This window comes from Eucalyptus grandis, chromosome 6, assembly GCF_016545825.1.
Source record: "Eucalyptus grandis isolate ANBG69807.140 chromosome 6, ASM1654582v1, whole genome shotgun sequence".
Taxonomy (NCBI): Eukaryota; Viridiplantae; Streptophyta; class Magnoliopsida; order Myrtales; family Myrtaceae; genus Eucalyptus; species Eucalyptus grandis.
In genome coordinates this window covers 24,766,381-24,838,469 of record NC_052617.1, presented here as the reverse complement: position 1 = coordinate 24,838,469, position 72,089 = coordinate 24,766,381, and the positions used below count along the sequence as shown (strand labels likewise).

The 72,089-nt window shown below is 39.4% G+C and overlaps 1 protein-coding gene and 2 pseudogenes across 1 annotated transcript in view; all 3 read right to left on the bottom strand.

Annotated features, from left to right (window-relative positions):
• Positions 1 to 11,447, bottom strand: part of LOC104451755 (wall-associated receptor kinase 2-like) — a 12,618-nt gene extending 1,171 nt beyond the window's left edge. The window contains exons 1-3 of the mRNA XM_039314462.1: positions 10,610 to 11,447; positions 10,348 to 10,497; positions 1 to 148 (exon numbers count right to left, since the gene is read on the bottom strand). The exon at positions 1 to 148 is cut by the window's left edge and continues 137 nt beyond it. Of these exons, the coding sequence (XP_039170396.1) occupies positions 1 to 148; positions 10,348 to 10,497; positions 10,610 to 11,447 (1,136 nt within the window). The remainder of the gene's footprint in view (positions 149 to 10,347; positions 10,498 to 10,609) is intronic.
• Positions 11,448 to 33,931: 22,484 nt separating this feature from the next.
• LOC120294398 lies at positions 33,932 to 48,569 on the bottom strand (annotated as a pseudogene).
• Positions 48,570 to 50,566: 1,997 nt separating this feature from the next.
• LOC108959496 lies at positions 50,567 to 63,273 on the bottom strand (annotated as a pseudogene).
• Between the last annotated feature and the right edge of the window lie 8,816 nt (positions 63,274 to 72,089).

Below are 72,089 nucleotides of genomic sequence, written 5' to 3'. Positions count from 1 at the left end.
ACTGTGACTAAAATGTCACCATCAATTCTTCCTTTGTAGACTGAAGCAAAACCACCCTCACCGAGCTTGTTGCAAGTATCGTAGTTATTGGTGACTTTAGCCAACTGTGCCTCAGTGAAGATTTTCACTCTTTGGTGCTTCAAGATCTCTCCTCCAGCAAGACTAACCCACTAACAACTACGCTTAATGTTATTGAGACAATGACTGCCACACAAAATAGAGGAATAAATGAATTAGTTTCTCCCAAAAAAAAAAAAATTGACTTAGGTTATATGATGAATTCTGGCCTTCTAAATTTAAGAACTAAATTTTAATGTTAACTTGACCCCCTTAAATACTTGGATCTTAGAGTTCTTCAACCTTCGACTCTTAGATGGGAGGTTTGTCAGTATTTTTTTCTTAAACTCAATCGAGTTCGTTTATGCACTTTTGGTCATGTTGGTAAACTTGCAATTTTTAGATGAAGGTTGGACTTTTTAGCGTTCTAGCCAAAAGGACTTGGGGTGTTTTTGAAGTAAAGAGAAAAAAAAGTGTGGTGTGTACAGTGAATATACGACCAGAAGAAAATAAAACAGGGTGCGGGCGGGGGTGTCTCTCGGTGAACACTGAAAAAAAAAAACAGATGAGGGGCACTTCTATGGTACTTGGAATGGATTCTCGGATTATAACGGATCGTAGTTTACTGCCTTTGCAATCATTGGGCAAGACTGACCTTTCTTTTTCTCTCCTTTCTTTTTATCCAACGGTCATCGAGGGGGTGACCAATGATCTCTTGGTTGAAAAGTAGGATCGAATACGATTTCAGAGCATCTCAACATAAGCCGATCAATAGCTGTTGGAGAAATCTTTCCGAATATTTTGAAGCGACAAAACATTTCTATCAGTCTAGTCTGGATGTCGACAGTTTAAAGTCTCAAGACTCAAGACTCAAGACTCAAGACTCAAGACTCAAGACTATTCTCACCGGTCTTTCTAATCCAAATGACGAAGGAAATCCGAAGCCTAAGTATATGGTTGAGGATTCGATCCTATCCTCTGGAAAAGATCCCTTGGTTGGATAATCATTTCGGATTATTTGATTCTTATCTAAGATCAATTGAAGATCCAATGTTTGACGAAACATTCTTGGAATGTTCTATTCTTGGAAACCAAGATCCCGATTGTATGGGCGAACGGGATTGATGGGCTATCATCGATTCCTTAAATAGCTCGGATGATCTTCTTAATTGATTCCGTCCAACGGGTAGATTGGAGGAATTCCTTTGGTAAGTGCCAACGGCTATGAAGGCATAAAGGAGTATAAAAGGAAGACGTTCTAGTTGATTTAAGTGTGTGTTTGATAGAAAAATTCCAGATTCTGAAGAACCTTGATTGTTAGTCGATACAATTTGAGCGAAATTGTATACACAGAGAGTGTTTATACTTGGTGATACCTTGAGCGAGTGTAGTAGATCATCTACATCGAGAAATCAAGGAAGATCAACACTGTAACATCTCTTTGTTCATAGTGGAATCCAGCCAATCGGCTGTCAGTGCAGAAGAGTGGACGTAGGCTTGCATCAAGCCGAACCACTATAAACCGCGTGTTCAATTCTCTCTTTCCTTTACTCAGTCTTACGATTGATTTTTTTTTAATCCTTCATCTGTCTAAGTATTGTGAAATCTTCAAGAAATTTTTATAAACCTATTCACCCCCCTCTAGGTACTCGTACTAGCAATATCAATTGGTATCAGAGCTCGTGTTCTTACTTTATTTGAAGTGTTTTACTTCAGAGTAAAAGATTCATGGCTATTATGCTAGCACCAGGGTTGGTGGAAGGGCAAAGCAATACTAGACCACCCTACTTTGATGGAAAGGATTACAACATCTGGAAAAACAAGATGAAAGCTTTTCTACGGTCAAAGGATCCTCTCGGAATGGGATGTGGTGGAAAGAGGAATTATTCCTACCGCTGCATCGTATCCGAAAGAGGGAAAGAAACCTGTTGATATCAGCGGAATGTCTCAAGAAGAGATAAACAAGAGACAAGCACTCGATGCAAAAGCAATTTACTCTTTATATTGTGCTTTATCACCAATCGAGTATAACAGAATATCTTCTTGTGTCACAAAGAAAAGAAGACGGGACGATTACATATCACTTATGAAGGGACGGTCGAGTGAAGGAGACCAGAATTAACATTCTCCTTGGTCAATATGAAGCCTTCAAAATGAAACTAGGAGAATCTATAAGCGACATGTTTAGCCGTTTTACAGATATTGTCAATGGCCTTGAAAATCAAGGACAGAAAATTTCTGATCCTATGAAGGTGAACAAACTGCTGCGTGGACTCTCCAAGGATTGGAATCATATAAAGACTTCAATAAGAGAGACGCAAAGAATTATGCCATTATCTGTAGACGAGCTGATTGGGACTCTTCAGTCTTACGAAGTGGAACGAATTAATGAAGACGAAGATCCAAGAGGTAAGAAATCCATTGCATTAAAATCTAACAATGATTCGATGATACGGACTCGAAGAAGATCTCGGACGATGAGGAGCTTGCTCTAATGATTAGAAAGTTCAAAGCTGAATAGAAAAGGAAGAAGGTTCAACTCAAGAAAACAAAGTCTTCAGAAACAGCAAACCAAGTTTGTTGATAATGAGGAACCAAACAAAGATGTAGTTTGCTTCGAATGTAAGAAAAAGGGACACATCAGACCAAATTGTCCTCTCCTGAAGAAGAAGATAGGAAAAGCTGAAAAGTCTTGAAAAGCTCTCAAAGCTGAAACTTGGAGCGATACAGAGTGTGAAGATAGTGATGAGGAATATGCCAATCGTGTCCGATGGCACAATCGACTCGGACTGGATCGACTCGGGCAGTGAATTTGAGGTAAGTGATTATAAAATCCCTGTCAAAGTCTCTAAATACATTGATGAACTATGTTTTAGTCTTAAGACTTCTCTCAAAAAGATTTCCGAACTTAAAAGGAAAACTCAGTTTTAAAACAAAAGGAAAATATTTTAGAAGAAAAAGTGAAAAGTTTAGACCTGAATGTTTCTACTCTTAAGGAGAATGAAGATAAACTTTCAAAAGAAAATGCTTTCTTAAAAAGCGACTTATCAAATATTTCAAAGAAATTTTCAATAGGGTCTGAAAAAACTTGAAAAAGTTCTTTCAGTCCAAAGACCTTACTTCAATAAGTCTGGTTTAGGTATGACAGCAGAAACAATTCCTTTGATTGATTTTCCAAAAATAAAAGAAAGAATTAAGAAAAGACCGTCAAAAGAGGCTTACAAAAATCATTTCGAGAAAGTCTTTGTAAAGTCTGTAGGTCGAAATGCTCTAAGGTGTTCAAAGTGTAACAGTCAAGATCATTTTGAAAAAGAGTGTTCTATGGTTTGGAAGCCTGTTAAAAAAGTATGGCCTAGTAATGCTCATTCTACTAACGCCAAAGGACCCAAGAAAATTTGGGTACCAAAGAAAGCTTGAGACTCTCTTTTAATGCAGGTCTCTGTCAAAAAGAAAGTTAAGTGGTATCTTGACAGCGGATGTTCAAGACACATGACAGGAGACTCAAACTGCTTTATAAAGATTGTTCAAGTAAATGGTGGAAAAGTTTCATTTGGAGGAAACAGCAAAGGTAGCATTGTGGGATTTAGAACTGTGAAAATTGGAAATCTCACAATAAGCAATGTCTCTCTAGTGGAAGGACTCAACTACAATCTTCTAAGCATTAGCCAATTATGTGATACCGGTTTCAAGATCTCCTTTCAAGAAGGCATATGTTCTGGAATTAGCAAAGACTCAACTCAGTCTTTCATGGGTCGAAGGCATGGAAATATCTACCTCCTTGATGTAAAACCAAATGAAGCACAATGCCTAATCTCAATTCGAGAAGAAGCAGTATTATGGCACAGAAAGCTTAGCCATGTCAACATGAAACAATTAGCCAAAATCTCATCAAAGAAGCTTGTTCGAGGTCTACCTAAATTGCCATACCAAAAGTCTGATTCATGCACTCCATGCATTCTGGGAAAGCAGGTAAGAAATTCATTTAAGCCAATAAATCATGTCTCTACTAATCATGTACTACAGTTGCTTCATATGGATCTCTTCGGACCGACCAGAACTTAGAGCATTGGAGGTAAGAAATATTGCCTAGTAATTGTGGATGATTATTCCCGCTTCACTTGGGTATATTTCCTTGCAAGTAAGTCAGAAACCTTTTCGTATTTTGAAAAATTTGCCAAAAAGGTTCAAAATGAAAAAGGATGTGCAATCTCAAGCATAAGAACAGATCATGGAAGTGAATTTGAAAATCAAGATTTTACAAAATTTTGTGATAAATCTGGTTTTAATCATATGTTTTCCTCTCCATATACTCCAGAGCAAAATGGAGTTGTGGAAAGAAAGAATAGATCTCTTCAAGAAATGGCTAGAACACTTATAATTGAAAGCAAAATTTCTTCACGATTTTGGGCTGAAGCTGTTTTAACAGCTTGCTATATTATAAATAGAGTCTTTTTAAGACCTATTTTAGAGAAAACCCCTATGAATTGTTCAAAGGTAAGAAGCCTATTGTTTCATACTTTCATGTATTTGGTTGCAAATGCTTTATTTTGAAAAATGCAAATGATCGAGTTTGTAAGTTTGAAGAAAGATCAGATGAAGGCATCTTCCTTAGATATTCTACATCAAGCAAAGCCTACAGAGTCTATAACAAGAAAAGCCAGTCGGTGGAGGAATCAATGAATGTCAAATTCCAAGACTCAATGCAAGATGAATCCAGTCAGACTCAGTATGAAGAGTCTGAACCCACTTCAGACCTTCCAACGCTTACAACTCAAGAAGCATCTCAGTCTCTGGAAGTCCAACATCAAGAATCTCATGAAGAATCAAATAAAGAAAGAGATCATCAACCAGGCGGATCAATCAAGAATCGGGAAGCATAAATCCAGTCATCCCAAAGATCTCATTATTGGTGAAATCAATGAAGGAATCCGCACAGATCAAAAAGGCGTGAAGAATCTAGTGCTTTGTGGCTCTCATTTCTGAAATTGAACCAAAAAGCATAGAAGAAGCTTTATCCGATGAAAGTTGGATCGAAGCTATGCAAGAAGACTCAGACAGTTCAACATCAATGATGTCTGGGAATTGACATCTAAACCAAAAGGTAAAACATTATTGGAACCAAATGGGTATTCGGGAACAAGATGAATGAAGAAGGAAAAGTCGTACGAAACAAAGCAAGACTCGTGGCCAAAGGGTATACGCAAGAAGAAGGAATAGACTATGATGAGACTTACGCTCTAGTAGCAAGGTTAGAAGCTATTCGTCTATTACTTGCGTTTGCTTGTTATAAAAATTTCAGGTTATTCCAAATGGACGTCAAAAGTGCATTCCTAAATGGATTCATCCATGAGGAAGTTTATGTGGAACAACCACTGGGTTTGAAGACCCAAAGAAGCCAGACTCAGTCTTCAGACTGAAAAATGCCTTGTATGGTTTAAAGCAAGCACCTCGAGCTTGGTACGACAGACTAAGTAAGTTTTTATTACAGAATGGTTTTGTCAAAGGTAAAGTAGATACTACTTTGTTTATCAAAAAGGAAAACAAAAGCTTTTTACTTGCTCAAATATATGTGGACGATATTATTTTTGGATCACCAAATGAAAGTCTATGCAAGAAATTTTCCGAGTCTATGCAGGATGAGTTTGAAATGAGTATGATGGGAGAATTAACATTCTTTCTTGGACTACAAGTAAAACAAATGAAGGAAGGAACTTTTATTTATCAAGAAAAATATGCTAATGATCTTGTCAAAAGGTTTGGATTGGAAAAGTGCAAAAAGACCGACATACCAATGTCATGTTCTCAGAAGATAGACAATGATGAAGAAGGGAAGAAAGTAGATCAAAAGCTGTACAGGAGCATGATCGGTTCACTTCTTTATCTTACTGCTTCTAGACCTGATATTTTGTTGAGTGTTTGCATTTGTGCTAGGTTTCAATCAGATCCTAGAGAATCCCATCTCAGTGCTGCAAAACGTATTATCAAATACGTTGCCTCATCTTCAAGCATCGGTCTCTGGTATCCCAAGAAGGGAGACTTTAATCTTCTAGGATACTCAGATGCAGATCTGGCCGGTTGCAGAGTCGATAGAAAAAGCACTTCGGAACTTGTCAACGCTTGGAAACATGACGGTGTCTTGGTTCTCGAGGAAGCAAAGCAACGTAGCTCTCTCAACAACGAAGCGAGTATGTAGCTCTTGGAAGTGCTGTTCGCAAATTCTATAGATAAAACAATAGCTACAAGACTTTGGGATTGAAGACTCATGCACGAAATCAGATGTGACAACACCAAAGGCGATCAATCTCACCAAAAATCCAATCCTTCATTCAAGAGCAAAGCATATTGAGATTCGACATCACTTCATTAGAGATCATATTCAAAATGGAGAAATCTCGATTCAATTTGTTGATTCAAAGAGTCAACTAGCGGATATATTCACAAAGCCTTTGGAGAAAAATCAATTCGATTTCATCCGTTCAAGACTCAACATTTTGAAGCTTGAAGAAGTTAAAGTCTAGAGACTCACCAACTCTAAGACTCTAATCTTTCAGACTTTAAATCCTCAGACTCAGACATTCGTGGCTATAGACTGTAAGTTGTAAAGGTACAAATTTTCGTTTAGTTATTTTATCTAAACTCGAAGAGGTACGATCTTTCGTAATAATTTTGGCAGTTATTGATTTTGAAAAGAAGTGTTAGTACACTTTCCTTACATCGATTGAACTTCCCTTTTCAAAACTGAGTTATATATATATACAGTTTTTCTTTTCCCAATCTTCAAAACCCTAAAAGGCTCTCTCCTCCCGATACCGTTTGTCGTCGAGAAAGTGGTCATTTTTCTTGGGAAAGCGAGTGAAGGAATCTTCCATTCGACAAAGAAAGATGTCTTCTTCGAGGAAATCATCAAGAATCGCAAATAGGGGACCACAAAGAATGAAGAAGGGACCAACTCACTTCGATCTCACTGAGGAAGAAGACTTAACAAGTCGGCGACAAAGTCCGATTCGCTCTCATCCACGTCATTCAACGCCTCCTGCCCCACAAGATGCAAGTAATCTTCTGGAAGAAGAGATAATCGAGGATGCCGACCCAAGTAAGAGTCCAAAAACCCTCCTTTATCTATAAACTTTATCGTGCGTTGAAAAGCACCGGTACTCCATTGCAATATATAGATGACTTCCTTAAGGACAAAAATTATGGAAATGAGTATCGTTTTCTGAAGAAAATGGAGGATTTGGGAATTGCCCCGAAAGGAAAAGCAGAGGACGCACTTGCGAACATTCCAAGTGATCCTCGTATGCCAGGACAAAATTTAATTGAAGGGAACGATGATGACAGAATGTTCCTTGAATTTCAACCGAAAATGGGAGTGGCAGCAAAGGTGAAAGGAAATCGGATGGATTTGTTCAAATCCAAGGATCGGAAAAAGTGTATTTCAGCTGTTGAAAAGAGGGGTGATAAACCCTAGAAGTGTCGATTTTGACTTCCGGACGCCATCAACATGAACTTGAGAGAAAAGTTGAATTTGTTTCAACTTGAGAATTTTTGCTCTGACTCTACTGACGGGTATGCTCATCTGACCGCTTATTTCTATTCAAATCTTAGCTTTCTGGATGCGAATAGAATTTCATTCAGTGTACGAGACCAAGTCTACGTGGTAGATGTGAATATGTTGGCAGACATAGTTGGAGTTGAACGAGGACGTTATCTACCAATCAAAGTCTCACCGCTCGTACTACTCGGAACTTGTCAAAGATAGGAACGCAGAGAAGAAAGTTACCTATTCCAGGATTAATGCCATCAACATTGTGCTTCATAAGATTGTAATCAACTGTCTAAGACCGAAGTCTACGTCAAAGACTTCCGTGTCTCTTTTCAAGCAAAGTTGATGTACGCGATCAACTCAGGACGGAAGTTCTCTCTCCCGCACACTATTCTCTTCCATATGTACAGAGCAATGTCGAAAGACAAAGGACAATTGCCTTATCTTGGTCTGGTGACCAAGATCTTCAGACACATGAATATTGAACCGCCACAAACACTTTGTGTTCAACCGTGTGATAAGATGGTGGTAGGTTTGAAGATGTTAACAAAGATGCGTCTGCAAGAACTTTCCAAGGCAATGGAGAAATTCAAAGTGAAATCTCCATTCGATCCGCTTCAAAGAGAAAAGGAAAGGAGGCCATTGGTGCCCCATCGAAAAAGAAGAAAAGAACTCTCATCCTAGAGGATGAAGATGAAGAGGATGAAGATCCTACTATCCATGCACTGACAAGAACGAGACGTTCTGTGTCTCAGCCGACAGAACTTCAGAAGAAACAGAGAGAAGAAGAAGAGCAAACCAAGAGTAGAGAAGAAGAAGAGCATAGAGAGAAGGAGAAAGAAGCTGAAGAAGAGAAAGAAAAGTCTGCTGCTGAATCCGGAGAGAAGGGAAATCTTGAGCATGATCATCATTCTTCCCCTTTGAATGTCCTAGAGACAGGGGAGTTGGCGAGCAAGAAAGGTCTACACCTCATGCTGCAGATAGTGAAGGTCCAAGACAATCTCCAGCAGACCCAGAAGAATTTCAGGCTTCTCAATTGCCTGAAGAAGGTGATACGTCGACACCCAATCTGCAAGACTATACAGAAGCACCATCGTCTCCATTTACTCCATCTCGAGAAAACTCATGCCCGGTATGGATCGACAATTCTGCAGATTTTCATCGCATCATGGATATTCTTCTCGGAAATGCGTTGCCCGTTATATGCTCGGAATGTGAAATTCAAGCCATGAAAATGCTGGACAAGCATCTTCAGTCACCTTAGAGGACAAGATGAAAGACCCGCTCCGCAACTTCAAGCCAATGCCAAAGGAGAGGAGGTAGCTCATCTAAGGGAGGACTTGAAGAGGCTAGAAGGCGTAGTCCAGTCAATGGGAGATTTCCAGATCGTGCGCCTTCCCAAGCAGACATGACTCCTTTCTCACCCTTTTTAATGATGACAAAAAGGGGGAGAACCAATTTGAACCACCAACATCATTTTCAAAAACTTTGACTTTTGTGGTTATGTTTATTTTTGAGTATGACTTGAGAACTTGAACTTGGGTGTGAACTTGACTGAATTGGCTGTGGATTTTGATGCTTGACTGGTTGCATTTATATCAAGTATTGTTATATGGTATTACTCATGAAAGACTAACCAATTTGCTGTGGATGCAGAGTCTGGTTGTTTTATTAATCTTTATGAGTTAGCCATATTGCTTGAAAAATGTTTTTGCAGGTCAAAGTTGTTCAAATCTACAAGAAAGTTTTGTCACCATCAAAAAGGGGGAGATTGTTGGAGAAATCTTTCCAGAATATTTTGAAGCTGACAAAACATTTCTATCAGTCTAGTCTGGATGTCGACAGTTTAAAGTCTCAAGACTCAAGACTCAAGACTCAAGACTCAAGACTCAAGACTCAAGACTATTCTCACCGACAGTCTTTCTAATCCAAAGGACGAAGGAAACCGAAGCCTAAGTATATGGTTGAGGATTCGATCCTATCCTCTCGGAAAAGATCCCTTGGTTGGATAATCATTTCGGATTATTTGATTCTTATCTAAGATCAATTGAAGATCCAATGTTTGACGAAACATTCTTGGAATGTTCTATTCTTGGAAACCAAGATCCTGATTGTATGGGCGAACAGGATTGATGGGCTATCATCAGATTCCTTAAATAGCTCGGATGATCTTCTTAATTGATTCCGTCCAACGGGTAGATTGGAGGAATTCCTTTGGTAAGTGCCAACGGCTATGAAGGCATAAAGGAGTATAAAAGGAAGACGTTCTAGTTGATTTAAGTGTGTGTTTGATAGAAAAATTCCAGAGTCTGAAGAACCTTGATTGTTAGTCGATACAGTTTGAGCGAAATTGTATACACAGAGAGTGTTTATACTTGGTGATACCTTGAGCGAGTGTAGTAGATCATCTACATCGAGAAATCAAGGAAGATCAACACTGTAACATCTCTTTGTTCATAGTGGAATCCAGCCAATCGGCTGTCAGTGTAGAAGAGTGGACGTAGGCTTGCATCAAGCCGAACCACTATAAACCGTGTGTTCAATTCTCTCTTTCCTTTACTCAGTCTTACGATTGATCTTTTTTTAATCCTTCATCTGTCTAAGTATTGTGAAATCTTCAAGAAATTTTTATAAACCTATTCACCCCCCTCTAGGTACTCGTACTAGCAATATCAATAGCAAGTGGACTCGCGGTCAGCAAGAATAGAATAGTTCATTAAGCGACCATCACAAGGGAATAGAATTACCTGCCGCAGTCGTGGCAAGACCTGAAATTTGGCAACTGACTTTGCCATCACCAGTCATGCCGAATGGGCAATCGCATGTGTAGTTCCCAGGCGTATTCTTGCAATTTCCATGACATGGGTATCGTCGTGGATCCTTGCATTCATCAATGTCTATATGAAGCAGAATCAATGGTGAACTGTAAATTTGGCCCGATCCAATAATATAAATTTTGGCTCAATTGAATAATATAAACTTAGGCTTGCAAAGAGAACGGAACGATACCTTGACATCCCGGGGACAGTGGAGAGGCGTAGGGATTCCCTGTGTACCCAACATCACAGAAGCAACGATAACCCTGCCCGTTCCTGAAGTCAGAGCAGAAACTATTGGCACCGCAAGCATAGATCGATCGGTTCGATTGCGCTTCCTTGCAGGTCAAATCCCGTTCAACTACCCAATCCAGAACAACGTTTGAGTATTTTTTAACGAGCATATCATCTGGGACAGGAAGTTCGTATTTGGAGACATTAAACGAGTCCTGGTCCACTAAGAACGCTGATCCACAAGAGCTGAAATTGTAAACTGAAGTGTAATTCGTTGCGCTGATCATGGATATATTAAGGCTTCTGAGGCTCTTGGGGATCGATGTTTGACAGCATCCGTAGCCGGAGCAGTAGCTTTCGGCTGTGAAGTTAATGTCCTCGTGGCAATAGGAGAAGCATCCACTCCCAGCAGTTCCATTGGCACCCAAGATAAAAGCCAAGGTGTCGCAACCGAAGACAGTGAGCTTGTTCCGGGTGTCTGAGAATGTATATTGCCCGTCTTCACCCAGTGTGATCGACGTGTCAGGGACAGAGTCGTCAAGCAGATGGCCACTCTCGTCGTAACAGTCGAAAGCTCTGTACTGGCCAATGGTCATTGTCCCGTTCTCCAGGGATATGTCCAACACCGGAATGTCATCTTCGAGGGACAGGTCCCCGGAAGTGTGGTTGCAGCTGAGGACGAGGTAGGAGTTCCGCGCGCAACTTTCGTCGAGCCCAAATGGGAAAGGCACGCTCATGTTGCCGCACGTTCGGTCGCAGTTGTCCTTCACGGCAAACGTGGCCAAAGCCAAGGCCATTGGAATGGAAAGAAAACACAACACAGCTGCTCTCATCTTTATGTTTTTCCAATCTGTGCCTTCCTCTGGCTCTCGTCTTACCGATTTTTATAATCCTTACTTTCGTTGATGCCGATGCTTCCAATCTGTGCCTTCCTCTAGCTCTCGTCTTACCGGATTTTATAATCCTTACTTTCGTTGGTGCCGATGCTTCCAATCTGTGCCTTCCTCTGGCTCTCGTCTTACCGGTTTTTATAATCCTTACTTTCGTTGATGCCGATGCCTCGGCGGCAGCCAAGTCGGTCGGCACATTGGAAGACCAGGTCATCGCTACTGATCCGTGGGAAAGTGATTGCCGGCTTTTCTGGCAAACCATGTTTTTGATTCGTGAACAAGTTATAAATATTACCTTATACAAACTTTTATTTTCATCTGAACCCTATACAAACTTAAATATAAATGTGAGCAATTAACGTATTCATTTTCATTTTCACTCAAATTGCAAACATTGTAAAGCCATAATTGTTTCAGAAGTTAGGAAATTTTTCAACTCTCGACAATGTAGTAATTTTATTTAACATGAGAAGAATCAGTTTTTCAAATCTAAAAGTTTCATCATTAGTTATATAATAAATACTCTTGGGAACTCCTTAACAACATAAAACAACCATAAGAGACATTCGTTTTCATTTTCACTCAAATTGCAAACATTAAGTGTAGTTTTTCAAATCTAAAAGTTTCATCCCTTGCCTCAATTTCTAGACAAAAACAAAAACAACCATAAGAGACATTCTAAATAGAAACTTAAATTGCTTTGCTTCCATATCAAGGGATCTCGTGAGACTAATTATTAATATGATGTTCCAATAAACTCGTTGGTCACTTAAATTCCAAATAAGTGATCTAAGCAAAACTCTCGCGTCCAATGCTACCTACAAGTAAAGAGATCCAAGGAGCGAGACATCTCAAATAATTGCCACTTCATCCTGTACTGTGACTTCTCTAACTTTCACTTTTCTCTAAATATATCCCTTTTATTTTTGGAAAAATGTCACAAGTGATCCTCAAACTTTGGCCCAATATACAATGTGATATTTGAACTTTACTTCGACGTGAAATGTTATCCCTGAACTTTTAATTAGTTCAATTTGATCTCTAGACTTATGATATGTGTTTAATTGAGTCCCTTAACTATATGGAAATATTCAATGGTGCCCTTGATTTTGAATTAGTGGAAGAACAACACCGAACACTTTCATATTATTCAGGAACTATATTGAACATGTAACAAAAGTCTAGAAACCACATTCGAAAAATTAAAAATTTAGAGGTTACATTGAATAAATTAAAAGTTCATGAATCACGCTACGTATTGGATGAAAGTTCAGAGACCAATTGTATCATTTATTAATTTGTTTTGTATACTAATTTATTTACATTTTTACGAATATTTCATTTACCAATGCAATTTGAGAGAACTACCACACATGCATGCACATTGGCGTTCTTGCACGAAGTTTCAATACCTCTTCCCCTCCACCATTTTGATTGTCATCTCTTTCCATATACTACAATTTTTTTCCCTGTTTTTCAACCTTCAAGAAATTTTTAATCTTGGAGGATAGTCACATCTTACCTTTTTCGCACTTTGCGAAAAACATTATTTAAGGATAGTCCTAGCACACTTAATACGTTCTTAATTTCTATAATTTTTGTCAGTGGATCTCGGAATTTTTTGTTTTATAATCTGAGAACTCAACCATAATTAGGTAATTATATGGAGGGATACTAATACAACAACTCACCACCATGACAATTGACTTAAAGTTGAATTTCTGGAGCTAGGATTAGAAACCACAACATTGATTTTTTGAGCCTAAAGCATGAGAACGACTTTATCATTAGTATTTAAACAAGAAGGTGAGAACACAGACTCCATATCAATATTGGGGAAGACTTGACAAGTCGACCTAGAAGCCGGACTTTACAAAGAAGTCGTCGTTTGGACATTCTGACAAGAGAAGGTGGAAATTACAAGCTAGTCTTTGTCCCGCTATGTACCATATATTCACTAAGAAAAATGACATTTTGGAGAAGAAGTGACAAACCCGTCATTGCTAGTTTTTGTTTGATGTGTAGACATGAGATTTGTACCATTCCTTGGACTGCTCATGGGAAGATAAAGTTCGCTAGAAATTACTATCTATTGAGTATTATAAGGGAATTAACCCAAAGAAGATTCTTTGTCCTCTCAAATATCAGCAGAAATTTTATCAAATTTTTGTGGAAGACTAATTTGAAGATCGTGCCATGCACAAACACCCTTTTTACTGATATGATTATTCAAAACTCCGATGAAATAGTGTACCAATTTATAGCACTTTCTAAAAACATTAGAATCGACCTTTCTAATGATCTTTCTATTTTCAATACAATAGAATAATGTCAATGTTTATTGTGACTAATTTGTGAACTAGACATGATTCTATAATGTTAAATTCTTTTGAAAAATTAGTGAGACAAAGCATAAAGCACTAATATAAACATTAAGGAAATTGGTAAAATAGTCATAATAGAGTTCAAGATGCGATATTAGGTAAAATTTAAATAAATAAATAAGTAAAAACGAGTAATGTCCATTTAGGATATTATGCGACATTATATTACATCTAACCAAATGTCATTAAAATGGTATGTCACTGGAATTGCTCTCATGACAAAATATTTTATAAAACTTAAAATATAAAACACTAAATATAGAAAGCAGTTAGAGTCTAAGGTTGGTGCGGTTCATGAGTAGTGATGACTACATCCATCCTCACCCTGCTCCTTTCAAGGGGCAGGGCTAATATATTTGGTATTGAATAGAGATGAGCATGGTTTTAGGGCTTGTCTAGTTCTAATTTCCAAGATATACATAGTATGTTTCAAGTTTCAAACATTGGGGAACCTGTTTCAATGAATAAGTTCTAGGTTATAGATTGGTAGAACCCGAAACTTGGAATCTAGAACCAGGAATAAATTTTTGTGTGTTTCTTGATCTATGTCTTTACGCGATTCTGTGGTATAACGAGTGTATAATCTAGAACAATCAATCTGAGTTTCTATTTTATGACTAAGACTCTTAACTTTGATAACATTTCTTTTTTTCTTTTTCTTTTTATCTTTTTTTGGTGTCTAAAGATAATTTATGATTAGTGAATTATAACAGCAAGTAACTGTTATTAAATGTGATAATTCATTGAAATCATATAATTAATAATAAAAGTAGAACCTGGGTAGGCCTTGGAACCCACTCTGGAGCCCATAACAAGGTAGTTCTAGGTTTCAAGGTATGCATGGTAGGTTCTAGATTCCAAAAAATGAAAAATCTGTTTTAATGGATAGGTTCAAGGTTCCAAGTTAACCTACAAGGAACTTGGAACTGCTAATCCCTAGTACTGAGAGACTTTTACTCTATGTCTGGAGGTATAGATTTGCTGGGGAATGAAATAATATGGAATGGAAACAAAAGGCGAGTTCTAACGTACGGCTCTTTTGCTTTGAAAATTAAATTGCTGCAAAAAGTCCTGAATCTTTGTCTCGTCTCAAGAATGCTTTGACAAACGACGTTACCGAATTTGAAACAAAACTCTTATGAGCTCGCTATCATCAATGGCATTTCATTCAGTCTTGGAACACGCTAGTTTTCTTGCACATGTATCGTACAAATCTTAAAACCTCGGGTGTTCTTTCCTATGGCTCTGTGATCATGGGGATCCTAAGGGAGAAAGGCATTGAAATTCCTGAGGAACTGAAAGGGGATAATGGATTGCCGAGATTGGAGGGATTCGAGATACTGAATAGGATGTGCAGATCAAGCCAATTGTTAATAGATGGATGAAGAAAAGGAAGATTCTTTCTGTTGACGAGGAAGTAGACGATGAGGTGAAGAAGTTGTTGAAGGAGAAGTTTGGAGGAAAGAACGAATAGGGTCTGCAAAGGAAGGTGATGGAGGTGGAGGGGCGCAAGAAGCGGACGTCTCTGTATGTACAGGAAATGCATTCTACATCTTAAAAGAAAAGAAAGACTTACTTGAAGGAAATAAGAAGGGGAAACTCTTATTGCATCAAGTTTTGGACTGAATTAATGAAGATGAGAGAGAGTCTGCAACAACTGAAACTAGTTCGAGCAAAATCTCTCTATTCGATGCATATCTCTATCTCAGAAATAGAAGCTCTGATTTGATGATCTACCCTCACATGTATGCAGAAGTTCTTTTACAAGGTAAAATGCATAATGCTCTGATGTCTCGAAGTCACGATCAGTAAGCGGAATCAACTCCACTCACTTCATGGGAGGTCATGACCCCGTGAACCTGTGCAAGACAACATCACTCGTACCAAACATGTTTGCCATGATATGCAAAGGAAAAAAATATAAAATAAAACCTATGCTCTGATATCTCCTCTGCTCTGATTCTTGAAGAGGAACTTATGTTTTTAAAGAGTACATGCTAGCAATCTATATTGTTTGCTCTGTTACTTATTAAGGAGAGTAGAGCTAACAACTACAAACATTTTGTTGCTATGATATTCAAAAAGGAAATTAAGTTTGCAAAAGAGGAGCATGAGCTAGCAAGATATATCTCTTATCGCTCAGATACTTACGGAGGAAACAGTGCTTACAATGGAAGAGCATACGCTTTCAGAAGAAGAGCGTCTATAAAGCTTACCTGACTTTCATTAATAGAAGAAAACTTGCGCAGAAACTTGTGCTTACAAAGATTCATGTTCTATACTTTGACAATTATAGCTTTTGTATTTGTAATTCTTGAATAGAAAACGCTTCTATTATGCTTTGATGCTTAAATAGAAAAAAGAATTAACACGTTCTCATGCTTAAATAATAGAAGTTGATTCTACAAATGATAAATCATCTATATTTTTTCTATTTTTCCAGAAGTGATATTATTGCAAACCTGCTTAACTTGGGAAAATATGATCTTAAATTTATTCATTTCATTTGACACACAAGGAATATGTCATACATGCCAAGTGCTTTGATCTGAATTTTATATATAACTTTGGCTGAATGACAAAATCTTTTACTTTATACACAACAAATAATTCTTCATTCGTCTGAACATATTTATATAATTAAAAGGTATAGAAAGTTTTTATATCCTAAAAGGGGAGCTTTTTTACTAAACTTCCTATATTTTCTAAAGTTAAAAAAAAAAAAATTCTAAAACAGCTCATGGATAAAATTGAACATATACCAAAAATATAGAGATCACATTAAATAAATTAAAAGTTCAATCACATTAAACGAATTCTATGTTGCCATGTTGTCTCTAGATCATTAGTTTCATGACGTGTATACTTTCGACAAAAGCAAAAGCTGCCTAAATGAAACCTTTTTGCACTGGGCTTCGGTGCACCTCATTAGGTTGGCAATCCCAATTTCTTATGGGTTTTATAAGCCATATTGGACCTTCCCACCAAATATAGGGCCCATCTAAGAGAAATTTAAAGTATAATTGGACCTCCCCTCTACCAGTTAGATATAAGAATCATTTTCCAGAAGAGTCTTTTAAATGGTATGGTAAGGCCCTTCGGCTTTCTAAATTCATTGTACTTAGCCTCTTTGCATCACCTCAGATGCGAGTCTCATTGTCCTAGAACTTTCGAAATGGCATTTAGGCTGGTCATGGAGAAGCCCAGTTTCGGATTTGCATCGGGCCTTGATAATATTACATTAGGCTTTCTTAGAGGCCCATTTCCGGAATCTTTTTTAAAGTTGTTTTTTTGCATAACACTTTTATTGACCTTACAACGCTTGAGGCCTAGAATTCATCCACTTGGGGCAGTTGGATAGCAAAAAGGGATAATAATACAAATAGTCCCCTAAAATTTTTATATATATTTAATGTAGTCTCTAACTATATGAAAATATTAAATATTGTCCTTCCATTAAGGAAAACATGAAATATATCCGTATAGTTTAAGAATTAAATTAAATTTTTATAAAAAGTTCATGCACTACATTATATAAATTAAAATTTGATGAACCACATTAAACAAATTAAAAGTTTATGGACCAAATTACGCACGAGACCCAAGTTCAATGACCATTTATGTCATTTTCCTGATAGTTAAAAAAACTTAGCTTGTTTTTCAAACCTTCCATGATGATTTCCCAAATATGAAACCCTTAGCAAGGGAGATGGATCAAAGTTTAAGCCCTTAATGTATTCTAAAAGAGCAACATATTCATGAAAGCAATGTAACTAGGACTCTAGGGCACATGGATTTCTGTTTCTTATATTTCATTGTAACAAAATCTTGACCTGGGGCGTATAACAAGACTATGTTTAATGGTTGCCCTACATGGCTCGGCTTGTTTTTTTTTTTTTCCACTTTTATTTACTATCTCATTTTTTTATTACATACATTTTTCATATTTCGTAATTTTTCGAGTGTATGATTTACCACCATAAATGCTTGAACTTTCAGGCGCATGAGAGGAAATAAAATCGACCAAGACTGTTTGAAAACTTCCCTTTGAAGAATAGAGGTACCGACCAATGGGCATTAACCAAGTACCTATACCAAATTCTCTGATTTGTAAAGGTAAAGCGACTCTCACGTCATGCCTGACTTCTAACTAGTCTACAATGAGTTATTCACAACTGCCTATTTTATTTTTACTTGATCAGTAATAAATGGAAAATCAAATTGTAATCAATATGACTTGAGAGAACTCTTGTGAAACACAATTACTGCCTTGCAAGAGAGTTATTTGCGCCCGTGTAAAAATTCACCTACTCTCTTTTTGTTTGCCTCGAAAGGATTGCGACAAATAAACATTTAATTGGTATTATAATGGTTGTTGCTGCTCTGGATTAAAAATTTACTTCACAAATATAAAAATGAAATTACGTTGTCAAATGGATTTCTTGTTCAGAAACAAATATGAAATAGAAAAAATTGTTTCTTGTTATGAAATACATGAATGAATAGAATACATGAATGAATATTCATTATATTAATCTTACCTAATGTACTTATTATGGTACATTTGTATCATATATTCTAAGTACAACTCCCTATACAATGAATGTTCATCTCTCTTATCAAGTACATGTATCATTCGATACATTAATGTTAATGATAAGTACATTCTTGTTCTCCTATAAATATGAGTTTAGTTTTGATGTACAATAGAACAACAATCACAATACAGTGAAATATCTAATTTTCTCTACTATCTCTAGTGTTCACTTGCTTTCTCTTCTCAATCTCTTCTCTATTATATATTTGCAATACAATATTTTACAACACGTTATCAGCACGAAGATCTACCGATTGAGTAAGTAATTTTTGCAAGGTGGGTATTCTTTTTATTAATCAACTTATACTTCATCTTCTTCTATCAATTCTTCATTTTTATTTTTCTTGGCCTGAAGCCAAAATTTCAAATCTAAAAGTATCATTCTGCTCCTGAAGTAGCGGTGGATATTTGGAAATCCTTTTAATTAATTTAAGGATTTATTTTTGCAAGGATTATGGCAAATATTGAAAAGCTCAAATTCCACATCCTGGAAGTGAGTGGAAAGAATTATCTATCCTGGTGCCTTGACATGGAAATGCATCTCCAAGGGCAAGGTCTCGCTAATACAATTACAGAGGATGGAACCTCAAATGAAAGCAATAAAGCAAATGCGTTGATTTTTATTCGCCGTCATTTGCATGAGAGTCTGCAGACTCAATATTTATCCGTTCGAGATCTTCATATCTTGTGGAGGAGGTTGAAGGATAGGTATGATCATACCAAAACTGTTATCCTCCCTCAAGCACAATATGATTGGCAAAATCTCAGATTGCAAGATTTTAAATCAATGTCTGATTATAATTCCGCTTTATTTCATATTGTTTCTCGGCTTGAGTTATGCGGTATCAAACTCGCTGATGCGGAATTGCTAAAAAAAACTTTCTCCACCTTCCATACTTCAAATATTGTATTGCAACAGCAATACCGGCAGCGTCAATTTGCCACATACTCTGAATTAATTTATGTGCTTCTTACTGTCGAGCAAACTAATGAATTGCTGCTAAAAAATCATGATCTTAGACCTGCTAGCTCAAAAGCATTGCCTGAAGCACATGCTAACTTTGAGAAAAATACTTGCCATTTTAAGGGCTATAAGCGCAGGCAAGAACATAATCCTAGAAGGGATGGTAGGAAATTTAACCGCACTATGAAATTAAACTTTGACCTAAATCATGGCAAAGAAAAGAAGCCAAAGAACGTGATTAATGAAAGTATTTGTCATCGCTGTGACATGACTGGGCACTGGTCATGTACCTGTCGTACGCTAAGGCACTTTGTTGACCTATACCAGGCATCTTTAAAGAATAAGGGCAAGCGTGGTGAATCTCATGCCATTGAAATCAATCCTACTGCCATAACCACTGTTGAGGCCAACAATATCTCCGTTGGTGGGACTCCTCTTGCTCCTGAAGTAGCAAATGGATCCTTGGATGTCTCTGATTTCTTTGAGGGCCTCTGATTACTTTGATGAGGCATCAGAGTGGTGGATAATAATTTGAATTTCGAATTTTATGTTGTTTCGCTTTAAATGTATTACTTTTTATTGTTCTTTAATATGGTTATGAAATGCTTATGAACTTTATATATATTTATTTTTTGAAATTTTATTCGACTATATAACTAATATGCAACTTTAATGATACTTGACACCTGAAGTTGTCAATATAAATGGAAATGGAAAATACCGAGAAAAAGGAAGATGTTTGTTTGCTTGGTAGTGCAACAACACATACTATATTTCGTAGTAGACACTTTTTCTCGAGTATGGTATTGCGTAAGGCACAAATCCATACAATATCAGGTCATGTTCCAATTATTGATGGTTCTGATAATGCCACAATTATTTTGCCAAATGGCACCATCCTGCATATTGAAAATGCATTTCTAAGCATTAGATCCAAAATGAATTTGCTTAGTTTCAAAGATGTACGCCGTAATGGGTACCATATTGAGACTATTTATGAGCAAGATAAAGAATATATTGGCATTTTCTCTTATAAGATGGGCCTGAAGACCATCCATGAGAAGCTAGAAGCTTCTTCTATGGGTTTGTATTGTGTCATGATTAAGGCTGTTGAAAGCTACGCCACCATATCCTGGAGATTGGTAATCCCTAATCAATTTGGACTGTGGCATGATCACCTTGGTCATCCTGGCGCTTCAATGATGCGTAGGATAATTCAAAATACAAAAGGGCATCCTTTAAAGGATATAAATGTATTGTTGTTCAAAGATTATAATTGTGAGGTTTGCTCACAAGGAAAGCTCATTATCAAACCTTCTATAACAAAGGTTAATTTTGAATCCCTTTTATTCTTACAAAGAATTCAGGGTGATATTTGTGGACCAATACAACCACCAAATGGACCATTTCGATATTTTATGGTATTAATAGACGCATCCTGTAGATGGTCCCATGTTTGCCTATTATCTACGAGCAATGTCACATTTGCACATTTATTTGCACTATTATCATATTCTCGCTGCAAATGCTCCAGCTAGGATAGTTGTTCCCGAAGGACAGACTAAAATGGATCAAAATCCTCCGCACTTGAAGTGTGGTAGACCAATAGGATCAAAAGATACTGCTCCTCGAAAACGAAGGGGAAAGAATCAGGAATCCGCTCCAGAAGAGCCCGGCGTTGTGCTTGCTCCCGAAGAGCTTATTGCCCCTGAAGAGGCGCAAACCCATGAAAGGAACACTAGCCCCGGGAATACCGAGAATTCCATTACATATTGTAATGAAATTTGGGATCGAAATGAAATCATCATTGATGATGCTTTTGCATTCTCAGTTGCTTATAAAATTATGGATGATGATTGTGAGCCGCAATCTATTATTGAATGTCGTTAAAGGCAAGATTGGCCTAAGTGGGAGGAAGCAATTAAAGCTGAATTAGCTTCCCTAACTAAACGAGAGGTTTTTGGACCTGTAACTTGTATCCCTGATAATATAAAGCTTGTTGGATATAAATGAGTATTTATCCGAAAACGAAATGAGAAAAACGAGATTGTCAGGTATAAAGCCCGACTCATTGCCTAAGGATTCTCCCAGAGACCTAGGATTGATTATAATGAGACATATTCACCTATGATGATTATATTTCGTTTTCTCATTAGCCTAGCAATCTTTGAAAGATTGGAAATGCATCTTATGGACGTTGTGACGGCATATTTATATGGCTCATTAGACTCGATATTTATATGAAAATTCCCGAGGATTCAAATGCCGAAGCATGCACTCCCCGCAATTTATTTTCAATAAAATTGCAAAGATCCTTGTACGGGTTAAAGCAATCCGATTCGCATGTGGTATCAACGCCTAAGTGAGTACCTAATTAAGGAAAGGTAAGAATGATCCTATCTTCTCATGCATGTTTATTAAGAAATCAGAAACTGGATTTGCTATTATAGCCGGTTTATGTCGACGATATAAATTTAATTGGAACTCGAAGAGTTAGCTGAAACTGCTGAATATTTGAAAATGGAGTTTGAAGTTAAAGATTTGGGTAAAACCAAACTTTGTCTTGGTCTAGAGCTTGAGCATAAAGCAAATGGAATAATCGTCCATCAATCGGCATACGTTGAAAGATTGCTTAAACGTTTCAACATGGACAAAAGCTCATTCATTGAGCACCCCTATGGTTGTAAGGTCTCTAGATCCCCAAAAGGACCCATTTCGTCCTAGAGAATGATGAAGAGATACTTGGTCAAGTACCATATCTCAATGCAATTGGGGCTTTAATGTACTTGGCACAATGTACGAGACCAGATATTGCTTTTGTGGTAAATTTATTGGCATGTTTTAGTTCTGAGCCAACTCGGAGACATTGGAATGGAATTAAACATATTTTCCGTTATCTCCGAGGAACCATAGATTTGGGATTATATTATTCCAAGGATTCTACTAACTCTGGTTTAGTTGGATATGCTGATGCTGGATATAAATCTGATCCACATAAGGCTCGCTCTCAAACCGGGTATTTATTTTATTATAACGGCACCGCTATTTCTTGGCGTTCTACGAAGCAATCGCTAGTAGCTATATCTTCTAACCACTCTGAAATTATTGCTTTATATGAAGCTGGAAGAGAGTGTGTTTGGTTAAGATCCGTTATAACACATATTCATAATTCTTGTTGCTTAATATCGGTTACAAATTCTCCCACTATAATTTATGAAGATAATGCTGCTTGTGTTGCATAAGTCGGGGAGGATATATCAAAGGTGATAGGACCAAGCATATCTCGCCGAAATTTTCTATACTCATGAACTCCAAGAAAGTCGACAAATTGATGTTAAACAGATTCAATCCATAAATAATCTTGCAGATCTTTTTACCAAATCATTGCCAACATCAAGTTTTGAGAAATTAATATATGGCATTGGTATGCGGCGAGTTCACAAGATGCAAGATTAATTAGCCCCAGAAGTGGCTATATGGCTCAATTGAGGGGGAGATATTATGAACTATGCATTGCAACATTGATATGCGGTGAGTTCATAAGATGCAAGATTGATTAGCCCCAGCAGTGGCTATATATGCATTGCACTCTTTTTCTTTCTATCCGGTTTTTTCCCACAGGGTTTTTCCGGCTTAAAGTTTTTTTAATGAGGCAATTAACGCATCCATAAAAGGGAGATATCATAAAATTTGTGCTCTGCACTCTTTTTCCCTTTTGTCCGGTTTTTATCCCACTGGGTTTTTCCGGCTTAAGGTTTTTAATGAGGCAGTATCATTCGATGCACATTCGTAATAAATATGATGAATATTCAAGAGGGAGTGTTATGAAATACATGAATGAATATTCATTATATTAATCTTACCTAATGTACTTATTATGGTACATTTGTATCATATATTCTAAGTACAACTCCCTATACAATGAATGTTCATCTCCCTTATCAAGTACATGTATCATTCGATACATTGATGTTAATGATAAGTACATTCTTGTTCTCCTATAAATAGGAGTTTAGTTTTGATGTACAATAGAACAACAATCATAATACAGTGAAATATCTGGCTTTCTCTACTATCTCTAGTGTTCACTTGCTTTCTCTTCTCAATCTCTTCTCTATTATATATTCGCAATGCAATATTTTACAACATTTCTGAAACAGAAATTTTGGGTTGTCATGCACAATGCCCATTGAAGCCATGTGGGTAAACTTGCAATTTCAAGATAGAAGTTGGACCTTCTAACCTTTTAGCCAAAAGGGTTTTGGGTGTTTTTAGTAAAAGAAAAAAGAAGTGCGGTGGGCGCAGTGAATATACGACCGAAAGAAAGAATGACAGTGTGCCCCATGGGTCTCCCAGTGAATACCGAGAAAGGAAAAGAGCCTCAGTGAGGGCCGGTTCTATGATACGTGGAACAGATTCTCCGATTGTAACGAATTGTTCACTCCTCGTAAGTTTTTGTAACTCCTACACAAAATATCCTAAGACGCAAAAATTTACAGTCTTTGCGATCAACAAGCAAGATTGCCTTTTTTATTTTATCCAACGGCCATCAAGTGGTGATCAATGATCTCTCGGTTGCAAAGTAAGTAGATAAATTATTTTGCTAAGGACTTCCAAGAGTACTTATTGAATAACCAAGTATGAAGTATTTCGGTTAAAAAAAACTGATTTTTCTCTTGTTATCTTGTGAAACAATCATGGCTTTAGAATGTCTGCATTTTGAGTGAAAATGAAACTGTATATAAACATCCCTTATATTTAAATTTATGTCAGTTTGCATAAGGAAATATCCACAGCTTGTACAAATGAAAACATGGTTTGCGGGAAATGCCGGCAATGACTTTCCCACGGGTCATCCAAAGCATCGGCATGGACGAAACTCGGTTAAGAAAAACCGGTAAGAGGAGAGCCAGAGGAAGAGCAGATTATAAAAACGTAAAGATGAAAGCGGCTGTGTTGTGTTTTCTTCCGATGGCCACTTCTTCAGCTAAGGATAACTACAACCCAAGGTGCGGCAACGTGAGTTTGCCTTTTTGGGCTCAATGAAAGTTGTGCGTGGAGCTCCGACTTCGTCCTCCCCTGCGATCACACAACGGGGATCCTGTCCTTCGGCAAGAATGTTCCGTTTTATGACGTTTCCATGGAGAACGGGACAATTACCGTTGGCGTGTATAGAGCTTTAGATTGCTATGATGAGAGTGGCTATCGGCTTGATGTCTCTAACCTTAACCCGTGGATTGAACTTCAACAAAGGAAGATAATGAAAGTGAAAGGGCTGCAGCTATTGTAAAGATCAGAGGAAGTATAGCACAAAGCGAAGCACACAAGTCAGGGAAGACTATTTGACTGGGAAAGCCACGTCATGAAGTGAGTCGGTGATGAAGACCTCAATTTACACGTGTGCTGTTATTCAGTTTAGGATAAAAAAACAGATTAGAAACAGTTTTCTTTTTTTTTTTTCAGTTTTCCTTTCTTCTTAAAAAGAGAAGTCTTCTTAGCAGCTTCGCTGAGTTCATAAGAGAGAGAGTGAGAAACAGAGCACGCCATTAAAACGTGCTTTGTGATGTATAGCATATATTGTGTAAATACAGAAAGAGAAGAAAGTTTCATAATCATTCTTCAGTCTTCATTCATCTTGTTCATCTTCACATGGTATCATAGCATGGTCGATCATCCTTATTGGATAGTTTGCATGAGCATTTGATCGCTCGTGAAATCAAATTGAAGGTGCTGTAGCTGCAGAAGCGGTTCTTTGCTCGCTGGATCTGGTCCTCTAATTGCCGGAGGACTCGATCGAGGCCGACGGCAACCGCGGTGACGATGGTGATGAATCTGATTTGGCGGATCACCCTTGGAAATCGAAGGCGATGGTCGGGATCGCGGGGGTTCTCAGCCACTCTCGGTTTCGGTGGTTCTGAGGGTTTCTCGGCGGATCTCTCTTAGTTTGGGGCGAAGATCAGCGACATCGGTGACATCGGCCACGGTAGTGACAGCGATTCCCGCTCTGTGGCTCGATTCGGCTCTCCGCCGGATTTGCTCTCTTCTTCTCGATCGCTCTCGAGGATCAGCGTCACTCGATCGGGAGCTCGAAGCGCGAAACTCAGATTCGTGCCGAGTTTAAAGGTCTCGACTCGGCTTCGAGGGTAGAGATCTGAGGCCGATCAGCAGTGATTATAGCAATGGCGGTGCCTTCCGTTTCTTCGGTGATTCCTCGTTGAGGGACGAAATTCGATTTGGACTCCCCTATTCATCCACTGAAGTTGCAGATTCAACTTGAAGCCACTTCCCAACACCACCAGCCGCGATCCAATGAAACGCTATGTTTGTCCCTAATTCGCATGCTCTGTTTCTGTTGAAGGTAGAGACCGAGTGCTCGATTACTCCTGCATGAAATCCAGTGACGTTTGAGTCTCTATGATAAGTTTGAACTTCTTTGATCGCAGCAGATCCAATTAGCTATTGTTGTATTCTCGTGATAAGTTTGTGCTATTGTCTGTTGATTTGGAGATTTCAAAGTGTTTTAACATCACCATTATCATCATCTTCTTCAAAGCTGAGAACACGAAGATGGCAGCAAGAACACATAAGTACCCTTTCCCAATACATGTCAATATTTCCAATTTTGTCACAATCAAGCTTGCTAAAGATAATTTTCTGTTATGGCAAGCATAGTTTCACAGATTTCTTCGAAGCCAAGAACTTTTTGGCTTCATTAATGGTGAAATTCCACCACCTCCTCGAATGTTACCAATAGAAGTTGAAGGGTGTGAAACTGAAGCTGTAAATCCAGATTACACAGATTGGACAAAAACTAATCAGCTTGTATCATCATGGATTAGTGGAGTTGTATCTGAAAACATTCTGAGCTTGATCATTGGCTTAGAAACATCCTATGAGGTATAGCAGACACTTCTTAATCGTTTTACACAAAAGTCAGTTGCTAGAGAGTTTGAACTGAGAGGAAAACTACAAGCCTGCCAGAAACGAGATCGACTTATTTCTGTTTCTCTCAGAGAATACAAATCCATCTGTGATCAGCTAAATGCTATAGGAAAGCCTGTAGATGAGATAACCAAAATGTTTGGTGTTTTGGAAGGATTGGGTTCTAAGTATGAAAATTTTCGAACTACTATATACTGCCTGAAACCTCAACCAGAATATGATGAGGTAATAGCACAATTAGAAAGATTTGAAACAAGATTGCAGAACTATTCCAGGAACTAGTATAACCCCAATCTAGCTTATTTTGGACAAAGACAATCTGAAATACAGCAGAAAGGAAACACTAATAGAGAATATATCCCTCAGAACTCTGGTTTTGCAGTTCAAAGAAACAATTACAGAGGGGGACGTAACTATGGTCGAGGACGTGCTACTAATGGTAGAGGTCGTGGTTATGGATATTCTGAAAGAAGTAAGAACTACAGAACAAACACCTTGATTCAGGATCAAGGGGATCAGCAGTTTAGACAGAAAAATGACTTCCCTGGATCTAGTCAGGGGTTTCAACCATATGCAAGTTACTCATAGAGGTATCAAGACATCAAAACTTATCCATCTTCGACTCTAACCTTCAATAAACATGCGGGATGAGAAAATAACGAGGAAGTGCTCATTTGGAGTGCCAAATTTGTAAATGTCCGAGGACATGATGCACTTATTTGTTGGTATCGATTTGATAACTCATATCAAACTGAAGATATTCCAACAGCATTGGCGCGATGCATCTTGAGGATCCAAAAGGAAATGAGTGGTATCCGGATCTTGTTGTTGCTATAGCTCACATCAGTGCAAATCCTGGTATTCTTCATACACTCTCTAAGTATAGTGGAACTGATACTGTCATGATAGGAAATGGGTCATGTACGCTTTGTACTTACATTGGTGATACTGTTAAATACGAGGACAACTCATTACCTCTTAATGATGTCTTGATTGTTCCATAAATAAAGAAGAATCTTCTCTCGGTTTCTAAACTACGAGATGACTATCCTTGTTCATTTGTCTTTGATAAACTGGTGTCTATGTAAAGGACAATCACACCAATACAACAATGAAGCTCGAAAGGAAAATTAGAGGACTTTACCGAGTGGACTCACAAACTACGAAGCATTCTTCACTCAAAGACACGAGCTGTAGCAAAGATGTGTGGCACCGAGAGATTGGCTCACACAAACTCGAAAATAGTAAAGCATCTACGGAATCGAAGTTGATTCTTGTAATGCAACAACACGAGGCTATATGTAGAAGCTGTCAAATAGCAAAGAGTACGGCTTTACCTTTTCCTTTATCAGACACTACATCCAATGTTCCTTTAGAAAAGATACTTTGTGACATTTTGAGTCCTCACCCAGTTAGTTCTTTTCAGAAATTTAAGTACTATGTCATCTTTGTAGATAATTTTTCCCATTATATATTTGTTTGTATCCAATGAAGCTGAAGTCGGAATTCTATGATATCTTTGTTGAGTTTCGAAACTAGTCGAGGCAATTCAATCATAGAATCAAAATTTTCATTGTGATGGAGAAGGAGAGTTCATAAGCAACAGATTCCATAATCATTTAAGGAATTGTGGCATAAAAAAGTTCATGTCTTGCCCACATACACCAGAACATAATGGAATCTCAGAAAGGAAACATCATCATATAGTTGAACTAGGTTTAGCTATGCTATATCACTCTAGAGTTCCATTGAAATTTCGGGTAGATGCCTTCATGACAGCTAACTATATTGTGAATATTCTTCCTACACCAAAGTTACAACTGGACTCACCTTACAGCAAAATTCATCATCATCAGCCAAGCTACGAACATCTAAGGGTTTTTGGATGTGCATGTTATCCTTGTCTTAGACCATATACACAACATAAATTCGATCCCAAATCTCTTACCCGTGTCTTCCTGGGATATAGTGAACGCCATAAAGGGTATCGTTGCCTTGTACCTACTGATGGTCATATATATATCAGTAGACATGTTGTGTTTGATGAGAATTTCTTTCCATTCACAAAGAAATTGACAACTGACTATGAACAGTATACTACTTTGTACAAACAATGGGTAGAAGAAGTTCAACTTCTCGATTCTCCAGGTGCAGCACCAGTAAACAATGGCTTCATTGACCATACAGCAAATTTCCAGTATAGTCCTACTTTGGAAGATGATCACACTGATACATCATACATTGTAGGTATGCCACAAATTTCATCTTTCACACAGATGCAATCTGATTCAGTTACTAAAGAACAACCAGGTCTTACTTCCACAAGTGTCACACCAACTGACATTGTCATTGATCAAGGCCAACACAATTCTATATCTACTCCTCAAGGTATTGCTGTTGTTCATCATATGCAGACTCGATTGAAATCTGGTATTATAAAACCAAATCCTAAGTATGTATGTTTGGCTGAATATAAAGTGCCTCTAGAACCACGATCAGTTAAATCAGCCTTAGCTGATGAAGGGTGGTATAGAGTAATGCAAGAAGAAATGAATGCTCGTATGAAAATCAGACCTTGATACTAGTTCCTAGAACTAACCGGATGAATGTTATAGGCTGTAAATGGGTGTTTAAAACCAAATTGCTTTGATGGTAGTCTTGTGATTAAAAGCTGAGTTAGTTGCCAAAGGGTTTCATCAAGAAGAGGGAGTTGACTTTGAAACATTTAGTCCTTTTTTTGTTAAACATGCTACCATTCGTATAGTACTTTCTATGGCTATGATGAAAAATTGGCCAATACATCAACTTGATGTTAAAACGCTTTCCTACATGGAGTCTTAAATGAGACGAGTGTATATGGAGCAGCCACTGGGTTTATACATCCTCAAAAATCTCGGTGTGTTTGTCTTCTCAAGAGGTCTTTATATGGTCTTCGTCAAGCACCACGTGCCTAGTTTGATAAATTTAGTAATTTTCTTCTTGAAAATGGCTTCTTCTATCTGGTGACCCATCTCTCTTTGTTCTTCATCTTGGTTCAGATACAATACTATTATTACTCTATGTAGACGACATAATTTTGACTAGCGGTTCAGCTCGACTTCTAGCTACATTGATCAAACTGACCCTTCAATTCCACATGAAAGATCTCGGGTATCTTCATTATCTTTTAGGAATTGAAGCCAAACGCACTTCTCAAGATCTATTTCTTTGTCGGACCAAGTATGCCATTGATCTACTTAATAGAGTTCACATGACAGAATGCAAACTTGTCTCAACTCCTTGCCACTTAGATCAATTGCTATGACAAATGATGATACTCCTTCTTGATCCACTTGAGTATAGAAGTATAGTAGGCGGTCTTCAATATTTGACGATCACCCAACCTGATCTTGCCTATGCAACGAATCTGCTATGCCAGAAAATGCAGCGTCCAACAATTGCAGACTTTCATAAATTGAAAAGAGTCCTTTGGTATATTAAAGGAACATCACATCTAGGGATCTTCCTCCATTCTACGTTCTACTGCCCTTTATGGATACTCGAGATGCTGATTGGGCTGGATGTGCTGACACCAGACATTCTACTACTGGTTTTTGCACTTATCTTGGCTCTAATCTTCTCTCTTGGTCAGCCAAGAAACAACCTACGGTATCACGCTCTTCCACATAAGCTGAATATCGAGCACTTGCGTCAACTCGCTGCTGATCTCACTTGGATTAGCTTTCTCTTACGAGATATTGGTATATCTCTCCTTATCACCCACACTCTTGTTCTATGATAACAAATCTGCTATTTCTCTTACGGCTAATCCCATCCTACATGCTCGCACTAAGCATATCGAAGTTGATTTTCACTTTGTTCGTGAAAAAGTCTCCTCGGAGTTCTATAAATGTTCGATATATTCCAAGTCATCTTCAACTTGCTGACATCTTTACTAAGTCCTTATCACGTTTTGCTCACTCTACTATTAGAACCAAATTGGGTATGGGATTCTTAACCCTTCCCAATTTGAGGGGGATGTTAAGGAAATAAGAACAACTCGGCCAACGCAGAGTGACTACTCTGTTGTCACAACTTCAAAAAAAGGAAGATAATGAAAGTGAAAGGGCTGCAGCTATTGTAAAGATCTGAGGAAGTATAGCACAAAGCGAAGCACACAAGTTAGGGGGAGACTATTTGGTTGGGAAAGCCACGTCATGAAGTGAGTCGGTGATGAAGACCTCAATTTACACATGTGCTATTATTCAGTTTAGGATAAAAAAAAAAACATATTAGAAACAGTTTTCTTTTTTTCATTTTTCCCTTCTTCTTAAAAAGAGAAGTCTTCTTAGTATCTTCGTTGAGTTCATAAGAGAGAGAGTGAGAAACAGAGCATGCCATTAAAACGTGCTCTGTGATGTATAGCATATACTATGTAAATACAGAAATAGAAGAAAGTTTCATAATCATTCTTCAGTCTTCATTCATCTTGTTCCTCTTCACAGGCTGGCTATATACAATCTCAGACACCCGGAACAAGCTCACTGTCTTTGGTTGCGACACCGCTACTCGTATCTCAGACGTCACCCAGACTTTCAGCAGTGGATGCTTCTCCTATTGTCTGAGTACTTCTACTTCATGGCCAGAGCACTTGCTCGGCAGGTTCTTTGTCGAGACATCGATTCCCGGGAACCTCGGCAGCTTCAATATATCCATGAGTAGCTGAGCAGAGATTACATCTCGGTTAGGGGAACTTCGGCTCTTGTGGATCGGTGTTTGTAGTGGACCGGGAGTCATTTAATATCTCCGATTACAAGCTTCCTGTCGCGGCTGATATGCGGAAATAAATTTTCTCAAGAGTTGTCCCGGTTGGGTAGTGGGCAATTTGACTGCGAGGAAGCGCAATCGAACGATCGAGCTATGCTTGCGGCACCAATAGTTTTGCTCGACTTCGAGAACGGGGTTATCGTTGCTTCGTGAGGTGGGTCACGGGAATCCCTATGCCTCCCCACCATTGCCAGGATGTTAAGGTATTCTTGTTCTCTTTGCGAGCCAAAAAATTATATGTTTAAATTGGGCCATAATTTCCGTGAATCAATCTCCTCAAGCCAGTTTTTCCGAGTCGAGTTAGATGCTTCAATACAACTAATATGTTACCTTAAGAAGCACAAGAAAAACGCATGAACGTACATTTACATTTCACCTTTAATTCTGTTTTGTTATAGACATCGATGAGTGCAAGGATCCATGATGATATCCACGTCGCAGAAATTGCAAGAACACGCAAGGAACTACACATGTGACTGCCCATTTGGCGAAATGGTGATGGCAAAGTCGGTGCCAAATTTCTCATCTTGTCATAATCGCCGCAGTAATTCAACTTCCCTTGTGATGGTCGCTCATGCTCTATTTGGTAACCATCCAAACTTGACTGATTATGATTTTTTGTTCCCGAAGAGCAATTTAGGAACATAATTGCATTTGATAAAACTTTTTCGGGAACAAATTTCTATTTTTTTGTTCTAGGAATTAGATTTGGAACAGAATCAAGAATAAAAAAAAAGTTGCTTCTTGTTCCGAGAACAAATCTAAGAATCAAAATCATATTTCTCTTCTTCTACCATTCTCTTCTTCTTCTTCATCCATCCCGTGGTTGTCGTTTTGCCGCCGATGAGCTCGCGGAGGCTCGCCATGGCAAGCGAGGTCCGGAGGCAAGCCTAGCCACCGACGAGGCTCGCCCGGCCACCAGGTGGCCAAACGGGCCTCCTTAGCGACGAGGCCAGCCTAGCTAGGCGAGGCCTCGTCCGGCTTCGGTGACCGAGCAAGCCTCGCCCCAACCTCGATGAAGCGCTAGCCCTTTGGCAAGGCTAGGTGAGCCTCGCCGATGGCCGGGCGGGCCTCACCCAACCCGGCGAGGTCGGCCTAGCCACCAGCGAGGCTTGGCCTCGCCGGATCTAGCGAGGTAGAGCCTCGGCAAGGCTGGGCGAGCCCCTTTCCAGTACCGGCAAGGCTCGTGGACAAGGGCTAGCCTCGGCGAGGGCTGCAACGCTCGGTGGTCGCGCCGTACCGGCGATCGGCCCTGGAAGAAGAACGAGGAGGAGAGAAAGGAAAAAAAAAAAGAAAAGAAAAAAATGAAAAAGAAAAAAAAAAAAAATATATATTTAAAATTAAAAGAAATTGATTTGGAACAAAATCAATGAGCACGGTACCAAACGTAATTCTATTCGAGAATCGAAATTTTGGATAGTTACCAAAGCGACTTAAAATGGTTTGAAATTGTTCGGGAACAAAATCGTTAGCAAACACACCCTCAATAATCTAAACAATTCTTGCTTTTAGACTACAAGTCCACTTGCTATCGATTTGACTTATCCAATTCTACTTCACAAGCAGTGATCATTGGTCACCACTTGATGGCCACCGCATAAAAGAAACAAAGAAGTCTCGCCATTTATCCCAAATCGTAAGTCTGTGCACCGTACGATATTTTGTATAGGAATTACAAATACATGTGAGGAGTTATGATCGGTTGCGATTGGAGAATCCATTCCGGATCTGACAAAACTAGCTCTCATATGAGGTTTCTTCTTTCTCGGTATTCCCGAGAGAAACACTCGGCCCCACTGTTTTTTCCTTTCTTTTCGTCGTATATTCACTGCACATACCTCTTTTTTTTTTCTTCGGTTAGAAACACAAATAAGATATGGATGTATACATCACTTTTAATGCAACTAGAGAATTTAGAGTTGAGAACTTGATTATATTAATTATCCAACTAGTGCCCTTTCAATTTATTAGACAACATTCTTGCTAATTATGTGTCCTAAGGTTCCATTCTTAATTGGGCTAATAGGAAAACAACAATTTGAAAATATGCAATCAAATAATAATTGAAATTGAAATGCACAAACAACACCTAATGATTGTCTTTAAAGACATTCGAAATCTTATTGTAAAGCCCTAATAGCTTGTTAAATTTAGAGTTTATCAAAGATTCTTGCACATTTTTAAAGAAAACTATTAAGAATATTATTTCTAAGCTTTTTCATGATTCTGTAAATACTTTTATGAAATAAATCAGAAAAATGGGTCCAGGTCAGGTCCCTGGATTAGGTCGGGACAAGACTGACCTGGTTCCGGCAATCCTCAGCCGGACTGGGTCTGACACGTGGGCCCAGTTCAACAGAAATGCACCCCCATCTCCCCCACCCCACCCGCGGCGGCGAAAACCTAAATTTTTAACTTGGCCGAAAAACTAAAGTAAGCCCTAACCTAGAATTATACTAAAGTGGCCCGAAAAAATTGAACAGGCCTGGAAGTCGGCCAAACCAGCGAATCAGGCCCGACCCGGCACCGACTTGCCAATCCGGTGCGCGGTCTCTTCTCCTGTTGCATCCGTGCCGCGACACCTCAGCGTTGGCCGAGAGCCCAACTCTGGCCCGCCTCGTCAGGCCGCCCTAGCATCAGCTCAGCCAGCCCGGGCCAAGAGCTCTGCCTCCGCTTGGCCATCGTTCCTTGGCCGGCCTCAGCACAGCCGGCTAAGGGTGCCTCTGGGCCGAAAACAAACAAAAACGACGGCGGCGGTGAAAATGTGGTGAAACGACCAAACGACCGTCACCTGGAACGCCAAACATCACAGAAACATCACAATAGCACGAGACGCGCATGAACGACTCGATTTCGACCGCGGACGAGAAGACTAGATCTCATTGAGGCATTTCATCGAGCTGGTGGAGTGCGTTAACTAATCGTAAGGTTATCAGCTCGATCGGCACTAAAACCCCAGCTGGGACTCTAAAAAAAAAAAGCATAAAAACTAAAGACAACGATGCACGCAACAGCAAAGTGAAGGAGGAATGGTGCTGGAGTTCGCGTTAGTCAAACGGCCGCGAGCTCCGGCTCGACGTGCCCAAAAACAGGGCAAAAACAGAGCAAACAGAGAGAGTTACAGGTTCGGGCTTGAAACGTCGACCGGGAGGGGTCATCAAGCGGAGCTCGCACGCGGTCGATGTGTTGGCCGAGGCTTCCCCTCGCTCGCCGTTCTGTCTCAGCTTTCGCTCTCTGGGCCTCTATCTCTCTCTATCTCCCCTCACTCTCCCACTAGTTCAATCTCCAGAGCCCCCACTGTCTCGTTCACTCTCAGTTCTGTGTTTTCTCATCGCCCCTTTTGTCTCTTCGCCTCACTCCCTCTCCAGTCTCTCAATCTCTCCCTCGGCCTGCACTCTCCCTATCTGAGCCCCTCTCCCTCGACTCACCCTCTCTGTACCCAATCTCACTCCCCGACCTCCTTTGGCTCTCTCTCCCTTTTAATGCCACCGGCAGGCGGCATGGGTCTTGACTGACAGCCTCGATCGGTGCTGAAGCCCTGCCTCTGGGGCGTCGTACATAGTGTTGTTCTCTTCCGCACCAGAGCATCTGGGGCGAAGGGAAAGGGGAAAGAGAGAGGAGGAGAGGGCCGGGCCAGGGAAAGGAAAAATGGGCCAGGCTTAGGCGGGAATGGAGAGGAGGGAGGAAAAAGAAAAGCGAAGAGGCTGGGTCGGCCTGCCCGGCCCAGTCTCATTTTCCTTTTTCCTCTTCTTCTTTTTAAAAAAAGTTAAAGTAAATCCTATTACTATTAATGCAAATACTCCTAGTGTTTATATGCTATGCTATTAAATGAAAAATATTTTTTTAGGGGTTAAAAATTAATCTCCTAATTTTCAATGCAATTAATGAATAAATAAATGTGTTGCCAAAAGTTAGGTTTTAACGAGAATGTGGATGCTAATGCTTGCCTCATCTTGCCTCACTCTATAAAAAAAAAATTAGTGAATTCTGATCACAAAATAAAGCAGAGATAATGGATTGAATCATATCGTACAAAAAAATTAAAGGATTGTAGTCTCACTCTCTTTGTGGAACTATGGACAAAACCTAATATTAATTTCCAAGCCTTTTTGGATATGATAAAGAGAGCTTAAAGAATTGCAAATGTAGTTTGAGCTTAGTTAGATTTTAGCCTCTTTGCCTTTATGTTCATATCAAAGGGGAAAAATTTTAAAAAAGTCCTAAACTTTTTACATTTTTGCCAATTTAGTCCTAAACATTTTTTTTGTGCCAATTAAATCTTAAATATTTTAAGTTGTGCCAACTTAGTCATTTCCAACAAATTTTGGCCAAAATCCAGTAACGAACAAATCTTAATAAATAAGTCACCGGACTTTTTGATGAATGTTTAGAATCGGATAAGAGATGAAGCCTGATTTTTACAATATCTAAAGAGTGCAACATATTTAAATAAAGAGAGTTAAGGGAAAATAAGATTTGCATATGCAATTTATAGTGGTTCGGCTTAAATTAAGCCTACATCCACTTTCTCACGTTGACAAAATTCACTATATAATCATTAGAAAAGTACAATTCTTGAGTGCAAATATATAGTGAAAGATCCCTTCTCACATACTAAGTCACTTTTTTTGTGATGTTCTCTCTTAAATACGATTTATAAGGACCACTGATGAAGAGCAAGTAGTTGAAAAGACTTCAAACTTTTGGAATTTCAATTTTCACGTCTCTACCTCAACTAGACCACATGACCTCATTAAATACTCATTCACGCCTCACTAGCCACTAGCATTTTCAAGAATTTCTTTCAATCAATCTATTGGACAAAATCGACTAAGGGATCTTATAACCATTTAAAGATTGAGATTAAATTGAGATTAAAGTTCGTTAATTCTAGCACCCATATAATTAAAATCTAGGTTTCTATAAGTAGATGCTTCCTAAAAAGGAACTTGTCTTCAAGATTGATTCCATCCAACGTATCTATAGAAGGAAAGTAAGATTCTTCACCATAGAGCTAGAATAAATTCCTAATGCATTCATTCTAAATCATTGTCGTAATCTCAATAAATTTGAGTCTAATTTCATCCTTGTTCTGGACGCGGTTTCGGGTCTGGATTGCATTAGAATGAAAAATACTTCGGAGAATGAATAGACTTTGGCAAAGTCTGCAATAGAACAGAAGTATTCTATTCTTCAAAATAAGAATTAGAAAGTTTTGTCAAATTCAAAACTTGGTAGGAGTTTTTCAACACTCCCAACATATTTGAATGTTCAATTTGACTATTGTCACTCCATGCGACTCAAAACATGGTGAATGCCTGCACATGGGGCTTAGATTTTGTTTGCTTCTCGAGCTATTTTGCTGGAATTTTGTACATGCGTTTCTTTTGATGTATAAATCGTTCTCTTGAATATTCAATTTGACTATTGTCACTCCATGCAACTCAAAACATGGTGAATGCACACTTAGGCCTTAGATTTTGTCTGCTTCTCGAGCTTTTCTCCTGGGTATCTTGTCCATACATTTCTTTGTGACGTGTAAATCGTTCTTTCAAGTTCCTTGACTTCTTTAGGCAATCTTTATCTAAGGAAATGTGATCAATTCCCACCTCCTTTATGGGCAAGACAATTCACCAAATAAATGGCTCAATGTCCATTCTCATTATGAAATTTGAACTTGCGGTGGAAGGTGAAAAAAAGTGGCGCTTCAACATCCTTTGCTCGCTTAAACAAGGATTCGCCCCGGTGGCCACCCTTCCACATGGCGAGGCGGAGGTGGGGTTCAAATCCCCACATTCTCGGGGGATGGGGTGGGGACGTAAGTTTCAGAAATGGGTTTCAACTCCTACAGCCTGCAAGAGGCGGGACAAAAATTCGAGAGTGAGTGTAGAGTAGGAATAGAGTAGGATTTGATAAAAAAAAAAAAACATCCTCTGCTTCTATCTTCCCTGTAACTTCCTTAAAGGAATGCTATTGGAGACCGATGTCCAAGCTTTGTAGTTAGTGAGAGATCTATGAATTTGAATCGTCAAGTTTTTCAGGGACAAGATCAATGAATCTGTTTTGCCTTTTCACTTTGGAGGTACTTCTCAAAGCTTCAAATTCATCTATTGTCAAAAGGTTTAATGCACTCCCACATCCAACTTTATTAGCAATTAATTTGAGTTTTGTTCTGTTGGTGGCTTCTTGTTTGAGCTTTTTCTCTTTGGTCCTCTAGCTTAGATGACAAGTAGCATGCTCGGGCACTCAGTCGTCAGTGATTGTGGTCGAACTTCTTTGCATTATTGTTAAAGCTCATAAAACAACAATCAAAATAGAAAAATTTCTGTTGTTTGAGAGAGAGAAAAGATTAAAAAAAAAAAAAAACAGAGCATAGCACTTCATCGTCTTGTGCAAAAGAAAAATTGTCAAGTACCACAACTAAATACAAAGCAAAAACTGCTCACATACGTGCAACATATAACTACACAAACGTGCTATTATCTTCCTAGAAAATAGCAAAAACACTAATGCATAACTAAATGAACTTGGTTGTTTAAAAAAAAAAAAAAAACAGAGGAAAACAAAGGAAAAAACACAATAGAGAACAAGCACATTTGAGACAATTCCAACAAACTCCTCATTGGATCGATTCTTTGGTTGCACATTCCTATTTTCTCTCTTAACAGCTCAAATCTTCTAGCTTTGAAGAGGTTTTGTGAACAAATGCAAGCTGATCTTTAGATCTACAATAGACCAACTTAATTTCGCCATTTTGTTGCACCTCATGCGAAAAGAAAAATTTGACTTTGAAATACTTGGTTTTATCATGGAAAACTGGATTCGAGATATTGCTAAAGCTTGGCTTTGATTATCCACATTAACTTCAATGTAATCACTAGAATTCAACCATAGATCATTCATTATCTTTTTCAGCCACAAAGCTTTGCAGGCTGCCGATAAGATTATAAACTCGGCCCTGCTGTGGACTAAGCTACAATCTCTTGCTTTTTGGAACACCAGGGAAACAGCGAGAACCAAGGCGAAATAATATCCGGACGTACTTTTCATGTCATCCACTGAACCAGCCCGATCACTATTAGAAAATCCTTGTAAATTAAACATCGACCTTTCTTAAACACACCAAAAGAATAATGTTCCTTTGAGATATCTCAAGACCTTTTTTGTTGCAATCAAATGTAAGCGATTATGACTACTCATAAACTGGATAAAACACTCCACGGTAAATAGAATATCGGTATGGTTGCTTGTAAAATACATGAGACATCAATCGAGACTTCTATACATAGAAGCATCTACGCATACATTTCCATCATTTTTTTGCGGCTTCTCTTTAGCAGCCATAAGAGTGCTTACACTTCGACAATTTTCCATCTCGAAACTTCTTTAGAAATTTCCTTCATGTATTTTCTGACAAATGAAGATCTTATATGAAGTGTGACATCCCGATTTTTCAATTCTATTTTCAATAATTTGAGACGGGCATTTCGTTGGCACGCATATAGTTCTTTTCCTTGAGTCGGCCACTCATGTGAAGCTAGTCTATCGGGTAAAGCTGTTAAGAGTTTCTCAATGCATTAGACTAGAATTTGACCAGAAGCGACCTTTCACCGAGCTAATGCAAGGGTCATTCTGACACAAATAAAAATCGATTAGAGACAGGAGATAGGTTGACTCGATAAGGGCATGTGATCGAGTGTGGGTGATTCCACCGGATCACAATTCTTGTCGATCGACAACCGGACCGACTTTTCTATCGATTGGGTACCGTGTCCATATTTGAAACCTTGAGATTACCCCACAACCGAAAGTCGCCCATGTTTCAAAGATGTACATTGTGGCTTGAGATGATCAACCACAGTCAAATGCATAAAAATCTCTAAAGGTTACTCGGTAGGTTGGGCGCTAGTATCGTGCCAAAGTGAAATTAACCGTGGAATTGAGATCGAATTCGAAGTGGAAGTCCGGGTGTGTCACAAATCATTTTAGGATCATTGACTTATCTTTGGAAGATTTTGCATGCAAGCCGAGCTTTTCAGCAAAATAATCAAAGAATGACTATTTTGGCTCGAGAATTTAGTAGGCCCGCTTTTGGTCGTACTTTTGGGATCTAAGTTGGTTCTATGGACAAGTGAAGATGTGAATTAAAGTGTGGTGACATTGGATTAATTTTATGGACTTCAAATTGATTCAATTGGAAGAGAATTAATGAAAATTGAAGAAATTGAATGCATGCTAATTGGGCCGGCGGAAAATGGAATTGAACCCATTGGAATAAGGTTGTGGGAGTTTTGAGTGAGTGGAGTATGGACATCATGGATGATGTACGCAGTGATTTTTGTGATTAAAGAAAAAGAAAAAGAAAGGGCCCTCTTCCTTCTCTCTCCTCCCTCTCTTCTCCCCCTCTCTTCCGACAGTTCCTCCCCCATCCCTCTCTTCGATCGCTTGACTCCATGGAAGCCGGAGACCAGCGAAGACTGAGCTGCAATCGCCGCCTCTCGCCGTCGTCGTCGCACGCCCACCAGCGCCGGAGCTGCCCGGGCACCTGAGCCCGCCGCCGTGCTGCCGTGCACGTCTCCGCCCCTCTCCCTCCTCTGGTTCGAGCAGAACCGAGCAGCAGAAGTAGAAGCAGCGTCCAGCGTCGTCGGAAGGAGCCGCGACCAGCTTCTTGATGCCGCCGCACCGGAGCCGTTGCACCGCCGCCCGCCGTCTCGCGCTCCGCCGCTGCCCGCGCTCGCCCGCGCCTGGCCGACGCCTAGCTGCGTCTCGGCCTCTGTCTGTGAGTTCCAGGAGCTGCCGGAGCTCTCTCCGGCAGCCGTGAGTCCGCCGGAGCCACCGCCTTCGCCGCTCGAGCTACCGCCGCCTCTCTCCACCGGTTCCGCGCTCGAACCGCCGCCGTCTCCCCCTCCGTCGGCCCCAAACCAGAAGCTGGAAATGGGTATGGCAGCCCTTCGTGGGCCGTTTTGGCCTTCCGAGCCCGGGATGCTAGGCCTCTTTGAGGAAAGTCGATCCTCGCGTCGTCCCGTCGTTTTGGTCCGCTCGACTCGTCTAACTGGTGAGTTTAACTCACTAAACCTCGATTAGAGGGTTAATGATGCTTTAGGTGTGCTTAGTTTATGTTAAGTGTTATTAGGTGGTTAGTTTAATTTATTTAAGTGTAGATTATATTAAGGTGTTTGATTAACTTAAATTGTGTTTAATTTAAGGTTAAGTGAGTGTTTATATTAGTATAAACCTTGATGTGACATAAAGGAATTTACTTTTGATTTATTTAAATATCTCGAAATTATTGAATAATTAAATAATATTTTAATATTCGAAATTATTAAAATATTATTATTTAATTATTTTCGGAATAAATTAAATTATTTGTTAAATTCCGAAAATTTTGTCGAGACCTTAAATTCTTAATTTCGTGCCGGTCGTTGTTGTGTAGTCGGATTTTGAAATCGATGATTGGATATTATAAATTGAGCGTGGATCATAAAATATAAATATTATTATTTAATTATTTTCGGAATAAATTTAATTATTTAATAAATTCCGAAAATTTTGTCGAGACCCTAAACTCTCGAATTTCGTGCCTGATGTTGTTGTGCATTTAGAATTTGATATTGATGATTGGTTGTGATGAATTGAGTGTGATTGCGATTTATAGGGATCCTCTATAAAATCCTAAGTGTAGAAATTGATGGGAGATTGGCTGTGATTGACCACCTATTAGAGGTCGTGCCCAGTGAGGTCGTGATGTACCACCTAGGAAAGGTCGTGCCCAGTGAGGCTGTGATTGACCACCTATTAGAGGTCGTGCCCAGTGAGCCCGTGATGTACCACCTATGAGAGGTTGTGCCTAATAGGGCCGTGATGAACCACCTATGAGAGGTCGTGCCTAGTAGGGCCGTGATGAACCACCTATGAGAGGTCGCGTGCCCGGTGAGGTGTGATGAACCACCTATGAGAGGTCGTGCCCAGTGAGGCCATGATGTACCACCTAGGAGAGGTTGTGCCCAGTGAGGCCGTGATGGACCACCTAATTAAAGATCGTGCCGAGTGGGGCCGTGATTGCCACTGTTTGTTAAACCTTCCTATAGGGTCGGGATTGAGAGCAATGATTGATTTGCTAGAATGACATGTAATCGGCCAAGTCGATTGATCGCTGAGACGATCCAAGTGGTTGAATTGTTTTGATAATGTGATTGTGCCATGATTGTTTGGTTATCATAATTGTATGTGGTTGAATTATATAAATGGTGCTAACACAGGATGAAGGGCGGCGAGTAAGTCTTACGTGTGATGTGGCTAGGCCACCGGGCGTATTTTCTTTCTAATAGGGGTTTAGGGGTTGAACTTGCCTTGAGACATCGTCTCATCCCGGTTGTGGGATTAAAATTTCAGGTCCTTAGTGGACGGAGCGACCAGGATAGCTTTGGTTGGCCTTGAGGAGTTGCGAGAGGTGAAGTCATAAGATTGGAGAACGTGTCCGACTTGTAGGTCGTAGGACAATTCCTTTTAAGAGCCGGTCTTTTGTAGACTTTTGGCCGTAGACCTCTGTTTGTAATTCCGTTGAATTATGGAAGTGTTATGTTGTGGTTTTGCTTCCTACTTTTCTATCCCGTATTTTATTATCGGGGTTTTATAATACGTTCCGCTTGTAATAATAAATCAATGGGGTCGGCGACACTACTCCGGGAATGTCGCATTTGATCGACTATAGTGGGATGTGCGCGCTCGGGATCCGGGCGTGACATGAAGCTGTTTGACTTCTAGACCAAAAAAAAATAAGCCATCTTTCCCAAGTCGACATCTCAAAACTTGCAAATAGATCTTGCTTCACCTTATCTATCAATTCCATATCATTCCCTGTCACTAATAGATCATCTACATAAGTGACAGAATTACAACTTGTGATTCACCTTCTTGACATAAAGAGTGAACTCACTTAAGCTTTTTTACAAAGCAAAATCCTGCAAATATCGATCTATCTTCCCATACTAAGCTCTTGGAGCCCGCTTCAGTCCATATAGAGCTTTCCTCAACTCGTATACACTCTCTTCTTACCCTTTGATACTGAAGCCTTCAGGTTGTTCAACAAAAATCTCCTCCTCAAGCTTTCCATTTAGAAATGTAGACTTGACATCTAACTGAAATATATGCCACCCCTTCTCTGCTGCAATAGCTAACAGTAGTCTTATTATATCAAGTCGTGCAACATGGGCAAATGTTTCAGAATAGTCCACTCCCCATATTTGTGCATAACCTTTCACCACTAGTCTAGCTTTGTGTTTATTGACAGAACCATTAGGATTAAGTTTTGTTCTAAACACCCACTTAACCTCAATCACATTCTTATCGGATGGTCTCATGTCAATAAGCTCCCATGTGTGGTTTTTACGGATCATTGCAATCTTCTCCTACATTGTTGCAATCCACCTCTAATCCTCCTTAACTTCCACAAAGTTAGATGGTTCAAGCATTGCCACATTGCTTCTTTCATAGATTTCAGCAAGTGACCTTGTGCCTCTCACTAGTAAATCATCCATACTATATTCCAATCCATCTATAACTTCATCAACCTTTACATCTGTTGCAAGTTGTTTTTCGAACTGCCACTGTTCTGCACTATTTCCTTCCATCCAATTCCACTCATCTTCTTCTAGAAAAACAACATCTTTGCTTACAATCACCTTCCCTGTCATAGGGTGAAAAATTCTGTAAGCATTTGATTGGAGACTGTACCCAATGAAGATTCCAAGCTCTGCTTTCTTATCCAACTTGTCCCTCTTGACCTCAGGAACATGAGTATAACACAAACACCCAAAAACCTTCAGTTTTTTCACAGAAGGTTTAACACCATGCCGAACTTCAAAAGGTGTTGACCTCTCTAAGGCCTTGTGGGCAATCATTTTAATAGAACACTGCAATATTAGCTGCTTTAACCCATAACTTCTTAGGTAACTTCTTCTCCTACATCATACATCTAGCCATCTCCATAATGCTTTTGTTTTTCCTCTCACTGACCCCATTCTATTAAGGTGAATATGGAGCAGTGAACTACTGCACAATTCCTGCTTGCTCACAATTCAACTTAAACTTGTGAGCGGTATACTCAGAACCATTATCAGACCTAAGCATTTTAATTTTCTTCCCACTCTAATTTTCAACTAAGGCTTTAAACTTCACAAACACATTAGCACCTTCAGACTTGGCTCGCAGAAAATAAATCCAATTCATCCTAGTCATATCATCAGTGAAAATAATAAAATACTTGCTACCATTGAGAGAAGACTCAGACATAGGTCCACATAGATCTATGTGGACTAATTGCAGTTTCTCACATGCTCTTCAGCCTCCTCCTTTAAAAGGAAATCTGGCTTGCTTGCCAAGAAGACAAGTTACACCTTGTGGAAATTCTTCCTCCAAACTTGGCAAGTCATCTACAAGCTATTTCGCATAAACGACATGCTCTTCCGTGAACATGCCAAAGTCTTTTATGACATAGCTCGCATTTTCTTCTTTGCACTTTAAAACCATTTGTTGCATCTCTTGTGGCTTGAACATGAAACTCTCGTCCATCATTGGGATTCTTAGCACTTTTTGCTATCTCGCATTATTAATAAGACATTCATTCCCTTCAAACTTCACTTTATAGCCCTTCTCAACTAATTGACCAACATTTAACAGATTTTGGTCAATGTTTGGCACAAAAAGAACATCATTGATGAGCTTCACCTCCTGATTTCCTTCAATAGCCATTGTACCCTTCCCTTGCACTTCGATATACTGTCCGTTGCCAATTCTGACTCTAGACCTGACTGACCTGTCTAGACTCCTAAACAAATGGCTTTGAATTGCCGAGTCATATGATTGGTACAACCACTATCCACCAGCCATACATCATTCCCAATAGAAGATTCAGAAAAATAAGCTACAAACAAGTGCTCTTCCTCAGTTTCATTCACTGCTACCTGTGCTTTTCCTGCTTGCTGGTAATTTTTTTCTTTGCAGATGGTTTCCATGTGACCCAACTTGTGACATCTTCTGCATCTAGCATTAGGCTTTCTCCAACATCTAAAAAACTGATGATTAGTTCCACCACGGTATTGACAAGACTTTTTGTTATTCTTCCATTTGCTAGACCCACCAGAATTTCCTTCTTTTGTTATAAACTTTGAGTCACCAGCATTTTCTGGATTGAATCCATTTCTTCCCTTTGCCTCCATCATTTGACTTCACTTTAGCTTGCAGCGCTTTCCCTCTACAAACTCTTCTCTTCTCATCAGTCTTTTGTGCTCCTGTCTTTGAGCATTTAACAATTCCGCAAGCTTTATATTAGCTAAGTCTCTTGTATTTTCCAGAGAAGCTATAGTGGCTTCAAACTTTTGGGAAGAGACACCGGGGATCTTCTGAACAAGCCTTTCATTCTTCAAGTCAGTCCCTAAAACTCTGATTTTTTCAGCTATCCCAACCAGCCTATTAGAGTACTCCTTCACTGACTCTGAATTTTTCATCTGCTATCTCTCGAACTCCCTCAGGAGATTTAGCACCTTCATGCCTCTTATCTTCTCATCTCCCTCGTATTCATCCTTCAAGAAATCCCATATTGCCTTTGCAAAATCACATTTCATGATCCTTGTGAAGATAGTGGGTGAAATAGCAGCATACATGCAAGACTTTGCCTTGGCCTTCATTGTGATTATCTTTTTATGGTACTTTATTTGATTCAAGGTCGGATTGTCTAGAAGTGGAGCAACCTCATAATCATTCTCCACAGTCTCCCATAAATCATGAACCTCCAAGAATGCCGTCATCTTGACAGCCCAAGCTCGATAATTTTCCCGTAAAGACTGGAGCAGCCATTGCGAGAGAATCCACTCGATCTTGCCTCCATCAGCTTTGTTTTTTTTTTTTGTTTTTTTTTGCAGATTAGAAGCAATCTTCACTCACTTACCCTCACTTCAAAGTCCGTTAAGATCCCAGAAACGCTCCGATATCAATGTTAAAGTTCATAAACAACAATCAAAACAGAAAAATTTCTGTTGTTTGAGAGAGAGAAAAGATAAAAAAAAAAAAAAAAAAACAGAGCGTAGCACTTCATACGTCTTGTGCAAAAGAAAAAAAACTGTTAAGTACCACAACTAAATACAAAGCAAAATTGGTCACATACTTGCAACACATAACTGCACAAAAACGTGCTATTGACTTCCTAGAAAATAGCAAAAACACTAAATGCATAACTAAATGAACTTGGTTGTTTTTTAGAGGAAAACAGAGGAAAAAACACAACAGAAAATAGCAGCTGAGACAATTCCAACAGTTATTCCGGGTTGGTGGATTTTCATTGGGTTCAAGGAAGCAACTTTAGACATCTAGTTATACCGAAAGCTCAAATTTGACAGCTTTCGGTTAACGTAGTTCGACTTAGCTTCTATCAGACAATCTCTAATAATTACTCTTGAGGTCAACAGTCACATTGACTCGCCTCTATCTTGCTGACGTTTTTTAATGTTGTTTTTCCTGGAAAGGGGACATTGCTTCTTCGTTCCGAATTAGGTTGATCATCTATAAACAGTTTCACGCCTCATCTAATATGAAGTTGAATCCTCAGAAAAACAGAGCTGTATATAGCAGTATAGGGATCTATTGAAGTGAAAAGATCTTTTGAACTTGCCGTCTTCAACTCGGGTACTCCATCCTGTCAAATATCTGGAAATTTCTGCAGGTTTTCGGAAATCCTTTTCAGAGACTATTGAACCTTAACCAAGAAGGATTCAATTCGAGAATTCCCGGTTAGCTAGACTGTTCAACGTTCTCTCCCCTTTAGTAAGACTCCAATTAATAAAAGATCAGTCTCGCGCAAGATGGATTACTCTCAACGTTGCCTCTCAGAGAATTTTTGAGAAGAATTGTCTTCTTGATGCTGCAACCAAGCTTGAGGTGGGAAAAAGCTATTAGAAGTGGCTGCTGTACTAGCCCAGGTTCAGGGTGATATCTTAAGCTAATATGCCAAGCAGGCCTTACCATTGGTCTTGAGCACCTGCTAAGTATGGAGAATTAGTTTTTGTCAGTTTCAAGTGCTTGGAAGGAGTTGAGGAACAAAAGCAGGAAACGGGGGGATTTGTCACTAGCTACTTCGTGTTTTCCGCGTGCTACAATGCAGAAGGCCCCATCATGTTCGGAAAATGCAAACGCTGATCGCTTGAAAGAAGTCGGATTTTGTTCACTATGCTAAGAAAGGTTTCTAGTTAAAATGAAAATCAACGCCAAAAATCAAAAGAAATTGATCTGATAAATTTGTTTATTCTATGATTTGGGAGTTCTTAAACAATTACGAATGTATTTGATAAGCAATATATTTACTTCCTTACAGCAAAAAAGCGGACAAATAACAGCTATTCACCTAGACTAGATTTCCAGAAGAGAGAAAAAGGAAGACAAAAGAAGAAGAAAGAGCTGGAATAGAGAATAATCAATATAGCCCCGACCAAAACCGATTAACAATTTGTAACCCCCTGAGGTGTAAATCGCGTCATAACCCACTGAGGTGTTAGGCACATCGTAACCCACAGAGGGGTAAGGCATGCCGGTGGTGAGCAACCAAGTGCCGCTGGGGATCAAGTTCCCGATGGTGAACTTCGAAGCTTCCGTCATGCTTGTGATTACATGGTAACCTGCCCATGTCACCCTATTTGCAGTCGATGACCCAGGACCCGTGTTCATATACTCTTCATAGTATAGAGTGTCCAGAGCAAAGTCACCATCCCACTCCAACCACCCGGCCGAGTCAATTAGGTTATCAAGGTAAGTCATCATGAAAACAGTTCTTGAATATAGTTGCCACGGCCTCCCAAGGTATGTCTTCACGGAGTTTTGAACCAAACCCAAGTCTGAATCAACGATGACTTTGCAGTTGAGGATGGAGATGCCAGTGTTCTCGTTTGGGTCAATTCTGCCGTGTACAGTGATGGTATTGACTCTGTTAGGAGGGTTTCTAACATAGATGTTACAATTCTGGAAAACGACTGCGGCATTTCCAAATATGAAGTCAGTAGTGCCATAGATATCGCATTCTTTGTAGAACTGTCGTTCATAATGAACAAAAAGGGTGTCTTGATAACCCTCAAAGGCATATCGATAGAAAACTGAGAGGTCGGAGCTGGAACGCAAAGCAACCGCTTGGTGATTTGCGGTGCCGGTAGTGTTACGAAAAGTAATATCTTGAGTAATGAATCTATCACCATCAACAGCTGAAACTCAAGATGAGAAACTATTAGCACGGGTACGTCTACCAGTTCATGTAATCTAAACCGGGAAGTATCTCAGCAAACTAAACATGGATCTCTAAATGTTTAATTTACGATCTCAGCAAACTAAACGTTGATAATCCTCCCCCTTTTTTCTCTTTTCCCTTTTCAGTATTTATACTGTATAAAATGCATAATATTATGAATAAATTACGTGATAAACTCACCAACAGTTGCTGAATTGAAGGTAGTAAATCCTCCAGCATTACTTTTGCTTCCAGTAATTATGGTCTTTCCAATACCATCACCCACAAAAGCAATGTTCTCCAATTTTGATCCAACTTCAACATTCTCTTCATACGTACCAGCTTTGATATAGATTATGAACCTCGCTGTATCAGACCGCATTGAAGCCACAGTTACAGCTTCGTTAATTGTCTTGTAGTTCCCAGAACTGTCTTGAGCCACCATGATATTGGCCGTAGATAGCGCGGGTGAAGACTGTAAGAGCTTACGGTCGCTGGGCCTCACCCAAGTAGGGAACTCATTGGCGAAATTCGGGGTAGGGTAGGACATATAATTTGCGGACAAAATGTTGCTTATCAACTTGGAAATGTTATTCGACATCAAGGACAACATGTTGTCTAAGACGCCGAGCTCGACAAACCCAGTTTGACAGGTCTACAAGTTGGTCAAGGCGGTGCTAAGCCAGGTTTGCATGTCGTCTTGAGTGCACTGGCGATTGATGGTCCGGTTCAAGTGGTGGACTGTGTGCTCATAAAGCTTGAGGCAGTCAGCCCATGCGGCCTTCTCGTGTTCATCGCGGCACCTGGAGCCTAGCGAGTATATGTGACTTTGGGCGAGCTGTGCTCTCTCAAGGGCGACTTGCATCGAGGCCTTGAGGAAATGGGATCTTCGCTTGAGAGGGGTTTGCTTTGGGTTGCGGGTTAAGAAGTACTCACAAGGTTGTGGGTAAGGCATTTTCCCACACCATGATTTTACAACGCTAGAGGAAGAGCTAGAGGAAGAGCTAGAGATGGTTTGAGATAGCAAAAGAGGGAAAAAGATGAGGATCATCACCTGATGAAAACCCATTTTGATGGATTTTGCGTATTGCCAAGTGGAATTAAGCGAAAGAGAAGTTGAGATCGGTGATGTTGAACTGGGGTGGTTCGGTTGCCTTGGGCTGCCCCCTTTATGTAGAAGTGAGGGCATATAACAGTGACAAGAGAGAAGCAGCTACACCACCTTCCATGGAACTTGCGTTTCAATATCATAGAATGTCCAATTGGTTGCGAAAAAGGTGTTGTGGAACACGTCGTTGACGCAACGGACACAAATGTTACTTTTGTGAATCTATGGGATTAAATTGTCCAGCTATGCGCAATGAACTGTCCCTTTGGAATTTCCAGAGAATCAGATCGGATGTCTCATAGCTCGTGCCTAACATATTTAATTTTCTCCAAGACGACCATAAGCGAAAAGGCCTAAGAACGTCTCCCGAGAACGCTCCTATGCTTCTTTTGTTGTCCTTTTGATAGAAAAATTCAATGATTGCGTGATTTAATGTTATTAATATCCATGTACTTGCACGTGCATGTGGATGTGTCGGTCGATTCCGTGCGAGAGTTAGACTTCTCCGTAGCTCGGACTTTGACTCCGACGACTCGGGGGCTCTTCACGGGCAGCTTCTTGGACTCAAGGAACACTCCACATTGTTGCCCGACCGGTCGAGAGAAGGAGGGATCTCGAAGGTCAATTCGGCCTCCAGAAAGTGCAGCAGAAACTCTTTGTCTAGTCATCTGCGGAAAATCAAACTTTCCCTGGGTGGGAAAAGGTCAATTTTGTCTTCATCGGTAAGTTCCACGCTTCTTCTTCGTCTACCGAACACTCCGTACTTGCAGACACTCCAAGCACAGCGCACACTCGCAACTTCCTCTCCACCGCCGCTGAGCACGCCGGCCAAGCCTATGCCTTCCACCGGAAAGAGTTCAGACACTCCAAAAGAACTTCCGTTCGACTGGTTTCGGTCAATGCAAGCCGACTTATTTCCTATTAGACATGATCACTCTTCTTGAGGCGAACAGTTGCATTAACTCGCCTCTATCTTGCCAACGCTTTTCAACGACGGTTTTACCAGGAGAGGGGATCTTTTCCTTGGTTCCGGATAAGCTTGATCATCTTAATCCATTTTATGCCTCATCTAATTCGAAGTCGAATCCTCGACAAGACAGAGCTATAGAGCGCAGTAGTGGGAGATACTGAAGCAAAAAAGTTCTCCTGAACTTGATCTTTTCAACTCGGGTGTTCTGTCCTGTCTTATATATGGGGGCATTTGGGGATTTCTGCTGGTTTTCGGCAAGCTTTCTTGGAGACTATTGAACCGTAACCGAGGAGGATTCAATCCCAGAATTCTTAGCTAACTAGACTGTTCCCATTAATGAAAATAAGGTCTTGCGAGGAACAGATAAGTCGTGATGTTGCCTCTTAGAGAATTATTAAGAAGAATTGTGTTCTTGATGCTGCAATACTAAATCCGATCTAAAGTTGAGAAAAGCTATTAGAAGTGGTTGCTGTACTAGGCCAAAGTCAGGGTGAAATATGAAGGTGATACGCCAATCAGGCCTGCCTATTTATCTTCAATAGCTGCTAGAAATGGAGAACTAGTAGTCAATTTCAAGTGCTAGTTGTGGAACAAAAGCATGAAACAGTTGACTGTTGTAGGCTACTTCAGGCTTAGCGGGTGGTACAACGCAGAAGGCGCAATCCTGTTCAGAAAGTCTGATAATATGACGATCCATGGACGAGGGACACGGATGCCAATCGCTTGAAAGAATTCGATTTGTTCACGATGTTAAGATAGGCTATTAGTTGAGATGAAAATTGATGCCGAAAATTAAAAGAATTTTATGGTTTTGTCAACTTTTTATTGTTCTTTGAATTCGGAGTTTTTAAACAATCTGAGATATTCTTTGCTTGAGCAGTAAAATTACTTCCTTGCAGCAAAGAAGCGGGGAAAGAAAAAAGAATTGGACTAGAGAGTGCCCGCTATAACTTCCAATAAAATTGATGAATTTTTAACCCACAGAGGTTCAAGACACGCCAGTGGCGGGCAACCAAGAGCTGCCGGCAATGAAGTTCCCAATAGTGAATTTCGAAACCTCCATCTTGCTTGTGACGATGGTGACTTACCTAAGGACTAGAGGTGGCAAAATGGTCATATATGGGTTACTTGTTTTTTGAAAAAGTTAGTTAAATGGGTTTAACAACTAAAGATTTAAGAAACCACTGGGATTCGCGGTGGCCACCCTTCCAACATGGAAGGGAGGTGAGGGTTCAAATCCCCACCTTCTCAGGGGGGGATGGGGTGGGGACAAGTAAGTTTTGAAGCGGGTTTCGACTCCCACGCCTGCAAGAGGCAGTGCAAAGTCCGAGAGTGAGTGTAGAGTAGCGCCAGAGTAGGACTCCGACAAAAAAAAAGTCTCGAGAGTGAGTGTAAAGTAGGCGTAGAGTAGGGTGACAAAAAAAAAAAAAACTAAAGATTTAAGATAAGTGGGTCTTAAGTAAGTTTTAAGTGGGTTTTAAATGGGTTGGATTTAGAACCCATTTTCACCCAAAACCTCACAATATCTCTCTTCTCTATTTAACTTTACAAAAATATGTTTTTATAAAAGCCGAAATTATAATTAATTTTTTATTTTTATTTTGTTTTCTTTTCTTTCTTTTTTTCTTTCTTCTTCCTCAGGTTGTGACCATCATTAGGCTACCGGCCTGTGTGAGCCTTGAGCTTGCCGGTTTGGCAAGGCTCGAGCCTTGCTAGATCCGGCGAGAGGCAAGCTCGAGCTTGTTGTTGGGTGAGCTTGAGCTTCTTTGGATCTAGCAAGCCTCGAGCTCATTTGGTGTCGGTGGCGGGTGAGCTCAAGAATCGCCGGTGGCGGTCACTAGGCGTGTCGTCGTCGGTGGCTAGCCAAAGAAGGACAAAAAGAAAAAGAAAAAGAAAATTAAAAATTAAAAAATTATATTAAAAAACAAAAAACAATTAAAAAATTAATTTTTTAAAAAACAAAAAATAATTAAAATCTGATTTTTAAAATAAATATTTTAAAAATTATAAAAAATGTCCATTAAATTTGTGTCGTATAAAACTATTTTAGCAATATCATTTATATATATATATATATATATATATATATATATATATATAAGAAATAAGCTTTCTTAAGTTTATTTAAATGGGTCGGGTATGGTTCAGGTATATGTCAGGTCGGGTATAGGTCAAAAATTTTACAGTACAATAAATTGATCATGAACGGGTTAAATGGATCGATTTGGGTTGGACCATTTATGACTTGACCCAAACCCAACCTGATCCACCCGTTTAAGAGGTCTACCAAGGACCTTATTTTGGTCAATGACCTGAGGCCCATGTTCATATACTTTCCATAGTAAAGAGTCTTTAAGGGTAAGGTCACTGTCCTGCTGTCTAGCTAAGTCAATTAGACTATCAAGCTAAGTCTTCATGAAAACAATTTTTAATTCTTCAAGGCCTCTATAGGGACGTCTTCACGGAACTTTAGACTGATGTCAAGTCTGAAGCTGCAATGACTATACACTTGTGGGCAGAGATGCGGTTATTATGATTGGGGTTAGTCCGGCCCTATGCAATGACGATATTGACCTTGTTAGGACGGTTTCTTGCACAAATGTTGTAGTTCTGGAAAACAATGGTAGGATTTCTAAAGATGAAGTAAATGGTGCCTTGATATCGCACTCTCTATAGAACTATTGCTCGAAATGAACAAAAAGGGTGTTTTGATAACCCCAAAGCCAGATTGACAAAAGACTGAGAAGTCAGAATTGAATGTAGAGCAACTGCTTGGCATGGAAAGTGATTTGTCACCAAAAATAGTTGAGACACAAGATGAGAGAGATTATTAGCATGCGTGTGTCTACTTGTACGTGTAATCTAAAGGGAAAAGTATCCCGCGAACTAAACACGGACCTCTCCATGCTTGTTTTACTGCCTCATATTAGAAATACAACCATTTTCTCTAATTCTTGCGTTCATGATTTGGACCCACTTCATGTAATAATTATATGAACTGAAAGAATCGGACTAATTCTTAAAATCAGTATCATTGCATTCTTTTAAAAGCAATCCAAAGGCAACTTTAATCATAAGATTCATTTGTCATGGGCAAAAACCGTCACGTCCAAGTTGGTGTCCTGGGTTGAATTCTCTATCCTGAAATCGTCCTAGGCTATGATCCTATGTAGGGTGACGAAAGAAGCTGCTAGATTTAGTGACGCTTATGGTGACGGAAAATCGGTGCTTTTCTGACTAATCGTCAGAGCTGCCCCAACTTTCCAGGGATGGGGTTGGTCACGAGATTATCGAGCCTTAAGTCGCTGTTTGATAGATATTCTGTTTGTTTAATGTTTTAGGAATCCTATGGGGAGAATTCGTCAGCAGATGGAACTGTTTAAGATCAACTAATTAGGTTGACTTAAGTTTCAATCAGCCATAGGATAGTTCTAGGAAATTAAGCTGCCTTACTTTTCCATCTTGAGTACCCCTCCCATAAAAAATAAATAAATAATTATGCATTTCTTTCTTGATTACTCTAAAAATCTGGTCATTAAAAACATGGTATGGTCTTTTAATTGGTCATCGAATCGACTTTCATGCGGATCTAAATTTGGCCATGAAAAAACACTTTTACTTCCGGTAATTATGATTATTCCAATACCATCATCTGCAAACACAATGTTTCCCAATTTTGATCCAACTTCAACATTCTCTTTTTACGTTCTAGACTTAATATAAATTATGTGCCTTACCGTGCCGGATGGCTTTGATGCCATAGTTGTAGCTTTGGTAATCTTCTTATGAGCCACCATGCGCTGTCCCACCTTGGATCCACTGAGTTCTGATTACATGAAGAAATAAGTTTTTGTGGAACCATTTCACTTGATTTTAGTCAGAGTTTGAGAAGGGATGTTAGAGATAATTAGGGATTTTTCTAGGATATTTTTTTATATGTTAGAGATAATTATGATATTTATGTTGATTATCCGTATCTCTTAAAATTGCACATATATCTTCCTTTGATTACACATATCTTAATTGAGATATTATCTTAAAATAGTTATCAAATAAAACCTATAAATAGACTAATATATTCTTCTTTAATATATAAATTGAAATATACATAAATTCTTCGAGATAAGTACACCTCAAATGCCATAATTTGCGAAAGAGACACTTAAGTGTCATAACTTACGAAATGTATACTTAAGTGTCAAAATTAGAGTAAAATGGATCACTTGAGTGCCAATCCGGCTAAAATCCGACCAAATTGCATATGTGGCATTTTCCCACGCCGACGTGGCCAAATAATGCAAAAACGGCATCGTTTTGGATTGACGTGGTAAAAAAAAAAATTAATTAAATTAAATTTAAAATTAAATTTAGTTAAAATAGTTAAAAATAATAATTTTAATATTAAAAAAAATAAAATTTAAAAATTTAAAAATTTAAAAATTTAAAAATTTAAAAATTTAAAATTTAAAAAAATTTAAAAATTTAAAAATTTAAAAATTTAAAAATTTAAAAATTTAAAAATTTAAAAAATTACAAAAAAGGAAAAAGAAAAAAGGGGTGGGGGGGAGGTGACGAGGACACTGGCCCTCGGTCGTCGTCGCCGGGAAGGGCCGGCGACGGAGGGGGAGGCTCGGCCGAGGTCGCGGGCCCTAGCTAGGGGCGGTGACCCCGCCGACGTGTGGTGAGGGCTCGTGGCCCTCGCCCGAATCCGGTGAGGATTGGTGGCCCTAGCCTAGCTTTGGCTCGGCCAAGGCCGCCGCCCCCGGGGTCGCCCCAACGATAGCTTGCTCACTCAAATGCCTTCCCAAACTGGTTTCTATCTCTGTTCGAGCTAAACCTCGACCCAAATGTGGTAGCTTGCTCACTCAAATGCCTTTCTATCAATTGGGCTCGTTTGTAAAACTCATCATAATCTTTCAGATCAAGTGGCACCAGTGGATTCTTCAGTTCTGGTTTGAGGCCATTCTTGAACCTTCTAGCTTTGTCCTCCTGATCTTCCACCAATTTGGGAGCATATTGTGACAGCTCTGCAAATTTGGCCTCATACTGGTCCACTATCAGCATCCCTTGATAAAGGTGCTAGATCCTTGCGCTACCAAAGAAATACTTGCCGTTAAAGGCTCCAAGGAAGGCGTTCCACACCGGAACCACACATTCTCAGACTACTCTGCCTCTGGTGGCCCTCCACTAGGTACTTGTGTTACCTACGGGTGATATCGCCGGGGACAACCTTCTTCTCCTCAGTGCACATCAGCAGTGCAAAGGTCTTCTCCAAGTCTTGGATCTAGAGTATTGCAGCCTCTGGATCTCCTACACTAGTGAACCTCGGTGGATTTAGCTTCAAGAACTACTCTACGAGCTTGTGCATCGACCTCTCAACAACCACGTTCCTAGGTGGAACCTCGGCAAGTGCAGTTGTGGTAGCGACATCAGTAGCAGCGGCGACGGTAGCAATAGCAGCGGCTGTGGCGGCGGCGGTAATGGCTGCGGCTTGATTCTAGGCCTGCTGCTCCATTAGATTCCCAAGTGTCTCAAGTGCCTGAACGATCCCAGCAATTCTCGGATCGCTAGGTGTTGCTACCCTAGCACCGATTAGAGGCGGTACTACTCCACTTGCACTGGCTTTCTTATGTTATACCACAAACACCTCGGGTACCAACTCTTGTCGGCGTCCTCCCCTAAGTCACTAGTCCTATGATCCTCTTTCTAGGCATCCTTTGCTCTTAATCACTCATTATATAGATTTTCTATAGAACCTGTTCCCAATTCAATACAGAATTAGAAACTAAGTGATCTCCACAAAACAATCTATCAAACAGCTATCAATCACATGTATCGACATAAAATAAAGGTTGTTCCTATTAACTATCCCATAATTCATCGCACTTTATCACTCCAACTATTAACCAGCTTTGATACCACTTCGAGCGAGGATGTGTGACATCTTAGATTTTTAGTCATGTTTTCTACTTTATAAACCAGGCATTTCATTGACGCGCTTATAGGGTTGTTTTTAGAGCTGATTACTATCGAGATAACTAGACTATTTTGGGAAGTTATTAAGGACTTTAAGGCAAATAAACATGAGAATTCGATCAGGAATCGGCTTCTCGACCGTGCTCATTTTTAGAGCCCACTACGGCACAGTTAAAAATATATTTAAGATCGAGATAGGTCGGTTCGATTGAGATGTGTGGCTGATCGTGGGTGACTCCACTAAATTGGGAAATTCTCGTCGACTGACACTAATTTGATTTTACTGTTGTTTTGGTATTCTATGTCCATATTTGAATCCTCAAAATTTTCACGATAATCGAGAGTTGCCATTGAGTCAAGTGGGTTCAGTGTGGCTCGAAGAAAATTGACCATGAGTCATTTGCCCTAAAAAGTTCTGAAAACCACCCGATAATTTGGGTCATGCTAAAAACGCACCAAATGGAAATTAACCGCCAATTCAAGTCTGATTCTATAATATCACAATAAATTCTAAAAGCGTTGACGCAATCTCAGAAGATTTTTCTGACGACTGAGACTTTTTAGGAAAAAGTCGATTTAGGACTGTTTTGTGCAAATCAAGTCGGGGATTAATTTTGATTGCAAAATTGGAAAGCAAGATGGATTCTTAGGTGAGAAAAATTATCAATGGGGGCATTGAGATGTCAATTGAAATTATGGAGGCCAAATGAGATTGATTTGAGATAATCTAAGTGTCCAATTGAGTGAAGGCTGTGCCAAAATTCTTGTGCCCCTCATTTCTAGCAATTTTGGACCATTTGGGAAGTTGTGAGAGAAGTGTTGGTGGCCAATTCACAGCCATGGATTGCTAACTTCTTGGGCAAGTCTTTGGGGGACAAACCATTGGAAAAACAAGGCCAATGGGGCCCTTGTCTCCCATTCTCTCTTATCTTCTCTCTCTCTCTTCTTGGCTGGCTACACTTCTTCTTTTCCCCTCCATTTGTGTGAAAACCAGCAGTTGAGAAGCAGAGGATAGCAGCTGGTGTTGCCTGGAGTCGGAGCAGCCACCACTAGCCGCACCATCGCCTGGACGCCATCCATTGTTGCACACCTTTGTCGCCTAGCCGCATGCCGTCCGCCCTGTCTCGCCTAGCCGTGTCTGTACGGCCTCTGTCCAGCCACTATGAGCTGCCGAGGGAGCCGCCGTGCACCTCGCCGAGCAACAACTTGCCCTTCCCGAGCCTCACCGCGCCAAACCAGCTCATTTCCTCCTATTTTGCAGCCAAGACCAGCAACTTAGCAAGTGGGTTTCACAACCACTTCAAGAGCCGTTTTGAGGTGTTTCCGGGCCCCAAACTCGAGGCTCGCTTTGGAGATAAACGTCCCCTACGATGTTCCCAGTGATTCGATCCAAACGGATTGTTAATCGGGTGCGTTTAGCTCACTAATCATTGCTTAGTTTGCTAATGATGCCTAAGGGTTGATTAGTGTTAATTAAGCATGTTTAAGTGGTTAGATTAGTTTAGAATAATTAAATTAGTGACTTAATGATGCATGTTAGGTGGTTAGACTTAGTTATTAGCAAGTAGAGAGCTTATAGTATTTATTGAACGAACCTCGGGATTTTCTCAGTTCGTCTCGGCTTTCAATTAGGCATTACGAGCATAAATTGGATTTATTGTATTTATTTAATAATTTTTGAAATGAATGAATGAATTAATTATTTTTCAGAAATTAGGCGGGGATAGCCGACGACCAGAATTTTATGCTAATTGTCGTGGTGCAATCCGTTTATTTAATTGAGCTTTATTTTTTGATGAATTGAATTAATTGTGAATTTTAGGATTTTATTATAAGTTGTTCAATTTCAGTAATTGATTTAGAAATGACCGAGCGTGGGTCTACAGCGCCTTTGAAATCTAAAAAGCTGTATAAAGGGGTGACAAAGAAAGTGGTGAGACGTGGCTCGATAACCAAATAGGTTGCCTTGGTGAATAAGTCACCTTAGAGAATTCACATGAGTAATAAAGTATATACATCACCTGGAAAAGCACGTGGCTCGGTATTTAGTACGTTACCTTAGCGAAAACGGTGCCTTAGAGAATGCACGTGGCTTGGTGATTTGGTATATCGTCTTGGAGAATGCACATGCTCGGTAATTGATACATTGCCTTGGTGAATAAGTCACCTTAGAGAATGCATGGGGCTCAGTGATTAGTACGTTGCCGTGGCATATGAGATGCCTAAGAGAATGCATGTGGCTCGGTGATTAAGTACCTCACCTTGGCGAAAATGGCGCCTTAGAGAATGCGCGTGGCTCAGTAACTAAGTATACTATCTTGTAAAATGCATAGTATGGGTTGAGATGATCGGGGAAAAGTAATGCTGACATGTAATCGATTATGTCGATTGATCGATGATGCGATCTAATTGGGTGCCTATTTGAACTGTGCTAATATGCAGGTGGAATCTGAAGTCAAGGTAAGTACTCTGACCCGTGAGTGCATAGGCAGCCCGGATGGCGTATTAGTTTACTAATCGAGTCTTAGGGGGTAGAACTTGCTGAGACGTAGTCTCATCCCGGTTGTGGGATATCATTTCAGGCTCCTAGATGGCAGCACCTCTACCTCCTCGTCCTCTTAGGCATTTTGGTATACCCGAGGAAGTCACCGAGATAGAAACCCACTTTTCGATTCATGCTCACCCTAAAGGACTGGAGTATGTCCTATTTCAGTCAACTGTCTGGGTTGTATGGATAAGGACGCCTTGAGGCCCCACAAGCACCGGTCATGGTATCGTGAGTATTATGACGGGCGAAAGGAGGGTCCCATGCTTGAAGAAGATGTGCCTATGTTCGTCCTAGAGGAAGCATTCGAGAAGGGTATGACTGATCATAGGGACGGGTCGGTAGTGGATGCAAAAGACCCTAAGCTCAAGACTGATCACGACTCCCCCCAGCCATCAATAGTAGACTCCAACTAGAGTATGCCAGAAGAAGGGGAGATAATCGAGCAAGAGGAGAGGCAAGAGAAGAATTAGGAGTGGGAATGGCCAAAGGTAGAAGAGCCTGAGGAGGAGGAACCGAGGAGGAGGAACCAAGGAGGATTACCTGTTGGAAGAGCTTGAAGAGGAGCCACGAGAAAATGATGAGTTGGAAGAAAATGAGCTCAGTGAAGAGGAATTTGAGGAGGATCGGGATGATGATCTCGAGTACGACTCAGATGAAGACTGAGATCCCATCCCGTTTTGCGAACTCTGTGTAATTGTGGATAGGTGTTAGATCAAACATATGTTAATAGTATTGTAAAATACTATGTTGTGTGTTTGTATGAAAAGTGTGGTTATGATTTTCAGATGTGAAAACGATGGCCCTATTTTTCTATCTCAAGTGTTTTATTATCTGGGGATTATTATATGCTTTCGCATGTGTATTAAATTAAAAAGGGTAGGCGATGCATCTTAGGACGTCGCTATTAATCAACTAGGTAAGGGATGGCACGTGGTCGAGGATTGAGGCATGACAGGATGTCATGCCTGAACCTCGAGCACACGCACATCCCTCGGTGGTCAATAAAATTGTAACGTCCCAAGATGCGTCACCGACCAATTCATTTTATTGCACATACGGAAGCATATAATAAATCTCCAGACAACACAAATATGGGATAGAAAAGCAGAATAAAATTTTCACAAAACACTTTTTATAAACACACTAGGTTTATATACAAAAGTCTATAAAAAGATCGGCTTTTAAAAAGAAGCTGTCCTACGACCTACTAGTCGGATACATTTGCCGATCCTTAGGACTCCATCTCCACAAGCTCCAGGGGCTTCGGGTTCTCCACAACTCCATCAGGAGGGTCAATTGCACCCTCGCTTGGAGTGGCATTGACCACAACGATGGGGATATCAAAACCCTGAAGGGGACCTTCCCTATACCCATTAAGCCCATGGTGAAACCACGCCTTGAATCGATGAGGTAACCTTTGAGGTAGGCCCTCATTGACCTAGATAGTGGTCACAACAAGCTCATCGATCCAGTGACTCTTGGGGACAGGAGCGTCTATACTCCACTTAGAAATTCCCCGAGGTTGTCTAAAATGAACCGAAGGGACCACCATCTAAGGACCTGAAAATGTTAAGCTCATGACGGGGTGAGACAATATCTCAGCAAGTTCACCCCCTAAACCCCGATTAGGAAGAAAATACGTCTAGAGATAGTCTAACCATACATCACAGAAGACTCACATCGCCTCAGTTCCTTCCTATACGTTAGTACAATTCATATCACAGATGCATATAATAAATGCACACATTAATTGGAACATCTTACTTAATCTCAATCAATCACAGGGGTCCTATTATAGGGCCAAATCGTTATGACACGTCATATTTCGTGTCACACGATTTTTTCCCATAATCCGACCTGTCTATCTCAATCAATCACGTGTTCCAATTGACTACTATCTAAACAGGCAGTTTTAACCGACGCACATCGGTCCTCTAGCATAGCCAAGCTTCACCTCATCCTTTGAGCACAGCAACGCCCACCCGACACACATCGAGGACAGCATTCCCGAAGGAGCTTCGGTCCGGCTTTTACCGCGATTCGGCATCCATTACTAGGGCATTCCATATAGGGGCATCGTTCACCCGACGCACATCGGGGATGGGTTCTCTTAACCATCACACGATTATTCAATTCCAACCAAGGACACCATGCATTACACTTAAATATCTTAATTAAGATAATGCACTTGACATATTTTCTTCGTACTAAAAACACCCGATAAAAATAATCGTGTGTGGGTACATGGTTAGATCGAACTTTAAAAATTGATATATTTCATTTTAAAATCTCACAATTTGATATAGTATTAAAAATCATTTTCAGTGTCAAAACCCGACACCCGGTATTTTTTAATTAAATACCAAAATTTCACAATTTTGAAATAAATACTCAAAATTACAATCGCCACTCCATTTGCACAATTTAACATTCAATTGCATAAACTAAATACACTACCGTAATCAGCACGAAATTCTGATCACCGGTTATCCCGGTATAATTTTTGGAAAATATTAAATAAGTAAATAAATAGCAAACTTAATTAAATAAATACAAATTAAATCAATAAATACATACTTATGCCTAATAATGCTAATCTAACCACCTATTAGACTAATTAAATTATTCTAACCATTATAACTACGAGGTTGCATATTAAACTAACTACCATTTCTAACCACTAAATTAACTAATCTAACTAACCTAATTTAACTAAACAAGCTAACACTTATACTAATCACACTTAACTTAATTTAATCACCCATTAAGCGTCATTAACCTCATAAGTAAGGTTTAGTGAGCAAACTCACCAGTTTTTCTGGCCGATGAGTTCACAGCAATGGCGACGCCAAGGTGGTTGAGACACAAGCCTGCGATGACACCAAACAAGGCTCGAAAGAGACCTAAAACGGGCCACGAAGCCCAACAGCCACCGCTGGCCTTCAATTTTGTCCAGGGACCGAAGGGGCTTCGCCGAGCGATTGGAAACAGCAAGGTGGGATGGCGGCAGCTATAGCTGGTCCAAGCGAGCGACGGTGGTGGCTCCGGCGGTTGGACGAATGGCCTGGACGACGGAGGTCGCTTAGGATGGCTGTGACGTGGGCCTAGCTTCGTTAGACGGCGAGGATGTGAGTAGGAGCAAGCGTGACAGCAGGACTCTAGCGAGCGGCTTGCAGCAGCTCGAACGGGTGACAACTGCGCATGACGGCGGCAGGGGGCGGTCTACGGGCTGTTGCTAGCTTTCCTCTGGTTCTTAAGTTCTGAAAGAACACAATAATGGATAAAGCAAGCCTAAAGAAGCAGAAGAATATAGCTGCTGAAGAGGGGGGCCACAAAATATTCTAAACACTCATGGCTTGGCCCCCACTTGTGGCTGCCTCAATCCTCAGCCATTTGCACGCCAAAACTTCCTCAACAAGCCATTCAAAGTGTCCAAAATGTTGCAGCCTCTTGGTCCTATGAATTTTGAACATTTCCCCCTCCAATTTCATCCAATTCCAACTAAATTGGACTCAAATTGGTGCCCATAAATTCAACCAAAGTGCCCACATCACATTCCACATTTTTCCTTGCCAATTAGTCCAACTTGAATGCCAAAACTGCGACAAAAAACGGTCCTTTAATTTTTCCGGTCCAAAATTGCATAAATTTGATTTTTCGCCAAAAATTCGGGTTTGCAAAAAAAAAAAAAATCTTCGGAGGATGAATTGACGTTCCTAAAATAAATTGTGATATGACAGAATTTTTAATTTCTGAAATCGGGTTCAATTTCGCGGTTAATTTCAACTGGATGCGATTTTAGCGTATTCTAACCTATTAGGTAGCTTTTAGGAATTTTAGCGCATTTGACCCGTGGTCGATTATTTTCAAGCCACATTATAGATCTTTGATACATTGGCAACTCTCGGTTGTCGTAAAAATTTTGAGATTTCAAATACGGGCATATGGTACAAAAATGATAGAGAAATCGGTTTAGTGCCGTTTAACGAGAATTTTGCAATTAGATGTTATCACCCACACTTTAATCACACACCTTAGTTGAACAGACCTATCTCTGATCTTTTATTGATTTTCACGGTGTCATATTGACTCTTGCAGGTTAGCACGGTCAAGCAGTTGATTTCTGATCGAATTCTCAAGTCTATTGCGTTTAAATTCCTAAACGGGTTCACCTGATAGATGAGTTATCTCATGAGTGATTAGCTCAAAGAAAAGAACTATAGGTGCTTTGATAAAAAGCCCAACTCATTCAATCGAAAACAGAATTGGAAAATTAGGATGTCACACAAAGCTTAAAGGCTAGATGTATCAGGCATGCCATTGGCAAGGAACTTTGAAGCCTCTATTGTGCTTGTGATGACATGGTAACCAGCCCACTTGACCCCATTTTCGGTTAATGACCTGGGGCCCATGTTCATATACTCTCTATAGTACAAAGACATAAGGGCAAAGTCACCATGTCACTCCAACCAATCATTCGAGTTATTTAGGCTATCAAGATAAGACTTCATGAAAATTGTCATTTCTTCAATACTTTTGCCATGGCCTTCCAAGGTACATCTTGATAGAGCTTTTAATCAGATTTAGGTATGAAGTTGTGGTGACTTTGCACTTATGGATGGAGATGTCTATATTCAGGTTGGGGTCGGTTTGGTCTATGCAGTGAATGTATAGGGTTTTCTAGCATGGAAGTTACAGTTTTAGGGAATGACTATAGCAATTCCAAAGATAAATTAATGGTGCCATAGATGTCGCACTCTTTGTAAAACCGTTGCTTAGGATGAACATAAAGGGTGTCATGGTAACCCTCAAAGCTAGATCAATGGTAGACTAAGAGGTTAGAGCTAGAACGTAAAGCAACTATTTGGTGATTTGTTGCATCGATGGTGTGCCGGAAAGTGATGTCTTTTGGTAGATGAATTCGTCACCACGACAACCTATACATACTAGCCTTATTATCGATAATATACCTTGCTATGCCATATCGTTTTGATGCTGCGTTACAGATTTGCTAATCATATATACCTTGCTATGCCAGATCGCTTTGATGCTTCATTACAGATTTGCTAATCATTTTGTAGTTCCTTGAACCATCTTGGAGCACCAACATGTTGGCCTTACATGCCAAGGATAAAGTTTGTTGGAGCTTCCGATTCCCTAGCCTCACCCATGTGGGGAACTCATTAGTGTAGTTTGGCATAATGTAGGGTACATAGTTTATGGACAAAGCATTGCTTATGAACTTAGAGATTGTTATTAGACATCAAGGGCCACACATTCATCGAGACGCCAAGCTTGACGAACTTGTCCCAACAAGTCTCAAGGTTTGTCAAGGTAGTGCTAAGCCCTATTAGTGCACTAATGGTTAATGGTGCAATCCAAGCAAAGGGTCAAGTGCTTGTAAAGCTAGAGGCAGTTGGCCCATGTAGTCTTCTCATGCTCGTTACGGCACTTGGGTCCTAGCAAGCATGTGTTGGTTTGGGCGAGTTGAGTCGTCTTGGGGCTGACTTTCATTGAGGCCTTAAGGAAATGAGATTTTCGCTAAAAAGGGCTCTGGTTAGGGTTGGTAGTCAAGAAGTACTCACATGGTTGTGGGTAAAGCATTTGGCTATTTCATATCACTAAAGGATTAGCTAGAAAATGTCTGAGACAACGAAAGAGGCAAAAAGAGAAGGATCATGAACTTTTAATGAACACCCATATTGATTGATCTAGTTGAGAATATTGCAAAAGTTTGAATGTTTATATATTTTGATATATTTTAATAAAGAATACGTCAAAGGGAGATATATGTGCAACATTTGTGCCACAAACGTGCTATATTCGTGAGATGTACGTGTAATCTTGAGAAATAGGAATAATCAATATAAATATTACAATCATTTCTAACAAGGAAATTATCCTAAAGAAATCTTCATTTATCATCCCCTTAAACTCAAGGTGACTAAGTTAGTTTGAGTTCCAAATCAAGTTAATATAGTGTCATGGAAACTATAGACCAATAGATGAAGCCTCCTCTTTGCCACTTGGCAAATCCCATGCATGATGGGCTTGAAGGTTTGGGCTGGCTCCTCCCCCCTTGTGGTCGACGGCAGCCCTCTTCATGGGCCTCATGGGCCAAGCCAATTTGGCCCACTTTAGGTCCAATACCCTTGGGCCTAAAGTTTAATCTTAATAAATCCCATTTTCACTTTTAATAATTCATTTTTAATTCTCGCTTTTATAGATTTCAAATTCTCAATTTCATATGGCCATAAATCTTGTAGCATTTAAACTATAGGGGTTACATCTATGAGGTGCATAGCCAAGAATAAATTCTTCTTATTAATTTATCCTATAATACTAATTTTAATAACTCATGAACACAAAATAAATCACTCAGTCTTAAAAGAAAACCAATGACTAAAGCATAAATCAAGGGTAATTTCATTACCTAATCATAGGCTTTAATACATCTAGAGGTTGCCTTGAATTTTGGGATGCCACACCAACGATCGGAGTTGAAGTGGGAACTTGAACAAATTTTAGGTAGGAATAGAGAAATACTAGAAACGATTGTTTTTGTTCCTCTCTTCTTGTCTGCTAGGTGATGCTGGAATTCTTTTTGGCTGAAGAAAAAGTTGCAAAAGATGGCATTTCTGCAACGGAGAAAGAGAGAGTTGAGTGAGAGAGGTCTACAGGGGAGAGAGGAGAGAGAGTATGGAGGGGAGGTAGAAGAGAGAGAGCATGCAAGGGTGTTAGACATGCAATGAGAAGAGAGAGAGAGAGAGAGAGAGAGAGAGAGAGAGAGAGAGAGAGAGGGAGAGAGAGAGAGGAGAGAAGAGAGAGAGAGAGATCTAACAATTTAAGTCCCGCAGACGACACGTGTCGTGTTCTCAAGGGTCTTCTTATTTGCCTCATTGGCACACAAGACGTTCCTAATATTTTCTCCTTTATGCCCGCTAAAGCCCCATCCTTTTGTCCTCTACCCCATCCTTCTCTCCTTTGTTGTTCGACAAGCATCCAAGAGAGGGGAAAGGAGGAGAGTGAGGTTGGGCCGGCGAAAGAAAAAAGAAGAAAAGGGATGGGCTGGCCTAGGTGGGGAGAAAGAAAAGGGAAAAATGAGGGGTTGGGCTAAGGTTGGCCCTAGCTTAGCTTGGCTGCTTTTTTTTTTTTTTCTTTTAATTTTTTTTAAAGTTATTTTTAAAAGTTATTTTTCTTTCCAATTTTTAATTCTAATAATGCAAACGTTCCTAATATTTATTTGTGATGCAATTTAATTGAAACAAGATACATTTTAATGAAAATTATTTACTTTACTTTTTACTTTTATATTTTTTAAAGACTAATTCTTAATTTTCTATGTGATTAAGTCTTAAATAAAAAAAGGGCATAATTTAGGTGTCAACAATCAATATCCTAACATGTGAACAAACAATAAGAACTTAAATTCTTATTGAGGCTAGAACTCATGGGGAAGAAAATCAATTTTTGGATGACATCAAATATGTAGTATTTAAAGATAAAACTATTCAGTTATTGATATATTTCCAATGTCAAATCAGGATCAATTAGGTTAGTAATAAAGCATTGTGTTGGCCTCTTCTTTGTTGTCAAGGTAAAAGCTTTGAATAATTATCAACTCTGGAAAAAAGAGTAGAAGAATGGGACCACTAGGTTGAATATTTGCTAAGTGTTGCTCATTGATTCTTCTAATCAAATTCTGATTATGTTGTGATTGAGGTAAATTTATCTCATCCTTAAAAATAAATCCCACTTGTAGGTTAATCCAACATAGAGCTGCGTGAATGCCTATGTGACAAAATTTTCCTTGTTTTTTTTTTTTGGTATGATCCTACCTTGATTAGTATCATTTAATGAGTTAGAGAGCGCCTCCTCCTTCATCTATCTTTTCACTTTAGAGACGTGTGTTGATATGATAATTTCTCTCTAAAAGAAAGGGATCTATCCCCATTTCAGTTAAAAATAAAATGAATGCTAAACACATCTACAAATTGGATATACAGAGTGATGTGTTAAATTGTTATTGGTTATTGAATATGATCCATTCATTTAAAGGGCCACTCAAAGAGTATACACTCGATCCACGTGTACCCCAGCTCCCAATTAGACCCAAAGCAAATTTACTGGTGTTATCCTACAATTTCTTACAAGGAATTAACTCACAAAACTCATTGAGAGAAAATCCTAAAAATCTTCGTGTTTGCTTTATTGTGTGTCTACCAAGTGGAAATCCATCTCCTATATTTAAATAATATTTGTATTGAAAGTAGAAAACCTCTTGTTAGGAAACCATTCAACTTGGAAACGTTCAGACTAGAAAACCTATTAAGACTAGGTAATGTACTTGGATCAAATTTTCTTTAGAGGCTCAAACTTGAGACTTATTCTCAACAGCTCTATGGAGACTGATTGCAGTCAACGGGATGAAGTTTCCAATATTGCCGAGTCACTTGCCGGGCGGGCGGCAAGAAGCACTATGCCAGTTCCATATTTGCTGAAGAATAGTGTGGTTGGTCTCTCTATATGCTAAAGTTAGTTGGGTTCACTCCTATGTGGAGGAAGCCCAATAAGTTGCAAGCCTAAAAAGGGCTTGAACCCATATAATAAGTTATATGAAGAAATAGGGTTTCTCACTATCTATATAAAGAGGTAGCCACAGAAAAGTTAACAGTAACAAGAGAAAAAGAGAAAGCAGAAAATCTGGGGTTTGGGGCAATATCTGATTTACATCAAGCTGGCGTCGAAGGGGTCGATTCGTGGTCCGATTGAGCTAAAATTTTGTCAGCATGTTCGTGGCGCAATTTTATTGAATCTAAACGGTTTGATTTTCGTTTGAAGCTCCATACATCAGGTTTTTTTGTGAATTGATCAAAACCTGCGTTTTTGGTCAGATTTATCCTTGATCTCTTGTGAAGTTCATGTGTATTACCAAGAATTAGATTCTTGAGGTGTTTGCTGCTATGTACCTCTAGTATTTGCTAGAAAAGAACAATTTTGTTGATAGTGAAGAATTTCGGGTGGACTCCGATCTCGTGGTTTTTTATCTCCTCACATCGAGGAGGCTTTTCCACGTAAAAAATCGTCTTGTGTTCGCGTGCTTGGTATTTATTTTACTCTACTATATTGATTCCTATTAGATTTACACAAGAGGGGAGATTATTTTATTTCATTGCGTTGATTCGATATTTTTCGAATTATTATTATTCTCCCATTAGAGTGGTATCAGAGTATCAGGTTATTGCTTGATTTTTCTACCTTGTGTTAAACAATGGAAACGAATACGAGTAGAATGGTTACACTGAATAGTTTGAATTATCATATTTGGAAAGGGAAGATGGAAGATCTTTTATATGTGAAAGATTTTTATTTGCCTGTATTTGCTGAGGAGAAACTAGATAATAAAACTGATGTTGAATGGTCTATATTTCATTGTCAAGTGTGTGGTTATATCATGCGGTGGGTAGATGATAATGTTTTGAACCATATTATTGAGGAAACACATGCACATAGTTTATAGGATAAGCTCGAACAGTTATATGCTCGAAAGATTGGAAATAATAAGTTATTTTTGATAAAACAGATAATGGCTCGGATATATCATGATGGTACTCGTTTGACTGATCATTTAAATTCTTTTCAAGGAATTATAAATTAGTTGGCTGCGATGGGAATCAAGTTTGATGATGAGATACAATCACTATGGTTGCTTGGTACTTTGCCAGACTCATGGGAGACGTTCCGAACATCTTTGTCTAATTCTGCCTTGGATGGTACAATTACCATGGATTTGGCCAAGAGTAGTATTTTGAATGAAGAGATGAGAAGAAAGATACAGGGATCTTCCTCTTCACATTCTGATGCCTTGGTTGTTGAGAAAAGGGGGAGAAGTGAGTCTCGAGGTTCGAGAAATAGAGATAAAAGTCGAGACAAAAGCAGAGGTAAGTATAATAAATTTGCTAATGTTGAGTGACATTATTGTCATCAGAAGAGATATATTCAGAGGTTTTGTCGCCAATTAAAAAGGCAGAAACAAAAGGAGAAAGGTAAAGAGAAGAAAAGTGATAATGACAGTGATGACAATCATGTCGCTGCACTTAAAGAAGACTTTCTCACTATTTTTGATGGTGATGTGGTGAATTTTGTATCTCATGAGACCAGTTGGGTAATTGATAGTGGTGCATCCGTTCATGCTATGTCTCGTAGGGATTTCTTTACATCATATAGGTCAGGTGACTTCGGATCTGTGAAGATGGGAAACAATGGACTAGCTCAAGCTGTAAGCATCGGTGATGTGTGCCTAGAAACCAGCAATGACACAAGGTTAGTATTGAATAATGTTAAACATATACCGATATCCGCTTGAATTTGATTTCTACAAAAGCAAGTTGGATGATGAGGGGTATTGCAGCACCTTGGTGATGGTCAATGGAAGCTCACCAAAGGTTCTCTTGTTGTAGCTAGTGGTGAAAAATATTATTCGTTATACATTATGTAGGCAAAGTTGTCTACAGACAAACTTAATGCAGTAGATAGCGAAGATGCAGCTGAGCTATGGCATAAGAGGCTCAGTGACATCAGTGAGAAGGGTTTGTCAATATTGGCCAAGAAGAAGCTCCTTTCAGGATTGAAAAGTTCAGCGCTAAAGAAGTGTGCTCACTGTTTAGCAGGAAAACAAAACAGAGTTGCATTTAAAAGCTCCCCTCCTTCAAGAAAGTCAGGTATATTGGATTTAATGCATTATGATGTTTGCGGTCCTATGAAAACAAAATCACTTGGTGGCTCTCTTTATTTTGTTACCTTCATAGATGATTTTTCAAGGAAAATTTGGATTTATACATTGAAAACTAAAAATCAAGTGTTAGATGCTTTTAAGCAATTTCAAACTTCAATTGAGAGACAGACTGGAAATAAATTGAAATGCATCAAAACTGATAACGGGGGAGAGTATATTGGACCTTTTGATAAGTACTGCAGACAACAAGGTATTCGACATCAAAAGACACCTCCCAAGACGCCTCAGTTAAATGGCTTAGCTGAGAGAATGAACAGAACATTGGTTGAAAGGGTAAGATGTTTACTTTCACAGTCAAAGCTACTTGGATCCTTTTGGGGTGAGGCTTTAAGTACAGTTGTGCATGTATTAAATCTTACTCCATGCGTTCCTTGAGAGTTTGATGTTCCTAATAGAGTTTGGACATGCAAAGATATTTCTTATGATTATTTGCGTGTCTTTGGGTGCAAAGTATTTGTGCATATTCCCAAAGATGAGAGGTCTAAACTTGATATGAAAACACGACAGTGCATATTTATTGGTTATGGACAAGATATGCTTGGCTACAATTTTATGATCCGCTTGAAAAGAAAATTGTAAGAAGCAGAAATGTTGTGTTTATGGAAGATCAAACAATAGAGGATATTGAGAAAGTAGAGATGATTTTAGCGCCATAGGTTAGTGATAATTTGGTTGATTTGGATCCGGTTTCTCTTACAAATATTCCTACATAGGTTGATGAAGAGCAGCAGGAAGTCAATGTTCCAAATAACGCACATGTTCCTGAACATGTTGAAACATATAATACTATTCCCGAACTAGAGGCTTAATTAGATGTTCCACTGGATGTTCCAATTCGAAGATCTGTTAGAGACCGACGACCTCCCACCAGGTATTCTGAAGATGAGTATGTATTATTGACTGATGCAGGTGAACTAGAGTGCTATGCAGAAGGAATAAAAGATGAGTGCAAAAGCAATTGGTTCGATGCTATGCGAGATGAGATGTAGTCACTTTATGATAATCATACTTTTGAATTGGTGAATTTACCTAAAGGTAAAAGGGCTTTGAAGAACAAGTGGATATAACATACTTTACAACCACGGTACAAAGCTAGATTGGTTGTTAAGGGATTCGGTAAGAGAAAGGGTTTTGATTTTGATGATATATTTTCTCCGGTAGTGAAAATGTCTTCTATCCGTGTGGTATTAGGCTTAGCAGCTAGCCTAGATTTGGAAATTGAGCAAATGGATATTAAAACAGTCTTCCTACATGGTGACTTGGAGGAAGAGATATACATGGAACAACCTGGGGGTTTCAAAGTGAAAGGGAAAGAGGTTTATGTGTGCAAATTGAAGAAAAGTCTCTATGGCCTAAAACAAGCACCGAGGCAGTGGTATAAGAAATTTGCGTCAGTTATGACAAAACAAGGCTATAAGAAAACTTCCTCGGATAACTGTGTGTTTGTCCAAAATTTTTTTGATGATGACTTTATTATTTTCTTGCTTTATGTTGAAGATATGCTGATTGTTGGTAGGAATACTTCAAGAATTGAGTTATTAAAGAAGTAGTTGAGCAAGTCTTTTGCCATGAAAGACTTGGGCTCGGCGAAGTAGATTCTTGGCATTAGCATTACCCGAGACAGAGATGCTAAGAAGTTATTTTTGTCGTAAGAGAAATATATCGAGAAGATCCTTCAGAAATTTTATGTGGACAAAGCTAAAGTGGTTAGTACTCCTCTTGCTGCCCACTATAAGTTGAATATGATGCAAAGTCCTACAACTGATAAAGAAAAAGAAAGATATGGAAAGTGTTCCATATGCTTCAGCTATAAGAAACTTAATGTATGCGATGGTATGTACACGTTCAGACTTGGCGCACGCAGTTGGCAGTGTTAGTCACTATTTGTCAAATCCAGGTAGAGAGCACTGAAATGCAGTGAAGTGGATTATGAGGTATCTTCAGGGAACTTCAAATTTGAAACTCAGTTTCAGGACTGGGAAAATTGAGTTAGTTGGATACACAGATTTTGACTTGGCAGGAGATATTGATACTCATAAATCTACTTCTGGTTATTTGATTTCTTTTATGGGTGGAGCTGTGTCATGGAAGTCAAGATTGCAGAAGTGTGTTGCACTTTCTACAACCGAAGCTAAATTTATTGCAGTGACTGAAGCTAGTAAAGAGATGCTATGGATGAAGAAGTTCTTAGAATAACTTGGGTTCAAGCAAAGAAGTATGTGCTATTTTGTGATAATCAAAGTGCAATTCATCTTGGTAAGAATTCATCTCTTCATTCTAGATCGAAACATATTGATGTTAGATATCATTGGATAAGAGATGTTATAGATGAAAAGTTGTTAGAACTTGAGAAAATTCATATAGATCATAATGGCTCTAATATGATGACGAGTACTCTACCAAGAGAAAAGCTTGAATATTGCTGATTGATAGTAGGGATGGTGAATCCCTTCACATTGTCGTGAGGGGGAGATTTGTTAGATAGGTTCACTCATATGTGGATGAAGCCCAATGAGTTGCAAGTCCAAAAAGGGCTTGAGCCCATATAATAAGTTATATGAGGAAATAGGGTTTCTCACTATTTATATAAAGAGGTAGCCGCAGAAAAGGAAACAATAAGAGAAAAAGATAAAGCAAAAATTTGGGGTTTGGGGCAATATTCGATTTACATCAAGCTGGTGTCGGAGGTCGATTCGTGGTCCGATTGAGCTGAAATTTTGTCAGCATGTTTGTGATGCAATTTTATCGAATCTGAATGGTTTGATTTTTGTTTGAAGCTCTATACATCAGGTTTTTCATGGATTGATCAAAATCTGCGTTTTTGGTCAGATTTATCCTTAATCTCTTGTGAAGTTCATGTGTATTTCCAAGAATTATATTCTTGAGGTGTTTGCTGCTATGTACCTCTAGTATTTGCTAGAGAAGAACAATTTTGTTGATAGTGAAGAATTTCGGGTGGACTCGTCCCGCAGTTTTTTATCTCCTCACATCGATGAGGTCTTTCCATGTAAAAAATCATCTTGGGTTCGCGTGCTTAGTATTTATTTTACTCTACTATATCGATTCCTATTAGGTTTACACAAGAGGGGATGTTATTTTATTCCGCTGCGTTGATTAGATTCTTTTCGAATTATTATTATTCTCCCATCAAAAGTGTGAATCTAGCTACCTCGTAATTTCTATGATGAGTAT